Here is a 72089-nt window from a genome sequence, read left to right on the forward strand (position 1 = left end):
AAAGCCTGCACTGATTGGCTATTTACTACTGTGCCTCTCATTCTAAAGGGATTTATATGGTGAGACAACCCACTCTAAACATACAGAAAGGATTTAAGAAAACAATAAAGCTAATACCAACTATAATCATAATTATTATTATTTTTTATAAATATCTTACTAATGCAAAGAAATCTCAGCTACCTATAAATTGAAAGAAAGAAGAGAGGGGATTATATTAATTTGAGGACTGTTGATAACATTGTCTGTGATGCCGGCTCTTCAGATGCTGTGCATTGCTGAAGCTCAGTAGAACAGTACATGCTTGTGGTGAACAGTGGGCTGTCAACTCAGAGGATTTGCTTAAAAATGACAATGGTCCCAGCAGTTGTGTGATGATTAATTATTCTAGAGCTTGGTGTTTATTCATTGTCCTGACAGCTAAATAATACCGGCAATGAGTGAACTGTAGCATTTCAAATACCATAAAATCTTGAAGGAAAATACTTTTATTAAATAGGATGAAGACAGAAGTATAAGGAAGTAAACACAAATTCTGCATTTACATAGAAGCCTCATAACATAGCTGTCTAACATCACATTTGAAGGGAAACTGTCCAGTTCTGATAGATCCAGCCTTATTTATGGCGTGGCTTTTAGATTGAGAGCATCTAATACATCTTTAACAGTTTAAAATGTATTACATTGTAATTTTCTCTTCTAATAATAATGATTCTTTATTTGTATAGTGCCGACTAATTCCACAGCACTTTACATAGTTTGTTTCGGTCTCTGTCCCTATTAGGGCTCACAATCTGAAAACATGGAGAAAACGTAAAAACTGGGTGGGATTTGAACCCAGGACTCCAGTGCTGCAAGCCTTCAGTGCTATCCACAGAGCCATCCTTCTACGTTCATCTCTCCATCCCTCATCTCTTTTCTCCTCTTTGATATTTTTCCTAATTTTTTTCTTCTTCCTTCTTTTGTTTTCATTTCTCCCTCTTCATCCTTCTCAACCCTTCCTTGCTCTTTTTATTTCCTATACTTGTTTCCTTCTTACTTTATATCTATTTTTTTACTCCCATTATCCTTACATTATTCCTTAAATATCTGATCTTCCTAACTGTTAGTAAAACAAATATGGTCTGGTCATGTCTGGTATCTCTTCAGTGGCTCAGATGCTGAGATGTTTATAGCTTGTCTTTCTGATTCTACAACACCCAAACTGAAGGCTTTGGATCTAGTACTTTCTGGGATGTAAAAGCCATGATTCACTAAACCTGGCCTGAAACCCTAGAGCACCTTAGTATACTTTTATGGGGCACTTGCATAATTGACATGTAAATTCTTTCGGTGGATGGAAATATTGGCCCAGCCATAGAATGGTGTCTATGGCACGGGCGAAGATGCCTGCTGCTGTGAGCGGGTACTAGCAACGGTATCCACAGTGGGTCATACATGTGGATTCCGTAGTGTGCATGCACCCTGATACACTTGACATTGGTGTATACACAGACTTGGTCTGGTAATTGACTCATAAAGCTTTATTTGTTCTACCCTTTGGTATCAATGATTTATGATCCATTTTCTAAAGCAGACACCTGTAGGCTCACCCGCTTTTCCTCACAGATTGTAAGAATTTGTGAGTAGGTTCCTCTTTTTTTTTCTTTAAAGAAGTTGTGAAGGAAAATGCTGGAGGTTGCAGGGGATCTGACCTGTGTACACCCCACTGATCTTCATATCGGGCCCTGCCAGCTCAGTTATGAATAGAGCAGTGGGTACTGCATGTGACCCGCAGATTTATTCATTCCTAAGGAGCCAATGGAGTAAAGCTGTTAGGTGGGGGATGAAAATCACAACACAGTTAAGGCCCTCGCACTGGCATCTGCCCCACTGTCCCCCTGTCCCTAAGTGGCAGTGGATAAATGGGCTACAGTGGCTAGCCTGAGTGGGTGAGAACACAAAACGCAGAAAACACATTATCTCAAGGTCAGCTAGCAGGGTAGGAATCAAATGGTTGGCATGGTACAAAATTGGAAGTCAAGGGGAAGTCGGGAAGCTGAAACCACAATCTTCAGCATTCACAGTTGCGGTATGTTGGCCGTACGCTCCGGCGGTGCTGGGAGCCAAGCGTGACGGGCAGCTCCTGACAATAACGCTCTTCTGGCGTACCTGACTCTTTGCGTCACTCTATAGGAATGAATACAGCTACGGGTCGTGTGCAGTACCAGCGGCTCTATTCATAGAGGAAAAGGAAATAAGAGAAAAGTGATTTTTTTCCCCCTGGAATACCTGTTTAAATATTTAATACAGGAGAGAAAAGAGCGCTGCACCTCACACCTATGGCTGACACTAGTGCCTCTCGGCTGCATAAAAAACAACAGAATTTTGTGTATGAATTGATCAAGCCACACTGCCCCATGTACCACGTGCAGGTATCTGATACACATGGGTCCCTACACTAAGTCCACACTGTGCCGGTCAGTGACCACCACCCCTGCAGGCGTGCACAGTCAGGGAAGGGAGGCCATGGAACGGCCCTGCAACCCCCATGGGGCAGTGTGGCTTGATCAATTCATACACAAAATTCTGATGTTTTTTATGCAGCCGAGAGGCACTAGTGTCAGCCATAGGTGTGAGGTACAGCGCTCTTTTCTCTCCTGTATTGCATCTTTAAATATTTAGTTTCCCTGTAATATCTTATTCTGTATATGTTCTTTAGTTTCTTTTTTGTAAAGTGAGGCTAAGATGTTGGTGCTATATAACTAAATATTATACATATTATTAGCAATTGAAACACTCAACTTGAAAAACACATTTTATAATATAATGAATTCATGACTTATCCTTACTTCCTACAATCCAAGCTTTATAGAAATACCCAACCTTCTACAGAGAGCGATTCCAGTAAAAATAATATAACGGTAAATTGCTATTTAATCTATAAGATTTTTGAAGGTTATCCAAACACCTACCCAAGAATGCCATGGATATGTAAGTGCATATGTGTTTAAAAACAGCAGATTATTTTTCTATCCTGTTTCTTAAAAAATAAAATAAACATCCCTCAATGATGATCATGCAGTTCTTGGAAGTTCCTGCTCTTTGTAACAGGTCATCATTTTTTTTTACATTTGAGAATAATAGCTGGATGTGTCCAATTAGTAGATACAGTTATTTCCAACACATCTCATAAAATATCTGCAGAGGCAAAATATTTTTCAGTAGAAGGATTCTTATTATGAAGTCAAACAAAAAAAAAATTGGTGTCGTAAATGAGAGTCTCTACAGACTGCCCTGATATTTGAGGAATATTAAGATAAAGTAGGAAGATATCAAAAATATGCAACTGTACATTAAAAGATGCAGATTCCTTAACCTTAGACTTGCTTTACATTAGACACACCATTGATTGATTTTTTTCCCCATATACAGTGTCTGGTCATATTATTCTATTAGCTGATCTGTAGTCCAGTCATGGCCTGTGCACAATTAGCACCTACCATTCAGCCCAAGCATTAGCTCCTTAGGGACCCTTATTGGTCAAGCCCATTTTTTTCATGCCAAGACCCTTTTTGTGCATTGTTTAAAGGAAATCGGTCAGCTGCAATTCATATTTTGAATTGCTGACAGCGTCAACAGTGTGGAACGAGAATATTAGATGGCATAAGGTAGTACAGCGCAAAGTAAAACAGGAATAGTAATGTAAAAGCTTATAAAACATGTTGGGAAATAATTTACTAGAGAATAATTCAGAATAATGACACCAAGCTTTGTAGTACAGTACAGTCTATAGAACATGTGCAGATGTTACAGGATGACTTAGACACACTAAGTGTTTGGGCATCCACTTGGCAAATGAGGTTAAATGTGGATAAATGTAAAGTTATCCACCTGGGTAATAATAACCCACATGCATCATATGTCCTAGGGGGAGTTACACTGGGAGAGTCGCTAATGGAGAAGGATCTGGCTCTTGACAGCACACAATGTCAGTCAGCGGCTTCTAAAGCCCCTATTCCACGGGGCGATGCAGAGGAGCAAACAAGCGCTGTCAGCACCCGTTTGCTCCTTGTTCCTCGCAGCGAGCGGGTGAGTGCGGGAGGGGCCACGGGGAGCTGCGGTGTGGGGGGGGGGGCAAAGGGCTGCCCAGAGGATCGCTAGATTGTCCGGGCAGCCCATATCGCTGCTTTCCCAGTTGCTTGTTTTTCAACATGTTTGAAAAACAAACGACGCAACGATCAGCCGACATGAGCGATGTCGGCTGTTCGTTGCCCTTTATTCCACGGGACGATTATCGTCCGTAGCTGCCGATATTGTCCGAATACGGCCGATAATCGTTCCATGGAATAGAGCCTTTAGGCCAGCAAGATATTGTCATGCATTAAAACAGGCATGGACTCTCGGGACAGGGATGTAATATTACCGCTTTATAAAGCTTTGGTACGGCCCTTATCTGGAGTATGCTATTCAGTTCTGGAATCCAATTCATAAGAAGGACGTCCTAGAGCTGGAAAGGGTACAAATACAGGCAACTAAACTAAGAGGAATAGAGCATCTTAGTTTTGAGGATAGATTAAAATAATTAAATTTGTTTAGTCTGGAGAAGAGACGTTTAAGGGGAGATATGATTAATTTATTTAAATATATAAATGGCTCCTATCAGAAATATGGGTTAAAGATGTTATGCCTCCGCCTGGTGAAAAAAAAAATCACTCTCCGGAGGCGACAAGCCTTCTTTACAATGAGAACAATGAGAACTGTGAATCTGTGAAACAGTCTACCTCAGGATCTGGTCACAGCAAAAACAGTAGAGGGCTTCAAAACCGGCCTAGACAAGTTCTTAGACCAAAATAACATAAATGCATATGTATAGGACCTACCCATCATCCCTCCCTCTTCCCTGTATCCATCCCCTCCTTGTTTATCCCCCTTCACTGCATCCATACCCTCCTTGGTTGAACTTGATGGACATGTGTCTTTTTTCAACCGTATTAACTATATACTGTCCACCATCTTGATTGTAGCTAGTAGTACTGGTAACTCCCATGATCCTTTGCCCTGGCAGCTTATAAAGAGGTGTAAACTGATCACTTTAGCTCCTTGGCTACATGTGCATTAATTATATGGTAGATCAGCACAAGAACAATATGGCACAGAATCAGGAGCTTCCATATGCCTCCATAGTCTCCACCATATGCTGGGGGAACCAGTTGTGTTATATAACGGACACCACCACCAGCAGCAGCTAGTTATAAGAAGGAGAAAGCTCCTGTCCCAGTCATTTATACCCTCAGATGCTGCTGAGTGTTTAGACAGTGGGAGTTGGCTCCACCATCTTGTCACCCCACCCACACAATGTTATCAGGGGTTGCCGTTGGGTTGCCATGGTAGTCAGGGCGCTAATGAAGGTCCTCAGGCCTGCCATATTGGGATTCTTATTAGACTCTGCCAAGGTTAAATAGGAGAATGCAAACACAATACACCGCAATACAAAACTATTGCAGTGTATTGTAGAAATATTGTTTCTATAAGTAACAATGACAATCTCACTGAAAGGATGCTTGATAAATCTCCCATGTTTACCCAATTTAGTACAATTCCCCCTCCCCACTAAAAAAGGCACAAAAAAATTAGGTAGGTATCATCATATTTTAATAATTTAACATAACTTTTTGTCACTGCACAGTGAAAGCCATAAAAACAATTAAACATTTTTTTTCCATCCAACAAATTATTCTTTTTAACTTTCTCAACACATTAAAAAGATGCTGGATAACCACATACGCTCTGTGTAGTAGCATTTATGCCACTGTAGAACTTCCAGTCCCCTGAATAGATAAAAGATTTTTTTATTTTTTAAATATTAGCAATCTTTTCAAAACAGGAGCTGCGGGCTGATATGGAGATCACCAGGGGGTACAAAGGACGGACCCCCCACACTCGTTTACTTGTCCTATGTTTAGGGGAGAAGTTCATTTTTCTTGGAATAGCCCTTTAAAGCTCCTTTAAAGAATTGACAATCTTTGAATAAGAATTACACTTCGTATAGTACGGCTTTAATACATACCCTGCTGTGAAGTGCCACCCAGCTAAAGTACATATTTCATTTAAGAAACAGCTGTGATTAATTAGGTAACAGGCTAAAACAAAGAGTAATCTTCATTTATATGCAGCGCAATAGAACTCAAGGCAAAATAGGAAGGCATTTCTGCTGTGGGTTGGAATCTCACAAGGTCTAAAGAGGTAAATACTATTATCTCTTTTATGTAGTTTGAACAGCAAGAATGCTATATATATTTGTACAGTATGTATTTGGAGGTCACACAGCTGCTGTTCATCTTAAGGATATATTCACAACCAGCTCTTTGTTGCAGACATTTCTGTACCATTCTTCTTAATGAGCCTGGCAACAATCCATTTGCTTTCAGCTAATACAAACCTATGCAGATGAACAGGACTAATTTCCAGCCACATAGTATTGCAACAAATATTCTGTGCGTGAATTCAATCTAACACATCACCAAAATTCTTAAAAAATATGTTTAACATTAAATATGATTAAAACAATAGCTAATTTTTTGATTACACATTCCATTTAAATGCAAATAATGACTATTGTCTGTTAGGTCTGCAAAAAGAATACAAAAACAAACAAACAGAATATAACATTTAGTTGTTAGAGGGTCGTGGATCCACTGGACCGTCACCAGAGAGTCTAAGGGGCTGCTGGTCTTCACCAGGGCCCATCGCAAGACTTGCTGCGGCAGGCGACCCCCAGGTCGCTACACCTGGCTTGGCTTGCTAGTGACGGTGGACGAGGTGTAGCAGGAACCGTAGGCAAGCAGACGGGCAGGAAGACAGGTGCTCACACGGATAGCAGTCACAAGCGGAACCGCAGGTGGCAGAGACTACAGGCAGGAGCAACGGGCTGGAACAACGGGCAGGAATTACAGGCAGGAACAATGTAGAGCTGGGCTACACGCTAATGGGAAGCATGCAGAGGCTCCAACAAGGCCAGGGCAGGACAGGTGGGGATATTTATAATGTCAGTGTGTTTGGTGCAACTAGCAATTGAGGGCGACCTGTCCCTTTAAATCTGTGACAGCAGGCGCGCACCCTAGGGGACAGGGACGTACGCGTCGGCCGGGACAGCGGGGAGCAGGCACGAGGGACGGTGAGACGCCCCCAGGGGCCGAGGATAGAGCAGCGCCGAGCCCCTGCACATGGGCTCTGGCGGCTGCAGCAGTGAGAGGAGAGGGAGAGCGGGTGCGGCGGCTCGGAGCACAGGACGCTGCCGCAGCCCTGACAATTACGAGCATAATTCGTTCTGGGACTGAGCTTGTTATCCAAATCACTCTTAAACCAAAGCAAATTTTCCCATACGAAATAATTAAAATGCAGACAATTGGTTCCACACCCCCCCCAAAAATGATTTTTTTAAATTCTGAATAACATGTAAAACAAATGAAACAAACATTTAGAAACGGCTGAATGTGTCTTATTATCAGTTACTGTACAGAAAAGGGGAGGATGGGAAAAACAAGGGCTGACAGAGACTGCAGGGAGTATGAGAGAATGAGCAGGGCAGATATGGGCACAGTATAGCAGCACACAGTCCTGTCCCCTGATGCAAGCCCTAGCCTGAAGTGGATCGCTATGATTTGAAAGGTGAGGAAGACTTCCTGGGTCAGAAAACAGTGCTGTAGACTGCACTATGCTGGCCATACCCCTCACCCACTCGCCTCCCACCCAGTACAGGGAGCTCTTAAACCAAAGCAATGCTCTTAAACCAAGTCACAATTTTGAAAGACTGTGAGCTCTTCTCAGGGGCGGATTCACCAAGCCTGGGCCCCCCCACCCCACTGTAACTATGGCAGCACTAGACTGGCGTTCATAGTACAGGACAGATAATGTCATGATGTCCTGATTTGTGCAAAATTGCTATAAAAAAAACCAGTGATTTTTAGCAAATCATGGCGTAAGTGTAGCCAGGAGACAGTACACCACTGAAAGTATAAGTTTTTTTGGGTGGTCATGGGCCCTTTAGGAGCTCAGGGCCCCGGGCTGCCGCCCGAAACGCCCCTATTATAATCCACTACTGGCTCTTCTTGCAAAATGCTCTCAATTCAAGTTACTCTTAAACCAAGGTACCACTGTACTTCCCTATTTTCTTTTTTCTAGGATGAATAGAATGTTTAGTAACTGTTCTTCAAACCTGAGATCTTCAATACCTTAAATTAATTTTAGTTACCTTCACTTAAAAATATATATATGGACTGATGCCAGGAAACTGGACTGCATACCCTAGATAGGGCCATACCAATATACCAATGTTCCAATGTTTTATAATGTAGTATGATGTTTCTATGGAACAAGCAGCATAATTACTTGTAATTACTTAGCTAGATTGGTTCTGGTGATTGTAATAATTAGCAGATTTAGAATAGACTCATGAAGTGTGAAGGCCCTGGAGTCTTGATGGGATCATCACGTAAAGAACATGTTACCCAGGCATGTTAAAGATATTGTTGAACCCAATGTTCATATCCTGGATTTGGTTTTCTACTTTGACTAGTATTACATTATATAGTTGTTAATTCACTGTTAAGTCAAAGATTTGATTGATAATCTATATTAGTTTGAATATCATGTTACTTGTAGTCTTGTGAAAATTACAATTTCATGCTAATATTTAGAGATGAGCGAACGTTTGGCAGGTTCACCAAACTTAGTTTGACAGGTTTACCAAACTTCGAAGCAAAGTTCAGGTTTGTCTGAACTGTACTTTAACCGAACTAAAACAGCTAAAAATTTGCAGGCGCTTAGGTGTTTTGCACTCCCACTCCCATGATGTCCCTCACTGGTCGTACTCCCACAGTGTCCCTTCACTTCCTGACAAGAGTGACAGCTCACTCAGCCAATCACTGACTGAGGCTGGACAGCACCACAGCCACTGGTTGGCCGAGCAGGCTGTCACTCACGAGACAAAAGTGACAGCCCACTCAGCCAATCACTGGCTGCAGACTTTTCTCGTCTCAGTCAATCAGTGATTAGCTGTATAGGCTGTCACTCTCATCTCAGAAGTGACATCTCCCTCAGCCAATCATTGAATAAGACAGCGCCATGTTCAGCAGAGGACACCTAAGACCCGCAGGGGGACAAAGGGGAGCGAGGACAGGTAACCATACTGTAGGCTCTTGTTTTGTTTTCACTGTGTGTTAAAATGTGCAATCGCCATCTTTATGAACTTGTTAAAAACTTTGCTAAATAGTTCGATTCTGTAACAAAATTAACTTTTTGCAAAGTTTGTAACAAATCTCGGTTTGTGAAGTACAGTTTGTTCATTTCTATTAATATTGTATTATAAATGTTAATTATATACAGTATTTAGGTGGGTATTCATCAAGGCCAGTGTATCTACAATATGTGCCAGTATTAACCTAATCCCCATACCCATGTCCCATGTCCCATGTTGAATTTACTAAGAGACGCATGCCTCTCAATAAATCCAGCGAATCTGAAGCTACCTTGTAGCAGTCTCAGAAATTTACACCAATTCTGGGCTAATATAGATTTTCACAATGATTTATGCCTCCATGCCTTTTTGCAGTCCCCCCTGCCCTCCCATCAGGCCGACAAAAAGTCACAAATTGTCCAAACCAGCCTAGTTGTGCACAAATTTGCACCAGACTGTGCCATGCACAGGTATGATAAACCCCCTCCTAAATGTTTATACATCGTTTGTGTCTACATTGAGTGTTATTATCAATAATAAAGAAAATTAATACAAACAATTCATTCATGTAATTAATGCTGGGTTTACAAGGAGCGATAATTCGCCTAATCGTACAATTAACGATTTCTAAGTAACGATTTTTCTTTTATAACGATCAGCATTTAGATGGAACGATATATCGTACAGAAAATTTGTTTTCCGATCGTTTTGCGATCGCTTGAGCCTATCTCGCACATAGGTAAAATCAGTGAACGACTGTTTACACGGAACGATCGGCAATTTTTTTGCGAATGACGAATTAAGAACAAGTTAAAAGATCAAAACGAACGATTTCTCGCTCGTCGTGCGATCGTTCGCTGCGTTTACACGTACGATTATCGTTCGAATTCGATCGTTCCGTGTAAACCCAGCATAAGCTAACAAAATTAGAAAAGGCAACATGAAATAGTAGTATTCACAATATACACTAATTGTGCATATATAAGACTCCAAGTAACATGATATTTTGAATCATTCAAATCATCCCAACATATCGCTGAATTAAATATAGAATGTAATGCTTAATAAAGGAGAACACAAAAATCTGGATAAGAACAGTTCAACAATATGTTTAACACGCCTGGGTAACATGTTCTTTTACTGGATGACCCCATCAAGACTCCAGGGCCTTCACACTACATGAGTCTCTACTCATTCTGCTAATTATTACAATTACCAGAAACAATCAAACCAACTAATTACAAGTAATTATGCTGCTTGCGCCATTCGCCTACTCAACTGTATAATTGTGGCCAGTCTGATGAGGGAGATGGAGAGCATAAGACAGAAACAGTAAACAAATTGGGTAGCAATGTCACCATAGACTTATTAGATAACACAAGGAACACAATATTAGTCAGTTTCTGGGTGGAGGAAAACTTCAACTGTGAACTATCGTCAACTATCTACATGGGGATTGCCTGCGGGGGGATATTGCCTGGGGTGGGGAGGATTCTTATTACAAGGAGAGCATAGAGGTAAGATACTGTAGATAGATCTAGTATAAAAATATATCCAACAACTCATCATGAATCTTGGATTGCACATATGTGTATGATCACAATATGTGGACACAGCTTATTACTTATACCTATACCGCCTTCAGATGGTAGGCAGAGATAGGTTAAAGGGCTATCTAGGATTCGAAAAAACATACTTGTTTACTTTCACAGACGGCACCATATCGGCCCTTGGGATGTGTTACAACTTATCTCCATTATTTTTAAAGGAATGCCGCACACAAAGTAAAGGGAATCAGTGGCATATTTTTTGAATTCTGCATCACCCCTTTAAAGGGAATCTAGTCAGTGTTAGGGTGATATAAATGACTGTACCCTTAGTTGCCATTTGTATACTTTTAAAATCATCATTTTATAACTCTCTGAAGTATCACAGTGACAGCAGCAGCAGCAGCACTGCCCTGCATGTCCATCAGTCAGGGAAGGAAGGAGTATGGGCAGGGGAGGTGCTGCTCTGAATCAGTCCCTCCTCTATGACACTTCAGCTGGTAACAAGAAAAGTTTACAAGCAGTGATCGGAAGCCCTAAAGGTCCTGTAACTTACATCTCCCCAGTATTTGTGTACTTGGATCTGCAGCTCCCTACCTGGTATAAACCTTACAGGACACATTCATACGTAATCCATTGCAGATGTGATGCTGACGATAAGGGATTGTCCGAACCGAGTTCGGTTCGAATTCGTACGAACCCGAACCCTCGGTAATGATTCCCGCTGTCTGCTCGCTCCGTGGAGCGGGCGGATCCAGTGGGAGGACCGCCTGGAAAACTGGGATACAGCCATAGCCATAGGCTGTATCCCAGTTTTCCAGGCGTTCCTCCCGCTGTATCCGCCCGCTCCACAGAGCGGGTAGACAGCGGGAATCTGCTGCCGAGCGTTCGGGTTCCTACGAACCCGAACCTCGGCAGGTTCGGACCATCCCTACTGACGATTCCATCCAATTAAATATCTAAAATCTGCTACATCCAATCCAGAGCGGATTAAAGAGGTAGTTCACCAAAATCTTTTTTCTTTCAAATCAACAGGAGCCAGAAAGTGCCAGAGATTTGTAATCTTAAGTTTTCTAGTGGTATTTTTTTTAGTCTGGAGAGCAGGAAAGATTTTCTACGGGGATTTGCTACTGGTCTGGACAATTTCTGACATTGACAGAGGTGGCAGCAAAGAACACTGTGTCAGACTGGAAAGAATACACTTCCTACAGGACATACACGATAATTCTAGCTAAAAAAAAAAGTAGCTAACTTAAACCATGTCTCCCCTTCGAGCGAAAATTTCACAATGGCATAAAAATAGTGCAAACTACTTCATAAATTATGTGCAAAAATACAAAATACAAATGCCCCTAAAAGTGCAAATTTTGAGCTCTACCTTTTCTACCTATATTTTAAAATCTTAAACATTTTTATTTTAATGACAGGAACACTTTAGACATGTAGTAGGGACATGTCAAAATATCTGTAGCCTGGAGAAGCATGCAGCTGAGTGCTTCTCTTGCCGGCTCCCTGCAACCTTTTTCTCCTTGCAGAAAATGAGTTCCATTCGTGTAATCAGAGAGATTGGTCAGGTTCTAAACATTCTGACCCTGACCAATCACAACTTTTGACACATCGATGCCACAGGTCAAAAGTCTTTTTTAAAGGGAACCTGTCACCTTGGGCAGCCTCAGCGAACCCACCCCACCCCTGGACAGGACCCCGCATACATACCTGCTCCTGCGTTTCCTGCCCCCAGTGCCGATCCCGTTGTGGAGCTCAATATGCAAATGAGTGGAGATTCTGATGACCTTAGGAAATCACTGCTGTATGTATGTGGGCCCTGTCCAGGGGTTGGGTGGGTGTGGCAGGTTCCCTTTATATGACACTTTAAGCACACAACTTCCTTGTGAATCACCAATAGCTTGTTCCCAATGCTCCAGTAGAGTGTACATAATATCCCTGTAGAATCACTTTACTATTATTGCAGAGAAACAGGAGAGGGTGGCAAACTGAACCTTTGCCTGGTAGAAGGAAAGTCTATCTTCAGTTTAGAGACCTGGTATCAGTTACCAAGTTATGAGACCAGAGATATGCAGAATGCTGCCTATACCCCTAGTTAGAGTTTGTGTATTCAGAGCAATCATTGAAGAACTAGGTATGCAGTACCATAATGGGTAGTACTAAAGGGTTGTCAGGCGAGCCAAAGAAAGTCTAGCTATAGATCTGCTTATGAAGCATTTCGTATCAGTGTAATGTGGATCTGTTGGACTATGCCTCATATTTTTAGGGTTGCTGAAACCCAGATCATTTACAAATTCAAAACAGTCGTATGGATAAACCTTTACTTATTTCTTGTGGAAGCTGTAATAGAATGCTGTGAATTTTGACATTCAACCATGGGGTTAATTTTACTATCATATGAGCTGAAAAGTGCTGGGGATCGTACTGTTGAGTAGAGAAGTGTTAGGTTCCATTCTGACATGATGAAGAATGGTAATGGTGCTATCGATAGAGCTCAGTAATCTGTAAAGAATATGGAGTCATACATTATACGCAGTTTAAATTACCATCTTTGTTAATTAGTCCAAGGGTGGAATTCACAGAAAGAACAATTTATCATTTTTGAATTAGTGTTGCTGCTCGCTTCCTGTTCTCTTTTTCTAATGTGGACAGACACAGCGCAGAGCATGGGGAAAATAATTAAATTCAGTAGAGTAATTGGGAAACACAGACAACAGGAGGGGAGTAGATAGTTATAGTCTACAATCAACCGTGGTTCAGTAACTCACACGGTGGCCATACCTATTCTAGCTGTGAAGTTATGGAGGGTAGACTAGTGTTATTTCTAGTCTTTAAGTATAATATTGGGGCCACTGTTTGGGGTCACTTATTCTAAAATTTAGCAACATAATTTGTTAGGCTGAAAAAAGACATATGTTCTCTCAGGTTAGCCTATTATCCTGCAGTGATCCCGAGAAAGAGGGGGAAACAAAACAAAACAAAACAAAACAAAAAAACACGAGTTGTAAGCCAATTAACTCCTAAAGTTCCCCATACACTTCATATTTCTGTCAACCATATAAAGTCTATAGGGCTCTCCCGAGACTCCACCGACAGTTGATGTCAGTGGAGATATGGGTGAGGAATGAAAATCACTGTCTGATTCCTTTATAAGAGATATAAGCTACTTCAAGAGTAATTTGGCTGTGGCTTACCCCTTTCTATAGAGAACACAGGAATGTGTATGGAGAAGACAGGAGAGATTTTGAAGATTTTTGCCTAATCAGAATTAAACTCTGGATTAACAATCTTTCCCAAGAATCTAACAACTTTAACATATATATTGTTGAACTTTATTTATTAAGGTCCCCTTGTATGTGACTCTCCCAAACAACCACCAACAGATGATGTAGGTGTAATGAGGTCGGAGGTCCTTGATGGACTATCACTGCTTGACCCCACTGCTCTGTCGCCACAGCTCACCCATCTCCATAGAGAATACAGGAATGTTCAGGCATGCTGAAGGTTCCTGTGTATGGGCAGGACTGTCAGCCGGTGCAAGAGATATCAGTTATTTAAGGTGTAAGCTTTACTCTTGTTGCTGACTTTTGACCCACACAAGTTCTACTATAAAAGGAATATTTTCCAACACTTTCACTAAACAAACGTTGCACTATATGTTCCTTGCTCTGTAGTGTTAAAAATTAAATTCACATTGGATAAGCTTGGATAAGCTTGGATATGCTTGAAATGCATTGATGTTGATATCCAATGTGCATTGGGTTTCTATGACTATAAAGCAGGTTTTAATGGGACCCCAATAAAGTGGACCATTAGTTTACAAAAACTATGTTTTATCCTGGACTGCTTGGCCATTAATGAATTGCATTCTGTGCACTTTTGCAATCTGTGCACTTTGTAGAATGTGAAGCCAGTGGCATAGCTACCATGGAGGAAGACCACGCAACTGCTACGGGGCCCCGTGCAGCAGGGCCCTCTTCCCCTGGCGAAACATTTTCTGCCTCTCTGATAGCTATGGTTTAAAGCACTAACTGTTTCTCTTGTGACTGGAGGCAACATTGCACCTCTAGACACAAGAGCCCTTTCCCCGATGCATATACTCACTGCGTTTTGTTCAGCCAGCTCCCCAGCACACCAGCGATGTCACTCATATGCGGGAGTTCAGGGAGAACGGAACGCTGGGGGACTGCACCAGGTCATGTTACTAGAGGGGCATACAGGATTCATGGGACCCCGTACAGTTTCTTGCTATGCAGCCCTATTAATCCTAGCTATACCCCTGTGTGAAGCATTGAAACATATGTTGTGAGCACATGGGGAGAATTAAAACATGTGTATACTGTTTTCCAGCTCTTTTTTGTATTTTTTATACATTGAACTCTATACAACATTCCTTGCATGGTCTGATTTGTAAATCACTATGGCAACACACAATAAATGGTAATACAATCATAATGTGGAACATTAGAGGGATTATCTTATAATTTCAAGTTATACCCTATCTATAGCATAAAGAATAATTAGGTGTTTACAAGGGGGGGTTCAACCATTGGGGTATTTGTGGATTGCAAAAGGTTAAATGTCCCTTCCAATGAAAGGAGTGCAGTGTGCATGCATGGCCAGGGCGTCACAGAGCAATGCTAGGCAATGTTCAGGAGGATAAGGAATAACTTGCAAATGGTAGGAACTTCCCTTTAATAACCACTCCCAATATAGCACAATTACTTTTCCTCAAAATTTACCTTAGGCTAGTTTGAATACATTACCTTATACTGTAAAAATATCCCAAAGATAACCACAAATACAAAATATGAAGATGACCATAAACAGAATTTATTGTGTAAACTTGTGTTCACACTGGATCTTAGTTTTTCCTGAGCTACTGTCAGCAGTCACAAACATTTGATGACAAGAGCATGCAGTTATTCTTGTCATAAAAATGACAGAAACATTGACAGAACTCTGATGTATCCTATTGTAAGTCAAAAGGGCCACTAATTTAAGGATGGAAGTCAGACGGCTCTCCCTGCTTCATACAAGTTGTTATTATAATAACAGAGTTTAGCAGTCTAGGAAAAGGGTCACTAACGTTTTTCTTCTATATTCTATTACACAGGTCAACAGCATTTTTGGGGCCAAAGATATTTCAACGAATTTAGGGTAACTTTGGGGTGCTGATTCTGAATATGTCATCAGTTTTGCCAGATTGGCTCAATTTTTTGAGAATTTTCGTGAAATGTGTAAAAAAAAAGACATAATTTGCTACACGCGCATTAACTTTATTGCTATTGTCATGAATACAATAAATTTTACAAAGTAAATGTTGATTTTAGTTTATTTTAACTAGTTTTAGAAAGTAATCTTCAAAAATGAACAAGACATAAAAAAAACGTGAGCCAATCTGGCAAAACTGATAGCATATTCAGAATCAGCACCCCAAAAATACCCCAAAATCATTAAAATATTTTGGACACCAGTAATTTTTTTTTTTTTGTTGACCTGTGTTATAAGCCCATTTAATTGAGCCCAACTAATAAAAGGGTTACCACTTGTAACAAATATCATCTATCCAAAGGATAAATGAGAAATGCTAGATTGTTGGTGGCCCCAATGCTTGCCCCCCCCCCCCAATATCCTCCTAGTATGAGCATCAATGATAGAGTATTATATGGAACAATGGCCAAACACATATGCTGCAAAACAATATTTGTAACAAAGTTTCCTGACTTCTATGTGTCATTTATGGTACTGGTTTCCTCATATGGGGCAGGAAAACTTTTTGGGGTCCCTTAGATTACATAGCACAGGAACAACCTTTGCACCCAGTATACCTAATTTATATATGTAATGGAAATAGTAACACATAGAGACTTTATAGATAAAGCACAAAAAGCATTGAAACAGTTTAAAACCTTAAAATTATCTTAAAAATAAAAGTTTCGGATAACTTTATGACAAATGCACTTATCAGTTTGCTGGTGGAATGTGGGAAAGTATAAATTATGTTTCTGTGTATGTAAAAAAAAATCTATTCAAATAAAATAGAAAAAAAATGGAACTATCTCAAGGGAGTCTAGTGAAAAAAAATGTATTGTAGAGATAACTTTTTTTATTATTTTTCAGGAGTTGCTATGGCAACCGATAAGGAGAATTTAAACTAAAGTGGTTGAAATATGAACTGATGAGTGTGTCACCCATAGTGCATTTGGAGCCAAATTGGCTGCTATTACATGGGAAATGTATTTTGTTAGAATTAAAATGTATGTCGTTATCTGCTTTTTCACTCTCATCTCTATATACTGTAGGTGGGGTAGCCATTATGTGTAGTATTATAAAAGAAATGACTCTTAGAAAGTACTTCTACAAGTTTCCTTGTAGAGATACATAGGACTGTAAACCAGGGGAAACATATGCTAATTAGCTCTACTTATTTCATGTGCCACCTATCAGTGTCTACACCATAAGTCATATAGGGCCTTGAGGTTATCAGCCAAACCAGCGACCACCATCTGAAAAAATATTAGTTCATTGATTCCCATTAGAGTTGAGCAGAGTGTAATGTTGAGCAGAAAGGATGAACTGTTCGGGTTCAGCATAGTTCTCTGAATCCGAACGCTTTGCATATTTAGTGTCGGACTGGGTTACCTTGGGACCACCGGGGAATTTAATTCTAGGGGCCCACCCTGCATACACCAGATAAAACCAGTGCCAAACCTTTCGTATTACTATAGCGACTTTGCACAGTGCTGTATATGTGACCAGCAATGCTGGCTCACTGCTAGTAACTTGTCAGTCACTCTATGCAAACAGCACAGCGTGCCACTGAAGTCTCTTAAAAGGAGAAGTACCATGAAACAAAAAAATATCGGGAAGGCAGAGGGGTGCAGGAGCATAATAACGAAAGTATACTTCCCTACCCCAGTGCCCTCATAGCGCTTCCTTAACAATATCCGACAGACGCCGGCCTCTTGCAGCTCCTCAAGCTGTAACGTCATATACTCAGCTGATGGATTGCCTGCTCAGCCAATCACTGAGGATGAACACCGCTGCAGTCACTGACTGGATGAGTGGGCAATCCATCAGCCGCTCCGTGACGTTGCAGCTGAAGGAACCAGGGCTGAGACGTACACCAAACCCGGGGGAAAATAACTTCTAGTGGCTGTGAGAGAGACAGAAGAGCAGCACTATGGGGGGCAGAGGGACTGGTGAGTATACTTTCTTTATTATCTTCTCACACCCCATGCCTGCCTGTCATTTTGTTAGTTTCACAAGACTTTTCCTTTAGGAAATCGGTCAGATATAATTCATGTTCTAAACTGATGACATGGTTAGATGCTGTTAGGTCAAGAAGACACATGGTACCTCATATATATATTTGTCTGTGCTTCCACAGCATAGAAAATGTTTTTATTCTCTGGTACAAAGAGCCAAAGAGGCTTCTCCCTGCTTAATTGACACTTGGAAGCTAAGTCCCAGCAGGTTTAGGTATGGGATGGGAAGTTACAAATAAGTGCACATAACGAGTATATATATTACGTACAAATATGCACAATATATACACACATCATACACAGATATAAAGAAAAGCACATTGCCTATATGCATATATAGTACACAAGCATGCATGACGTATATACTTGGACACATCATGTGCAGATATAAACAATTGCACATTACATATATGCATAGATAATACACATGCACCATACATATACTCACATATATACTTCATGTTCACAGATTTACCTCTGATACAGGAAATCCCCAGGTACAGCTCACATTCTGTCAGATCTGCTGCTCCAAGGCCACATTGTGCAGGCTTAAACCCTTCTCCCTCCCCTCATTCTGTGTCCCGACTGCCAGCAGCAGCACATAGAGCAGATGGAGGCAGCCTGAATGGTGGAGGATGGGGAAGGATCTCAGGCCAGAGGGGCTGCACTGATTCTGCACACTACATGCTGCTGACTATCACCCCTAGTCCCTCCTTGCCTCTATGTAATGGGATGAAACCCCACGTATAGAGGCAGTGAGTAACTGGGTGAGAGGTGTGTGCAGCAGTGCTAGAGTATTTTAGAATTTGTATTTTGCTCCTGTCCATAGATTGGTCCATGTTGGGAGTTGTGCTGTTCTATGCAGAGGGTATAATAAAAGTAGATTATAGACATGTTGGGGGTTGTGGTCTTCTATGTATACAGCATAATAATATATTATGGTCACATTGAGAGTAGTAGTGTTTTATGTTTTTACAGACTGTGCAATATGTCCTGATAGGATTTTTTTGCAAAACAAAAACTCTACATTCTACATTCTAGACAAATCACAATCATTTATGAGTCATAACATTATGATTCAGAACAAAAATCAAGAATGGGAGCTTTTGAAGTATTAATTTTGGGAGCCTATGTAGAACAGATGGTATAAAGTGGTGTCCATCATAACAATATACTAAACCAAAGAACACAAAATAAAGACACAACACATTGTAATCAGGTGTCAAAGGGTCCCAATTTTATTTAAAATTACATGACACACCAAAAATGGCAGACCCCCTACTTACAAAGAGTCACCCTCCAGCACCCAGGTGAGGAAAAAACCCCTGTGGGGGAAACCTCGAGGGAGCCATGGCTGGAGAGTTGCCCCTCCCCTGGGCTTAGAGGGTAATACCATACTATAAATATATAAAACTGGATGTGAGAGAAATCTGGCTGCAATATTTGTCATCTTATTGATGGCTAGGCAGATGTATCTCTTCTCCCTCACAGATCCAGGTCCACCTCTCAAGAAGGTGGAGACTCGATAAAGGGGTCATCTAAAGCAGACCACCTCTTTTCTTCTGCTAGAACCTCCAAATTTCATCAAGGGTAGGGGGCAGTAAAGTAGTCAAGCTCCAGGTCCTCTGGCACATTCCAAGATGGCACTGATCAGGGTGCAGTGCATTGCTTTATGGAACCTTCTTTATGACATAAGCGCTTGTCATCACAGTGCACGGTTGCCATGGTTACAGCAGGCAAATAGATCTGAAGCATTAACCCATTAATGACTTGTGCTGCGCTTTACTGCAGAGGTCACTAAACACACTTGTGACCAAGCAAACAGCTTATGGTTAGGCCACACCAAGAACACTAAATAATATGGTTTGGTGTGGCCCATAGCAACCAATCATAGGTCAGCTTTTCTTACTCAAATGACTCTGGTAAAATGAAATCTGAACTGTGATTGGTTGCCATGCGCCACTAATGGTACGTTTACACAGAGAGATTTATCTGACAGATTTTTTTTTAACCAAAACCAGGAATGGATTTGAGAAGAGGAGAAATCTCAGTCTTTCCTTTATTGCCTGTTCTCAGTTTTATAGTCTGTTCCTGTCTTTGATTTCAAAAATCTGTCAAATAAACCTTTCTGTCTAAACACACCATTAGACAGTCTAACTTGCCCATAGCAACCAATCAAAGCTCATCTTTAATTTTATAGGAGCTTGTTAAGATATGAAAGGTGAACTGTGATTGGTTGCTATAGGCAAATCAGACTGTGTTTTGTCTCTGGCAGGTTGATAAAGCTGTTCCATTGCTGTAAAGTTTATAATGATGACTGAAAACACATGACACAAAGTTTCCCCATAATGCTTTAGGGTACAAACCCACTTGATGTATTTACTGCGTGAATCAGTCTTAAAAATAAGCAGGCAAAACGCAGGTTGGCTTTATACGATTGTTCTGCGTTAAAATACGCAATTGCGTATTTTTGAAGCGTGAAGCTTGTTGTTAGCAAAGCATCAGTTGTTAACAACCTGTGCGAAAAACGCATGTAGCTTCACGCTTCAAAAATACGCAATTGCGTATTTTAACGCAGAACAATTGTATAAAGCCAACCTGCGTTTTGCCTGCTTATTTTTAAGACTGATTCACGCAGCAAATACGTCAAGTGGGTTTGTACCCTTACAGTCAGCCCTTCCTCCATATCTCCCTAACTTTTTGGAGGGACACTTGTGGTTTACAGACATTTCTATACACTACAATTCCCAGCAATTTAAGTCACTTAGTTTAGAATCCACTAGTATATGGTTATTAGAGCGATGAGTGAATATGATTCGATCGAGTAGGTATTCGATCGAATATTGCAGTATGCGAAAGATTCGAATTCAATCTAGTAGTGAGGCGAATACGCCGGAAACAAAAGCCCTCCCAACGCAGTTGGCGCTGTTTTTAATCCAATGACCATGCAGGGAGGCCGTGAGGGACCCTGGGAGTACGCACGCAAATGGCGTATACCCTCATTGGATGGCTGAAACACATGACATCAAATTTTAAATACTTGTCTCCAGCCTCTCGACCGCAGATGAGCTTTCAACCTAGCCAGGGATGTGTAGAGAAAAAAGCAAGAAAAAGCCAGAAAAATGGGGAGCGATCTCTTTTGCTTAATACCGACTCTAAAGCATGGAATATTGCATATAATTCTACTCACTTCTCGGAGGGGAGATGGACCTACTCCCCCCGGTCGACCGGAACACTGATATCACTCCTTGGTTTGGCTTCTTTGGAGAACAGTTTCCATACTCTGATACTCAGACCAGGGCTCTCTGCTGTAAACGCTGATATCACTCCATATCATACGCGTCATGCGCGCGAATAACATGAAGCTCTGCGGACGCACATTGGAATCATGTATGTAACACTGCGCAAGAAATACGAATAAAATGTGTGAACATTGCCATAAATGTTCGTAAAGCCTTCACAAATATTTTTCCTTCGCAGCTGCAGAGAGTGGCATTATACTTTTGGGGTGTTGGGTGCACCCAGGCATGCTCCCCTTAATGTCCTAGTGTTATTCCGGAGGTGTTTGCATCGTTTAGGGAGGTTTCATGGGGGACTTGGTGACCTCCAAGTGGTTGAATTTTGATTTCCAAGTGCCACAAATTTTTTCCCTATAGACTATAATGGGATCGAATACTCCTTCGAATAGTCGAATATCGTTGCCTATTCGATTCAAATTCTCGAAAGTCGAATATTTCACTACTCGCTACTCTAATGGTTATGCACAGTGGATTTGTTAACATGAAGGAGACTGCTGACAATCTTATTTGAAAATTACTTCTATTTAAAGGTCTTCCAGAACTTATCAACTGCTGTATGTCCTGCAGTAAGTGCTGTATTCTTTCCAGTCTGACACAGTGCTCTCCGCTGCCAACTCTGTCCATGTCAGGAACTGTCCAGAGCAGTAGCAAAATCCCATAGAAACCTCTACTAATCTAGACAGTTCCTGTTATGTACAGAGGTGGCAGCAGAGAGCACTGTTTTAGACTGGAAAGAATACACCACTACCTGCAGGACATATAGCAACTGATAAGTACTGAAAGACTTTTAAATTGGAGTAATTTACAAATCAGATTGTCAGCAGTCTCTTTCATGTTAACAAATCGGCCATATCTAAACGTATACCGCTGGATTCTAAACTAAATGACTGGAAATTCTCGGAATTAAAGTGTATAGAAATGTCTGTGCACAAACTCCCCATTGACCCATCTCAGCGTTTTTGACCCCCCCAAAAAGGTCATATGCCAGATTGCAGTAATCCATGAGAACATACACTTCTCTTGTTATTAAGTTATTAACAGGATAACAAGCTCTATAGAGAATGAGAACTAATGGAGCATCGCCCCTCTGTTTATTTGAGGGGGACACTTTCCCTATATTCTTGTGACAACTGGGACCCTACCAATCAGCTTTATATCCCTGATCCTATGGATTTTAGGGAGAGCATTGGCCTGGGTCATTTTCAAAAGATATATAACTTTTTACATGAGGGGAAATTGTCTTACGCTGGAGTTCTCCTTTAAACAAATTGTCCAATGAGCAGAAGATGGCAAACAGAAGAGTGTGTAGAAACTAAGCCTGAGCAGCTATTTGTCATTGCCTGTGGGCGTAGTTTTGCCAACACACAGATCACGACTTAACCCCACGATTTAGAAAGCTTGCTCAGAAGGCTACCTGGACAACCCCTTTAATGTACTTTGGTGGGGCCAGTCTAATCTTGGTAGGTAGATGTCATATATTGTATAGTGGTGTACATGAATTTCCTTTTATCAACTAAACCTATAATCAATGAATTCATTATGACTATTGTGTAATTGTGAACAGTCATACATCAATTTAAGATTACCTATAAACCACTTGGGTCATATCTGAGCAGAGCCTATACTGTATAATGAGACAATGTCAGCATACGGTAAATTAAAATAACAGGACAATATCCTCCATATCCTGACAATATTTAGCATGCCCTATTCATTCTGGTGTTATTCAAATGCAAAATACCGGCGTCTTTGGTGACTCATTTTGCTCCTTTGAGATGTAGTGAAGTGTACTTGTAGATAGCAAATGAGCATATTACTTGGCATGCCAGCAGTGAATGTAAAGTGAGTTGTCAGTGGTCATTAAATGTATTATATCTGAAGTTATATATAGTGAGGATGTCTGCAAGCGAGGAATAGCTCCTTATCCTCACAAACTAAAAAAATACTTTCAACATAATCTGAGGCTCTCGGTGTTACAGACTTCTACAAAAGACCTTGATTACCAGCAGAGATTTCAGGTACATTTAAAATACACAATAGGAAGTGATTTTTCAAGGTAAAGTGACTTATGTGACTAATTTTATATAGAATAGCTTAGCGCAATATAGTTACAAATGATACAAATTTACATAATAATTACTGTATAGAAAAATTCCTCTATTGTACTACCATTGGGTTGTTGTAATAATTCTTTTTTTTTATTATTATTATTATTATTCTTATTATTATTATTATTTAGCACCAACTTAATCCATAGCACTTTCCATAGCATGTTTTTTGAGTGTTGGAGGAAACTCGCACAAACATGGGGAGAGCATGCAATCTTCTTGTAGCTGCTGACCTTGGTGCAATCGAACCCAGGAACTCAGTGCTAACCACTGTGCTGTCCATGTTATTGACTTTAACCACACAGGATAAAAAGATGAACCTGCGCGATGAGCAGAAGGTGTCAGCAGGGGCGCATCTCTAATGAGGTCAAATAAAGTGGTTGCCTCAGGGGGCACCACCTGCTATTAGAACAGGGTTGGGGAACCTTTAGCCCTTCAGCTATTGCAAAACTACAACTGGAGGGCTGAAGTTTCCCGATCCCTGTGTTAGAGGGAGGCAGCAGGGCCGGGTCAATACCCGGTGAACCTAGGCAAGTGTCTGGGCCCCCTGATCCTAATTACTGGTCCTTTAGCTGTTAAAGCATAGTTCAATGATGTAGCCCTGTGACTCAGAAAGTATAGTTACATAGTTGCATAGTACGGTTAATAAAAACTGCCCGGGTGATCGCTAGATTGTCCGGGCAGCCCATAGAGGATAGTGGCGGTCTGCTGCCGCCACTCCTGTTCCACGGAGTGTCGGCAGCAGATCGCTGCTATCACAGTCGTTTGTCTTTCAACATTTCAACATCGTTCATGTAGGCTGATCGTTGCCTTCTATTACACCAGACGATTATCATCCATGACGGCCAATATGGCCGGTAATTGTTCCATATAATAGGACCTTTAGTATGTGGTGTTGGGAAGGATCTCTAGTGGGCTGCAGTTCTATGGTGCTGTTGTTATCTTACTCCCCTGTCATTTTATGGTGAGTATCCATTTTACTACTGTTTCTGACACTGAAACTTGAAAGTAAAACTTAAAGTGAAGCTTGGTTCTATAATGTGGCGACCTGTCAGTCATAGCATTCGCAGTATCAGCTCACATGATCGTGCTCAACCAATTACAGACTGTTTTGTCTCTTTGGGCTCTATTCCACTGGACAATTATCGTTCAGATTATTGTTGAATCTAAACGATAATAGTTCGGTTGAATAGCAGTTAACAACTAATGACCGAACAAGAAATCGTTGATCGTTTAATAAGACATGGACCAATTTTTATCGTTGCTCGTTCGCAAATCGTTCGTAAATCGTTCGCATTGAATAAGAATTCGGTCGTTCGCAGTAGTGACGAACGCAATAGCGACGACAAGACGACCGCAAGAACGATTATAAGTAACGATTATCTTTCCATGTAAATGGGTGAACGATTTCAGGTCTTTTGTAATAGCAGTCGTTTGAATCGTTTATCGTTAACGATTATGCGAACGATGATCGTCCCGTGGAATAGGGCCCTTTGTCCCTATTGTTGCATAGCTCCATCGCACCCTATACAGTGCTCATTTATAGCACAGCATTCAGAGATGTGACACTCTTGCCAATTATCTACTTGTATGTTCTTGCTTTTATTCCAGCTGCCTACGCTTTTCCACATCCTGCTGATTTTATTGATATACCATATTACCTTTACATGATGTATAATAAAACTGCCATTTTACTGTATGTATATTGTCTCTATCAGTTCTAGTATATACTATGTAACTTTAAGCCAGGATTTTTTTTTTCTGTATGCTATATATATATATTTTTCAGAGATGATGTGATTCTTTGATTCTCCTTTTAACTCCTTTTATTTTTATGATTGATACTGTTTATTTGCATTACCTGACACCCTTACTATTACTGTCTTGAATGTCCTGTAAAAGGTGAGCAGGCATATGCAGCTCTAATTATAGCATTTGTTATCACTATAATAATTATGCAGATGGTCTTAAGAAGGTTTGCTGACCAAAACACGTTCGCCTCCTGTCAGTTCTGCCATGAAGAGCCCAAGAAAATGAACAAAAGCTGCTTAACTGAGTTCTGGAGTGTGCAGAGGTTGTAATTACAAGTAAAGAAGTTTTATTGTGGTAGACATGGATCATATATTTCTAGGACATGTCACCAATGTTCAGTAGGAGCGGCCTGACCAATACAACACCAGACATTTGCTAGTATAATTTTAAGTAGTGCTAAGAAAGTGTTGTGCCACTTTTTTGCTCGGCTTAACTTTCTCCTTATGTTCAGTCATAAAAAAAAAAAAAATCTTTCAAATCATACAGTTTCAGAAAATTATATAGATTTGTAAATTACTTCTATTTAAAAAAATATCCAGTTTTCCATTACTTATCAGCTGCTGTATGTCCTGTAGAAAGTGGTGTATTTTTACCAGTCTGACAGTGCTTTCTGCTGCCACCTCTGTCCGTGTCTGGAACTGTCCAGAGCAAGAGAGCTTCTAACATGGACAGAGGTGGCAGCAGAGAGCACTGTGTTAGACTGGAAAAATTACAGCACTTCCTGCAGGACATACAGCAGCTGATAAGTACTGGTAGACTGGAGATTTTTTAAATAGAAGTATTTTACAAATCTGTAAACTTTCTTAAACCAGTTGATCTGAAAGAAAAAACAGCCCTTTAACTATAAGCTCAATGTGCAGACTCCAGACAGAATAGACAGAAGATGAAGTGGCAGTTCTTTCTTTATAGTATGAACAATAGGAAACTTGCTATTTTGTCCTCCTAATTTTTGTCTTTGGATCATAGAGTCTAATTATTGTCCATGTTAGGGTCAGTAGAATTTTCATAGGTTCATAGGTAAGGTATCACCTGGATTTTTTACTGATTAGAACCAGGTACTGAACAGTGTTCTTATTTCTTATCTGCATCTATGTTGTCTTGTGTTTTTTTTTCCCCAGTATTATGGGGGCTTCCATCTTGCCTGAGCTATTTAACAGCATTTAGAGAAATTAGATATTACAGCAAGCCCCATACACCATAGGGCACAGTAGACAGGACCTGTCCCATTCATATGAATAAAAAGACTTTTAGGCATGCTTAGTTACCTTTATAGAGGCCCTTTTACAGGGAGAGGGATGCTAAGTTGTGATAAACAGTTGTTGTGTGTACCCTTGTTATCTATATATTTGTACTGATTTGGCTCTCAGCTGCATCCTACAGATCTAGCATACAAGCAGCATCTGCCAGGGTAACTTCATGCAGGGGGAAAAGTGTTTTTCCTGCATGGCACAAGACTTAAAGGGAACCAACAGCAAGGCTGGGAGAAGGGTGCCAACTAGTCATCTGGGCAGGGAGCCGCCCGTGACTAGTCACGGCTCTCTGCCTGTCAGCGATCTCTCTGGGGATGATTGACAGGTGGAGAGACTTGATAGTAGTCTCTCGGTCAATCATCCCTGCATAGCGGGTGCCTATGAGCATTACACTCATTGCTCATAGGGATCAATACAATATATATATAATGCCGTGTATCTAGTGCTCAATTACTAAGGGCTTCTGAAGCCCATAGTAATTGAGGGCCGAGCCAGGACTCATGATGGATTGTGGCATTTAAATGGTTAATTAGCTGATATGGTGATGGTGCAGCACTAATATCTGCGATCCTCGGCTGCTGATAGCAGCCAGGAGCGGCGTCATACAGAGAAGGGTCATGGAGGTGACATCTCTCCTAATCCTGGTCCTCCTTCCTTTACTGCTAATCCTTCTCTTTCACTTCCATCCAAAAACTGTTTTAAGCTCACTAAGAACCACTGTCTGCCGTCCTCCCTTTCCTCGGTCTCTCCAGCATCCTTCACCTGCGCCCTCTTGAACTCTCGCTCAGTGTGTAACAAACTCACTGAGATTCATATTCTCTTCATTAACAAATCCTTCACCTTTCTTGCCCTCACTGAAACCTGGCTGCAACCATCGGACACTGCTTCCCCTGCTGCTCTATCCTATGGTGGTTTTCATCTCTCCCACACCCCCAGACCTGAGGGTAGGCATGGTGGAGGAGTTGGGGTCCTTCTCTCCCCACAGTGCACCTTCCAGGTAATCTCACCTGAGCCCTCACTCTCATTCCCCTCCTTTGAGGTTCACACCCTCAGACTCTTCCGCCCACTCCCCCTTAGAGTAGCTGTCATCTACCGTCCCCCTGGCTCTCCTCGACAATTCCTTGACCACTTTGCCACCTGGCTCCCTCATTTCTTATGTACAGAAGTCCCCACACTTATTCTGGGTGACTTCAACATCCCTATTGATATTCCCATCTCCCCTGCTGCCTCTCAGCTTCTCTCTCTAACCTCCTCCTTTGGCCTCTCACAACTAACCAACTCTCCCACACACAATGGTGGGAATTCCCTGGATCTGATCTTCTTCTGCCACTGTTCTGTTTCTAACTTTTCTAACGATCCATCTGAGCTATCAGACCACAACCTTCTCTCTTTCTCCATTACCAACATCTGCCCCACTCCTGACACTCCTACCCCATACATATACAGAAATCTATGTGGTATTAACACTCCTCAACTCATAGACTCCCTTCAATCCTCACTGTCCCCAATCTCATCCCTCACCTGCCCAAACACAGCCACACAATACTACCACAACACCCTTAAAACTACCCTAGACTCTGTAGCTCCCCCTACTCTCCGCACACCCCGCCACAGATGCCGGCAGCCCTGGCACACCCCGGAAACTCGCTTTCTTCGGCGGTGCTCCAGGACGGCCGAACGTCTGTGGAGGAAATCGAGAACCTCCGCTGATTTCATTCATTACAAATTCACCCTCAAATCTTATTACTCTGCCCTCCACCTTGCCAAACAGGCTTACTTTACCTCTCTCATCTCTTCCCTCTCCAACAATCCAAAACACCTCTTCAACACCTTTAACTCTCTTCTTAAGCCCAAAGTTCAGACACCCATTACTGACCTCTGCGCTGAAGACCTGGCCTCCTTCTTTAAAACCAAAATTGACACTCTCCGCTCCGACATCACCTCCCAGCCCCAAAGTCCCATAGCTCCTATTACTTCTCCCATAGGTCCCCTTCCCTCTCCCCCTTCGCTCTCAGCCTTTGACCCAGTGACAGAGGAAGAAGTCTCCAAGCTCCTCTCCTCCTCTCGTCCTACTACCTGCCCTAGTGACCCTATTCCCTCGCACCTCCTCCAGTCCCTCTCTCCTGCTGTCACTGCTCACCTCACCAAAATATTCAACCTCTCCCTCTCCTCTGGTATCTTTCCCTCCTCATTCAAACACTCTATTATAACCCCACTGCTGAAAAAACCTTCTTTAGATCCATCCTGTGCAGCCAACTATCGGCCTGTCTCCAATCTCCCCTTCATCTCTAAACTCCTGGAACGTCTGGTCTATTCTCACCTAACCCGCTATCTCTCTGACAACTCTCTTCTCAACCCTCTACAGTCTGGTTTCCGACCCCTTCACTCCACTGAAACTGCTCTCACCAAAGTGTCAAACGACCTCCTGAAGGCCAAGTCACAAGGAAACTACTCCTTGCTGATTCTCCTGGATCTCTCAGCAGCGTTTGACACTGTGGACCACCAGCTTCTCCTCTCCATGCTCAGCTCTCTTGGCCTCAAGGACTCTGCTCTCTCTTGGTTCTCTTCCTACCTCTCTGACCGCTCCTTCAGTGTATCCTTCTCAGGCTCTACTTCCAGTCCCCTACCTCTTACTGTTGGGGTTCCCCAGGGGTCAGTCCTGGGTCCCCTCCTCTTCTCCCTCTATACAGCCCCCATCGGACAGACCATCAGCAGGTTTGGTTTCCAATACCATCTTTATGCTGATCACACCCAGTTATACACTTCTTCCCGTGACGTCTCCCCTGCCTTCCTGCAAAATACTAGTGACTGCCTATCCGCTCTCTCTAACACTATGACCTCTCTGTTTCTCAAACTTAATCTCTCTAAAACTGAACTTCTTGTATTTCCTCCCTCTAACAAACCTAAACCCGACATCTCCCTCTCAGTCTGTGGTACTAGCATCACTCCTGTGCATCAGGCTCGATGTCTGGGGGTTTTGTTGGACTCCAATCTATCCTTTACTCCCTATATCCAAGCTCTTACACGCTCCTGTCATCTCCATCTCAAAAACATCTCCAGAATCCGCCCATTCCTCACCACTGACACTGCTCAGACTCTGACTGTCGCCCTGATCCACTCCCGTCTTGACTACTGTAACTCCCTACTAATCGGTCTTCCTCTGTCTAAGCTCTCCCCTCTCCAGTCTATCCTGAATGCAGCAGCCAGACTCATCTTCCTCTCCAGCCACTATACCGATGTCTCTCCTCTGTGCCAGTCACTGCACTGGTTACCCATCAAATCCAGAATCCACTTCAAGCTCCTCACCCTCACCCATAAAGCTCTCCACAACTCTGCCCCTCCATACATCTCCTCCCTCATCTCCACCTACCATCCTTCCCGTGCTCTGCGCTCTGCAAATGATCTAACCTTAACATCTTCCATAATCAGAACCTCTCATTCCCGCCTCCAAGACTTCTCTCGTGCTGCACCAATTTTCTGGAATGCCCTACCCAAACACATCAGACTCATACCCAATACCCACAGTTTCAAGCGTGCCCTGAAGACTCATCTCTTCAGGCTCGCTTATAACGTTCCCTAAACTGTTTCCCCCTTCTGTTTCCCTTGCTCTATTTCTCTGACTGTTCCTGCACTTTATATGTTTACCTGCATCAGACATTGGCGTTGTTACTGGCTCATCCTGTAATTCTAATTATGTACAATGGCTGGACCATGGACAAATAAAGCACTTATGCCTGGTGTCTATGAAAATTAGTCTGTAAGCTCCAACGAGCAGGTCTCGTCTATACTCTGTATTTTGTATTTTTTTTTATTTTTATTAACTATGTACTTATTTATTCCAATTTAACTGCGTATTATGTACCTCTGTACTGTATGCATAGAAAAAAAAAAGCGCTGCGGAATCTGTTGGCGCTATACAAATAAATTTATTATTATTATTATTATAGCTTAATCTCCCTCTGTACCCCCTTAGAGACTCCATGACGTACCCGTACGTCACGGATACTTAAGGAGACAATATTTTCTAATGACATATTCCCTTTAAGGATATTTCAGGGCCAGCAGTGTTTAGTTTTGGTGTCAGTATTCAGGGACAGATGGAGGGAAAGATTCAGGGAAAGCTGATTAGAGTCAGTTATTGTATCCTGTTTCTATTCATGATCCATCAGCTTCAATTTCTGACTGCCATCTTGCTCATTATTTTGTGCCACCATCTGTTTCCATCACCTTCTACTACTTCTGTCATGCATTGGTAAGTTCCTAGTCTATTTATTCATCACCTTGCATTGTTACATGTTTTAATATACAGTATTTGATATTGCGCCTGGCTGGTACCCATTAGCCCAACCTGGGGTAGCTGAGTACTGGTAGCCACTATAAGGAACCAAGAAAAATAATTGCTTTAGGTAAAATTCAGTTCTACCAACTTGTGACCAGTTGTTAAACAAAGCCCTTTTGTCACTTTGTATTATCAATTGGCTGAGGTCATTGTTACATTGAATAGTTGCAACATGTCTGGTTAATATGCCACCAACATCCACTTGCCCTTTACATATTGCACTGCAATCATATCCACATAAACAAGCACTGTGTTGTTTTCATATGTAATGCGGGAAATGTACTCTGAATCAAAATAATTTCTCTAATGAAAACTGAATATATTGACCCAAAAGAAAATCAACACAATTAGTTCTGTAATTATTATTCTATCACAGCTGAAGGGAGACTTTTCTGAGTGGCTGGTTTTGCCTCCCTTCCAGATGACAAAATTGGAATAGTTTCCACACAAATAAGATACTGTTGTACATAAATCCATGAATTAATCAAAGTGAAATAATGTAAGCCCACATTCAGAGTATACATATTTAGCAAAAATGAAATGACGATTTAATCAACATTGAGGATGGTAATTATTACAGGGGTACTCTGGAGAAAAACATTGCTTTTAAATCAACTAGGGACTATTTTGGCTTTTATAAATGTGTAGTAGAAGGCAGCCGACACTGCTGTGGGATGAATGGTTTCTATATGGACGGAGTATAAGGTGGGTAATGTCCGATAACCAGCCAATAGTGCTCCAACCAGAGGTACAAAAAGTAGAACATGAAATGGTAGTTAAGCTTTTTTCCGGCCTCTCCCTGGCCAGAAGAAGCGCTTACTATTACAAAACAACCCTCCTGGGGTAGATTTGCCTGCACTTCCACCTTTCCTCTGTTCCTGCTGCATCTGAGGCATTAATAAAGACAAGCCTTGCATTACTGGTGAGTGCCTAACTACCATTTCTTGTTCTACTAAACTTTTATAAATGCTTCTCCCGTTCTAGGATAATGCCATCAGGGAAGCTACATTTCCCAGCACACTTTGCATAGCTGCTGATTTCGCTATCCACTCCCTTTTAAGACGAAGGACAGGAGACACGCAAGTCCACAAACTTCACTATAAATGACGGATCATAAGATAAGGTGGGATATCCTACTTCAGGGGATAAGTGCTGTCCATAGGGTTCCATAGGTTGCCTCTTCTGCCCTGCGGCCAGCACCATCCTCCCCACTGTTGCCCCCTTCATCCTCACTGCGCCCTATTAGTGATCGCTTTGTATACATAAACTAGACCACAAAGATGGAGGTCGTGTGTCCTTTCATCTCAGAGAGGAGGGGGGAAAAAGATTAGTAGTGAGACGGAGAGAGGCTCAGACAGGCGCGCTGACTCTCTGCCTAATAATAATTCCCTTTTAAAGCTGCACAAATCAGCAGGTTTTTCCCAGAGAACCTACTGATATGCCGCAGTAGCTGTGTCCCTCAGTAGTATATGGCCATTACTTTCACCCCTCTCCTCCCCTGCATTGTTTCTAAAATCGCTAAATGCTCTTATGCAAATTACTTGCCGTAGAGCATCGCCGCGCCCCCTCCCGTCCAGCCCACCATGCATATTTATATATGCATAGTGGGCTCTATATACTGTGGCTACACAGGGAAGCAGTCCTGTCGCCGATCCTCCTGGAGGTCCCTCAGGATGTAAAATAGACTTATACTAGCATCTTGTGGAACCTCCGGGAGGATCGGTGGTGGCTCTGGGGATTCACGCAGGCGTGGGAAGCAGCCCGTCTCCGACTGGACTGCTTTCCTGCGTAGCCGCCGTGTATAGATCCCACTATGCATATATGAATATGCATAGTGGGCGGGAAGGGAGGGGGCGGGCTGCGGCCCTAAGTGCTCTTATGCAAGTAATTTTCATAAGAGCATTTAGTGATTTTAGAAAAAATGCGGGGAGGAGAGGGGTGAAAGTAATGGCCATATACTACTGAGGGACACAGCTACTGCGGCATATGAGCAGGTGCCGCTTTAAAGTGAATCTGTCAGTTGTATTCAAGTTCCACCCTTTTTGCCAAGATTTTGCAGTTAAATGAATCAATGAAGCAAAACAAACTAGGCTGTTTGCTTGAACACAGCCTTAGAGAGTTGACACATAGCACTTTTAATATATCCATATGTACTATCATACCCTAAAAAATGCTTTATTCTCCTGTAGAGGCTTTCCCAAGCTCCCTAACACTGCAAGCTGAAAAGCCTCCTTGTTCCTCCTCCCACACCTCAGCTTCTAGTTGACAGTCAATCGTGGTGTTCCACCACGGGTGTTTCGTGTTTCTCCAATACACCTGTTGCAAAAGCCTCTCACTCGAGGTTAAGTGGTGATGTAGTACACTTTAAAGTTTCATCACCAGATGTCAGTGTTTTCTATATGTATGCTCTTATGAATTGCACAGCTGAAGTAAAGGATGGGTTATTGTTTTATGTGTACCATGTGCCTTTGCTACCCTATAGGAGATGCTCTCTACTCTCAGCCTACACCTTTCTTCTTTTTTTTGCACACATTCCTTTCCAAGACTCAGGAAAACTTAGCTTCACCCAGGTAACCAAGGCTGGGGCTAGTATCACCCTATCCTTTTATTTTTATTTTTTTAAATAATGTAAGTCAATTGAAAAAAAAAAAAAAGATCCAGATAGATGCATACAATTACCTCAATTTTTGCATCCACCCCCCCCCAAATAAACTAATATATACTGACTGCAAAAACGCAGTGTGAACCTAATGTGAATTGTAGCTGACATAATAACTTTAAAGGTGTGTGCCATATCTACTTACACTGGAGAAGATTAAAGACTGGTGTGTAAATAGCTGGAATCTGGTAAGTCTCCCTCGTAGTTTTTTACTCATTAATTTTTCTCTTCATTAATTTCTTCACTTACTGTTTCGTTACAGAAATTAGTGTTCTATCATTCAGTAGTGATGAGCGAATACTGTTCGATCGAATAGATATTCGATCGAATAGTGAGATATTCAAATATTCGATATTCGTACGAATATCCCGCGAATATTCGATAAATATTCGATAAGCGTTCAAATCCCCCAGCTTCCGTTTTCACCCTCCAAATGGTCAAATAGATGTTTTTCACTAATCGAATACTTGTTCCCATAGACTTTAATGGGATCGAATATTCGATCGAATATTCACGGGATATTCGTGCGAATATTCGAATTTCTCACTATTCGCTCATCACTATCATTCAGATACAGACCTGAAAATCTCCTGCTTAGTCAAGGGTACCTAATAAAACACTGGCTTCCTGCAGCTACCATTAGAGGGAGCTTGGTGTATTATGTATTGAATGTAAAAGTCTTCAAAATATCATGGTTGGTCTTTTGCATAGACAGCACAAGGTAGCTCAAAGATCTTGTCTCAGACTTTTATGGTGTCATACACCTGTTACGCACATGACCACTTCTAACACTTTTGCAATCTACATTGAGGTCGGTGTGCACTATACACACTGTATTAAACTGCAGCAATGCCTCATAGCATGACAGAGCTGCTGAAAACCCCTCCCCCTTCATGACTAGACATGCTTTGACTTTTTTAGTACATATGTGTTACGCTACAGGAGTAGACTCACCAGTGGCGGCGATTTCCTGTTCTCTCCTTTGCTGTGCTCTCTCTACTCTACTGGGGATGCTCGTGTTTTCTGGCATATTCTTCCACCTTCTGCTGCAGTGACACCTCTGGCAACTAGGGTGTGCAGGTGGTCAACTGCTCTGTATTTATAGAGGCAGCTTGTCTCCACCTGCTACTGCAGTCTGTCAATCCAGAGTCACCTGCACCTTTTTAAACTAGCTCCACTTCCTGCTTTCAGCCTGAGCATTATTGCAATTGTTCATACTTAGCAAATGTGCATTTCTGTGATCCTGCTGATTCTTTGTGTATCTGGACGCATGCCTGTTCTTCAGATTACACTTCCTGCCTGATGCCTGTCTATACCATTTGCCTTTCCTGTTGCCGATTCGGATTGCCTAACCTGCCTCTGAAGTCGCCTGCTCTGATCCTTTCACCATAAAACTTGACTTTTATTGTAATTCCAATAAAATCAATTCATTCTATCCGGGCAAGTAAGACGCCAGCACCATGTGGCAAACATACGTGACAGCTGTTTCGCGTGCGTCAGCACGCTTCTCCAGACGTAAGACACTCCCCCACAGCCCGGGTTAAATACCCTGATTGGGCATGCGTGGTGTGTCTTATAGCCATACATATAAAATAAAATAACATTAAAAACAAATTAAGGCAGTTCACCTTATACAGAGCAATTCATACAATTATTTTATTAAATAAACATACTCAGTTCAATGTGATCATTTAGACCTAATGGTGCTTGTGCGTTTGTCGCTAGTATGATGCGGGCTTCGCTTTGTAGCAAACGTTTATTTGTATGAGTCTCTGAATTCGCTATTATCTTTTTCAAACCTTGAAACCGTAGCACATTAACGTCCCCTCCATGTACATTCTTCACATGATCAATTAATCTTGGGGCACCTTTTTCTGTTCTGAATGATCTCATGTGTTCATAAAATCTCCTATGGAGGGGGAGTGTTGTTTTGCCTACATAAAAGGCTCCACAATTGCAAGTGATGGCTTAAACAACATTAGAAGACTGGTAACAAATACGTTTTTTATATTATAGGTTATTCCACCGATATGTACTGACTTTCCAGGAGCAAAAAATCTACACCACGAACAGTTTCCACAACGGAAATTCCCTTTTGGGGATGAATTTTCCAACCAGGTAAGTTTTTTTTTTGTTAGTATACTTGCTTCTGACTAGTTTGTCCTTTATATTATGACACCTTTTAAATGTTATCAGAGGTCTTCCCTTGTAGTACTTCGCCAATATGGGGCGTTTTCTATAATATCCCATGGTTTGAGGATGGAACACTTGATTGTATTACCCATTGGGCTAAATTTAAATTAAAATGCAAATCGTTTTGTTTCAAAAACCTCATTGGATGTTATTTCATTACTTTTCTTTTTATTCTTTTTGTACAGCAAAGTATTCCGTACCTGTTTTGCGCCTCTCTCATTCGCTCGCTCCAGCACATAAAGAACAGTGTTTGGGCAATAAGGCCCAACTTGGCAAGGTCACTAAAGGGCTATGTGAATGAAGCTGTAATACCACAGATAGCCTGTGCAGAAAAAGCCTCTATTTAGGAAAAAAAAAACAGCTATGTTTTTCTAATTCTGCACAACTCCTTTAAACCTTGCCGATAGCTTCCCTTTAAAATAAATGAATGAATAGACACTGTGATACGAATGAGCATCTGTAATTTTATGCCGCCAGGAAGCTTTAAAATGATTATACCCCATAAATTCCTGAGCCTAAACTTTGTTTGCTTTGCATTATGAATGATTACAACAAGAGAACTCTTTCACTATTAATATACACTTAAAACAAAAGGAAGGAAATGTTACTTAATAGTCACTGACATCCTTATAAAATATGCATGTTAATAAATTTCATCCAGTCACAAAAGATTTTATAACGGAAACATTTATTATTGAAGAGAAGCCTCCGCTTACTTATATGAGAACCATACAATAGCGGCAACTGTCAGGCTAAGGGCCCTATTCCACCGGACGATTATCGTTAGCATAATCGTTAACGATTAACGATCTCAAACGACCGCTATTGCGAAAGACCTGAAAACGTTCACTCATTTCCATGGAACGATAATCGTTACTTATGATCGTAATTGCGATCGTTTCTTCTTCCGTATTTATTCGCTATTGCGTTCGTATCTATTGCGAATGACCGAACGATGTCTTATTCAATGCGAACGATTTGCGAACGTTTTGCGAACGAGCAACGATAAAAATAGGTCCAGGTCTTATAAAGCGATCAACGATTTCTCGTTCGGTCGTTAATCGTTACTGCATTTCAACCGAACGATTATCGTTTAGATTCGAACGATTTAACGATAATCTGAACGATAATCGTCCGGTGGAATAGGGCCCTAAGTGTAATAAACAGAAACCAGGTGAGGGTATAGCTGGTAGACTCTGCTTTGCTAATAGACATAGTAGTATTTTATACTGTAACTCCTGTTTCTGGAATGGTTTAGATCAATTACTGAATATGGTGTGCTCTACAGAGGCGTTGCTAGGGTCCTAAACCACCCAGGGCATCTTGCTCAATATGAGGTTCGATACGCAACTGGATATCCAAAGAACCCATTTTAATGCCAGATACAAGATATTAGAAGAGTGAAAGACTTAAAAATAACACCTGTATCAATCATTATGTGTATTAGTGATTTGTGTGTATTACTACCACAGAAAGACTAATACCACCATTCTATTACTAAAATCCAGTATACCAAGACCAATAATACCAGTATATAAGAAACAAATATTATCACCACCACCACATTATTACTAAATAACATCCAGAATATTTAGACCATTAATACCAGCAACAAGACCAACTATACCATATAATGAACAAATATTATTGCAACACCTTCAACACCACCATTACCACTATAATTAGTGACATATCATCATACCATTACTACACATCACTAACATCCACTGCGTAAAGACCAATATCCCCCCATGCATTGATCCATATAGAGGTAGATATATCCAGTGGCATCTTCTCTGATCGCTGTTGCTCACTTTTCATTTTCTTCTCCATTCATCATGAAGACTTCTCCCAGCCACAACTTGTCTCTGCTAAATCTGCAATGGAGACACTGGTGATTGCAATGAGTGGCTTAAGGGCCTTTTACACAGGCCGATTATCCTGCAAAAAAGTCAAATTGTTCAAATTTAAGCCATAATCTTCTGGTGTAAGCGCGGCAACAATCAAATGACGAGTGGAAATTTGTTCATATGTTGTTTATTGCAGGGGCAGCATTGCACTGAATTCAATGCAATGTCGCCCGCTGTGTTCAGACACCATTATTTTAATGCCCACAGGCGTTAAAATAATGAATACGCCGGCAGTCGTGCTTTACATTGTAGTGAATGGTTAGTTAATTTGCGGGCACACCCAACGGTGCCCTCAATTCAATTGTAAAAAAATAATGTTCCTGCAGCTGATACAGCAGTATTGGCTGCAGGAACATCCCAAACGCCGCCTGGCGGCCAGCAGTTCTGTGCAACGGATGGTGTTATACGTTGTCTGAAGCCTTTCAGTTTAAAGGTCGGTTCAGACGTTGTAACTGTGCGGCTGTATTTTTTATGCGGCTGTAAATGTGCGGGTGAAACTCCGGCCGTGGGAAAAAATAGACATGCGGCTCAAAACATACGGTCATTTACTTGGAAATCTGGTTCAACTAAAAACAAGAAATAAAATGTTAAGAAAGTGATGCAAACACCTCTGGATGCATCTGGGAAAGCAGGGAACACAGTTTACATGAATTGCTATTACCGGGGTTTGCGATCCTCTGCACTGTAGCCGATGTCTCTCATGGTTAATATATTGAATTAATAAAACACATTTTCTTTCTAATAAAGTCCCTTTTATTGTTCAATAATTAAATGTAAACGATTCCATAATTTTGCAATTAAATATACTGTTAAAATAAAAATATATATAAATAAATGTATATTTATATATATATTAATTTTTTGACAGTATATTTAATTGCACAATGATGGATTCGTTAGAATTAAATTATTGAACAAAGAAACTGTATTTATTTCAACGAAAATGTGTTTTGTTAATTAAATATTAATTAGTACAGGAAGCTCCATAAGCCGTTAATTCATATTCCCGGCAATAGAGCATTCTGTACTAATCATCACTTTACTTTAATTAAAACATCAAATGTTTCTTCTAATTATGTTATGACAATAGCATTATTAGAAGAAACATTTAGAATTATATGTGCGCTCAGCTGATTGGCTGTTCGGCTGAGCGCACATATAATGAGCCGGTCCGCAGTACAGTGACTTCATTGTGCTGAGGACCAGCGAAGAGACAACATCGGGACATCGGATGGTGAGTATAGAGCTCTCCCCACCTCCTCCCCAGCACTGCACCCCTCCCAGCAAGGAAGAGGGGTCACTTAACCCCTTCCTTGCTGGGATGGGTGCAGTCTGACATCAGTCTGGCCCCCAGGGGGTTAAGGGGGATGCCATACATCCTCCCTTAACCCCTTGGGGGTCAGACTGTAAGCAGCGATCTGTAAAGATGCTGCATACTGTAAGGAGCACAACACCGCTCACAATGATGGGTGTTGTGCTCCTGTTTGTGTTTTTTTTGTGTGTTTCTCCCTTTTTGTTTTTCAGATATCGGTATCCTGGGGATTACGTCGGATTCCATGGACTACGTCGATGACCAGCGGTTGTTGTTTTAATTTTTTTAATAAAATGGTCAACGAGGGGTGTGGGGGTGTTTTTATTTGAATAAAAATTTTTTGAAACTTGTGTGTTGTCTTTATTTCTTTACTTTATAGACTTAGTAGTGGAAGCCGTCTAATAGACGGAATCCATTACTAAGTTGGGGCCTAGTGTTAGCCGGTATAAAATGGCTAACACTAACCCCCTATTATTACCCCAGTACCCAATGCCACCAGGGGTACTGGGAAGAGCCGGGTGCCAGTGGTCCCGGAGCATCAAAATTGGCGCTCCTGGACCGGGCGGCAGCAGGCTGGTAAGATTTAGGCTGGGGAGGGCCTAAACCAATGGCTCTTCCCACCCTGGTGTTACCAGGCTGCTGTCGTTTGGTTTTTAACCCGGCTGGTTATAAAAATAGGGGGGACCCTATGCGTTTTTTTTAAAATAAATAAATTATTAAAAAAATGCATAGGGTCCCCCCTATTTTTATAACCAGCCGAGTTAAAAACAAAACGACAGCAGCCTGGTAACACCAGGGTGGGAAGAGCCATTGGTTTAGGCCCTCCCCAGCCTAAATCTTACCAGCCTGCTGCCGCCCGGTCCAGGAGCGCCAATTTTGACGCTCCGGGACCACTGGCACCCGGCTCTTCCCAGTACCCATGGTGGCATTGGGTACTGGGGTAATAATAGGGGGTTAGTGTTAGCCATTTTATACCGGCTAACACTAGGCCCCAACTTAGTAATGGATTCCGTCTATTAGACGGCTTCCACTACTAAGTCTAGAAAGTAAAGAAATAAAGACAACACACAAGTTAAAATTTTTTTTTATTCAAATAAAAACACCCCCACACCCCTCGTTGACCATTTTATTAAAAAAATTAAAACAACAACCGCTGGTCATCGACGTAGTCCAAGGAATCCGACGTAATCCCCAGGATACCGATATCTGAAAAACAAAAAGGGAGAAACACACAAAAAAAACACAAACAGGAGCACAACACCCATCATTGTGAGCGGTGTTGTGCACCTTACAGTATGCAGCATCTTTACAGATCACTGCTTACAGTCTGACCCCCAAGGGGTTAAGGGAGGATGTATAGCATCCCCCTTAACCCCCTGGGGGCCAGACTGATGTCCGACTGCACCCATCCCAGCAAGGAAGGGGTTAAGTGACCCCCCTTCCTTGCTGGGAGGGGTGCAGTGCTGGGGAGGGGGTGGGGAGAGCTCTATACTCACCCCGATGTGTCCTCTTCGCTGGTCCGCAGCCCAGTAATGTCACTGTGCTGCTGACCCGCTAATTATATGTGCGCTCAGCCAAACAGCCAATCAGCTGAGCGCACATATAATTCTAAATGTTTCTTCTAATAATGCTATTGTGATAACATAATTAGAAGAAACATTTGATGTTTTAATTAAAGTAAAGTGATGATTAGTACAGAATGCTCTATTGCCGGGAATATGAATTAACGGCTTATGGAGCTTCCTGTACTAATTAATATTTAATTAACAAAACACATTTTCGTTTAAATAAATACAGTTTCTTTGTTCAATAATTTAATTCTAACGAATCCATCATTGTGCAATTAAATATACTGTCAAAAAATTTATATATATATATAAATATACATTTATTCATATATCTATTTATTTTAACAGTATATTTAATTGCAAAATGATGGATTCGTTAGAAATAAATTATTGAACAACGAAAGTGTCTTGATTACAAAGAAAATGTGTTTTAGTAATTTAATATATTAACTATTAGAGGCATCGGCATTCGGCATCATTGCCGGCTATTTTTGAAGTACTCCGTACGGACCGCCTGTCAATCCTCGGCCGCATCTCCAGCCGCAAACAATGGTCTTGTTCATTTTTTACGGGTCCGTTTACGATAGGGCCGTAGATTCAGACATAGTGTGCACTGTGCAGCCGCATATCCTATACACACACGAACCACCAAAAATACCGCCGCACAATTACAGCTGCAAATACAGCCGCACAGTTACAGCGTCTGAACCTAGCCTAAACGTTCATCATTCATAGTATATAGATACGAATGCAAAGATGATAAAATATGCAAAAAATGCAGTAAGAGATAGAGAAGTTCCTAAATCATGGTCAAGTTGGCCTGTTTCTTTAACACTGTCCCCACGATTGTTCCTCTAAGGACTGCTGAACGCACTAAAATACATTTTTCCTGGTTAATAAAACCCATATTAGTTGCTTGATCATTTTTATGCTATAATTCCAAATATTGCACATTGTTTATGCCTCACAAAGGCTCAATAGGAAAACTGCACTAAATACCATATCTATATTTTTGAAAAACAGCCTGTGGAACAGCCACGGTAGATTACAATTTACCACTGTTGGCAGTGGGGCTTCCATTCGATTTCAATAATAAGTTTGTATTAGTAAACTGCTGATAATGTTATGGCACAATATTACTTGAAGCAGCTTTAAACCAGTGCCTACAGGGAATCTGTCCGCTGTATGTGCTGCTTAGATCTGCAGACACCATTGGATAGCTGTAAGAGTATGTGTGCAAACTGTACCTTTCCTAGAACAGATGGTGGTTGCCAGACTTATAAAATTGCCTTTTTATTTCTCAAGTCGCTCAAGTCTTACAACTTGTCATCTCTTCTTGTTTGACTTTACCTCCTAGCACCTCCTTAGCTGGGTCCAATATGTCATTAAACTAGATCAAGGATGGAGAACCTTCAGCCCTCCAGCTGTTGCAAAACTACAATTCCCATCATGCCTGGGTAGCCAAAGCTTTAGCTTCGGCTGCCCAGGCATGTTGGGAATTGTAGCTTTGCAAAAGCTGGAGGGCTGAAGGTTTCATCCCTGAACCAGAAGAAGAACAGTACTAAGTAAGTAGGTCAGGCAGAGAAGTCAGGAATCCAAGCAATCAAATACAATCAAATCTTATAAAGACTATTGCAAGGTCCAAAAGCACAAGTGAATTTCTTATATGATGTCAGGCTCCTTGTCCAGAGAGCAATTTGACCAGCCCTCTGACATCCAGACCACACAGAACAAAAACTAGTAGGGAGGAGAGGTGAATGGTGAAGACAACTGTCTATCATAACTCAATATAAAGTATCTTCAGCCTGTGATAGGGCTAGCAAAAGAACACGGGGGTGGATCAACACACAGAAAGTACTAGCATGAGTCACAGTTCATACTGGTGCAAAGGAAACAGGAGGCTTAAAGAATTTGTGGACAGTTGCTGACTGCACATTTTTTAGATGAGAGTTACAAGCAGATGTGACCTCCTCTATCAGACTAGTTTGAAGTCGTATAATGGATAAAAGATAAAAAAACTAGTTTATTTGATAATAAAAGTAACTGACAGACAGTGAGCCAGCATACTGCTCAAAAGACACTTTAACCCCTTAAGGACAGAGCCTGAAATGGCCTTAAAGCGTAACTGTCATATCAGGGTCATTTTTCTGAAAACATTAAATATCAACAGTACAAGCGATTTTAAGAAACTCTGTAATAGGTTTTATGTACTAAAAGAGTTTCCTTCTGTACTGAAAAAGCAATCTCCCAGCCTCCCCCTCACATCAGAAGCAGCAGGATTTCTGTCTCCATTATGTGGCTATGGAGAGGGGAGGGGCTGTTAGGAGTGACTGAGCACAGAGCAGTCCTGCAAAGCACAACACCCTGCAATCTTCTCTCAGTAAGTTCATAGATAAGCACTGACCGTTCTGACACCTGAATTTAGCGTTTTAGGTGCCCAGAGAGTCTACAAACAGCTGACCTTCATGTCACCTCTTCCTGCTCCCTCATCTCCCCCAGCCCCTCCCCCCTTCATAGGCTTACAGCAGAACCCGTCTTCACTGGCTTCTCTGTAATGAAGACGTGTTTGCCTGATAATGCACAGATAAGAAGTCAGGGGGGGAGGCTGGGAGATTGCTTCTTGAGTACAGAAGGAGGCTTTTTGGGCTGATGAAACCTATTACAGAGTTTCTTAAAATCGCTTATACTACTGATTTCTGCAATAAAAAAAAACATGACCTTTACGCTTTAAGGACAGAGACAAATTTTATGAATTTGACCAGTGTCACTTTCTTCATTAATAACTTTGGGATGCTTTTACCTATCTGGCTGATTCTGAGAATGTTTTCTCGTGACAAATTGTACTTTACATTTCTGGTAAATTGGAGTCGATACTTATAACAAATCTTTATGAAAAAAACAAAATAACGTGAAAAAATGCATTTTTCCAAATTTGAAACTTTTTTGCTTATACGGAAAATGGTTATGCCACATAAATTATATATTAAATAGCATTAGCAACATGTCTACTTTATGTTGGCGGCATTTATTAAACTATCTTTCATTTTTTTTAGACAATAGAAAGCTTAAAACATAAGCAGCAAATTTCCAAATTTTCAGTAAAATTTCAAAATCAGATATTTTTAGGGACCTGTTCAGGTTTACGAGTCGAAGTGTATTTGAGGGGACTGTATGTTAGAAAGCCCCACAAAGCACCCCCCAAACTGCACCCCCCAAACTCTGCAAAAGCACATCCAGAAAGTATTTTAACCCTTTAGGGGAGTCACAGAAATAAAAGCTAAGTGTGTAAGAAATTTGAAATTTTAAATTTTCTGTGCAGAGATTTTATTGTAATCCAATATTTTTCATAATTATAAACCTATTACCAGAGAAATGCACCCCAATAATTATTGCCCCGTTTCTGCAGTTTATAGAAAAACCCCATATGTGGCCCTATTGCGCTATTTGACACAACCACAAGCCTCAGATACAAAGAAGCACCTAGTGAATTTTTTTTTATAAATTGTTTATTTTCAAGAGCTTTTTCATTTTTAACAGTATAAGAAAAAAAATAGGCAGAATATGTCAAACATTCAGTAGAAACAGTCATAACAATGGGCCACATGGCCGAGCAGAGAAGTATGTAAAAGAACATTTAGGGCCAGCCCTTCAACACGGACAGGGAACAGCCGACCCACTTACATCAATCAAACAATCTAATCAAGCAAGCTATTAAACTGAACTGCAATATAGGGCTAACTATAGCCAAATAACGGGGGAGACAAGACAAGGACAAGACAGAGACATCACAAGAGACAAAGCGGGGAGGCAGGGAAAAGGGAAAACAACCTAATCATAAAGGCAGAGTACTCTCACAGATTCACGTTCGGTGCAACAGATCATAATAAACATCCCATAGTGTCCATATTTGCTCGCATTTCTCTATACGGTGTTCTTGTGCTGCAGTCATAAATTCTAGTCGTCTCACTTTCTGAATGCGATTGACTAATTCAAGTGCTGATGGGATTAAAGTTTGCTTCCAGTATTTAGCAAGAAGACACTTGGCTGCGGTTAACACGTGGAGGAGTAGTCTGGCTGAAGGCTTCGACAGGATTTTAGATGGAAGATTAAGAATATATGTCATCGGGTCCAAAGGCACTACTGTTCCCAACACTACCGCCAACAGGCGCGCCTAGTGAATTTTAACGCCTCTGTTATACTTCGTCATTTTTGACTATACCACTTCAGGTTGGCAGAGGCTCTGGGGTGCCAAAACCTAAAAAACACCCCTAAAGGGACATTATTTAGAAAACTACACCCCTCAAGGAATGTAACAAGGGGTGCGGTGAGCATCTGGACCCCACAGGTGCTTCACAGATTTTCCAAACAATATGGCGTGAAAAAAGAAAAATTTATTTTTTACACTAAAACGTTGTTCTAGCCTTCAATTTTTCATTTTCACAAAGGGATGAAAGGAAAAAAAAAACACAAAACGTGTAGCGCAGTTTCTCCCGAGTACGGAAATACCCCACATGTGGACATAAAGTGCCAAGCGGGCGGAGCACGAGCCTCCAAAGGGAAGGAGCGCCAATTGGCTTTTGGAAGCTGGAATTCACTGGAATGGATTTCAAGGGCCATGTCGCATTTACAGAGCCCTCGTGCTGCCAAAACACTGGAAACCCCCCACAAGTGACCCCATTATGGAAACTACACCCCTCAAGGAATCTAACAAGGGGGGAAGTGAGCATATGGACCCCACTGGTGATGGGCACAAATGTGGAATAATGTGACGTGAAAGTGAAAATTTTAATTTTTTCACTCTTATGGCACAAATGTGCCCGTCATCAAGGGGTCCATATCCTCATTGCACCCCTTGTTAGATTCCTTAAGGGGTGTAGTTTCCAGAATGGGGTCACTTGTGGGGGGTTTACAGTGTTTTGGCAGCACGAGGGCTCTGTAAATGCGACATGGTGTTCATCATCCATTCTAGCCAAATCCAACCTCCAAAATCCAAATGGCGCTCCTTCCCTTCGGAGGCTTGCCCTGCACCCACCTGGCACTTTATGTCCACATGTGGGGTATTTACGGACTCAGGGGAAATTGATCTACACATTTTGGTTTCGTTTTTCTCTTTTAACCCCTTGTGAAAATGATAAATTTAAGGCTAGACCAACATTATAGTGTAAAAAATTTAATATTTCATTTTCACGCCACATTGTTCCACATTTGTGCCGGTCACCAGTGGGGTCCATATGCTCACTACACCCCTTGTTACATCCCTTGAGGGTTGTAGTTTCCATAATGGGGTCACTTGTGGGGGGTTTCAACTGTCTTGGCAACACAGGGGCTTTTAAATGCAACATGGCCCCTCGAAATCCAATCCAGCCTCAAAAAAACAAATGGCGCTCCTTCCCTTTGGAGGCTTACCCTGCACCCGCATGGCACTTTATGTCCACATGTGGGGTATTTCCGTACTCAGGGGAAATTGCTCTACACATTTTGTGGTTTTTTTTATCTTTTATCCCCTTGTGAAAATGAAAAAATCATGACAAGATCAATGATTTAGAGTAAAATATTTAAAAAAATTAAAATAAATGTTGGTCTAGCCTTGATTTTTTCCATTTCCACAAGGGGTTAAAAAAGAAAATAAATGCAAAACGTGTAGGGTAATTTCCCCTGAGTACGAAAATACCCCACTTGTAGACATAATGTGCCATATGGGCACAGGGCAAGCCACCAAAGGGACAGAGCGCCATTTAGAGGCTGGAATGGAGGATGGAGGCCATGTTGCAATTACAAAGCTCCTGTGCGGCCAGGACAGTAGAAACCCCCCAAAAGTGACCCCATTATGGAAACTACACCCCATAATGAATCTAACAAGGGGTGCAGTGAGGATATGGACCCCACTGGTGACGGGCACTTATGTAGAACATGTGGTGTGAAAATAAAAAATACCTTTTTTTTTCATTTTCACATCCCAAATGTGGCTGTCACCAGGGGGCCATATCCCCACTGCCCCCCTTGTTACATTCCTTATGGGGTGTAGTTTCCAGGATGGGGTCACTTGTGGGGGGTTTCTACTGTCCTGGCCGCACAGAGGCTTTGTAATTGCATCATGGCATCCTCTAATGGGAATGGCGGCCATACCTATTTAGCTGGGGAAAAGGGACAATTATTAATTTATTTGGGGGTATTAGGCCAATTATTAGTTTATAAGGTTGAAAATGACAGGTGTCCATCAAATTCAACCTGTGTTGATCCAAGGGAAGGCAAAAAAAAACCTCGTGAGGCAGACAACAGTAGCCTCTACACTGGGAAAAAATTCCTTCCCGACTCCATAATGGCAATCAGAATAATCCCTGGATCAATGTGACCCCTGAAATAGGAATAAGGGACAGAATTTAGATAATGTAGAACCCCAATGACGTGTGGTATGCCTTGAAGCGATCCAGTATGCAGAGGCCGGGGTGATCAGGACAGGTGTCACACTGGAAAATGGCATCCTTCCTGAATCCCCTGTTACCCCACACTCTGCACTTCTTCTGGGGTCTCCCGTTCTCCAGTGTGGGGGACGTCAACTGGAAAATGTTTCCCTGAGTCGATTAGGGGTCCTTCATATCCAGAAGCGCTGGGTCCGCTCCATGGCTGCAAAATATTAGGGCTCTATTACCGCTTCTGATATATTCGGATCGTGCCGCAAGCTACAGTAGCTCAGGCAGCGAGGGACCAGAAGAGGGGGTGCTGGTATAAAAGTTATCCCCGTACAGGTGGTGACCTTTATCCAGCAGTGGGAAGATCAGTTCCCAAACGATCTTCCCACTAACTCCGAGGATGGGGGGGGGGGCATCTTGGGGCTAGTTTCGGGTGTCCCTTCCTTCATACTCTCTAAGGGTACGTGCACACTGCGGAATCGCGACAGATAACCCTTCACGCATTCCGCAGCTGGCACCCACCGGCAGACTGATGCAGGCGTGCATCTCCGTCCGTGTCATAGACTCCATTCTATACACAGGCGAATTCCGCTCTCCGACCAACGTATTCATTCTTTGGATGGACGATGGAATCCGCCTATGCATAGGTTGGAGTCTATGACACGGGTGGAGACGCGCGCCCACATCAGTCGGCCGGCAGGTGCCAGCTGCGGAATGCACAAAGGGTTATCCTTCGCCATTCTGCAGTGTGCACGTACCCTAAATCTGTAAGTGTACCCTGAGGTACTCTCACAGAGTTTGGAGAATTTCACGCCATACTGTCATCTCTTATTGGGACGGTACTGGCGGAAAAGACGTGTCTGGGCCGCAGCGTACGCTACGCTACCCCCAGACACATCACTGGATGATGAGGATGATGAGGATGAATGGAGGAAAGAAGGATCCCCCCATTCATCCTCACTGGCTGTTTCAGTGTCGGAGGCAATAATAACGTATGCGTCTGACGCAGAAAACACCCTGGGGGCCATCTTTATACGGGGATTGGTATATGGGGTATGTAAATGTGTTCTGGTGTAGTGTAAAACTTTATTTTGTGTAGTGTGGTGTAATGTAGTGTTTTTTTACAGTTTTTTTGACAGTAAGAAAAAATATCCCTACGCCAAAAAAGAAGCTGATGATAAATGCCGTGCGGCACTTACGTGCGGCACTTATCAGCAGACAGTGGCAATAGGATATAGGGGGGAAAAATGCCCCTACGCCAAAAAGGAGGAGTTGCTGATCAGCGGCGCACTTACGTTAGGGCGAATTAAAAGAAAAAAAAAATTGAAAAAAACAAACAAAAAACTTTTTACCCCAAAGCAAATGATCAGTGTATAATATACACTGATCAACCGCTAGGGGGCAGTAGAATGGAGCTGGCGGAGATGGCCGAAGATGGGGGCGACGGAAAAGCCCGAAGAGCCGAAGATTCCCGACGAAGACTGAACGAAGACCGAATGAACCCGGAAGTGGCAACGTTGAGGAGAGGAGGACGCGCGGGACCGCAAATCTTCGTTCCGGAGGCCAGGATCAGGTGAGTATGGTACACCTGCACCACACACACCTGTTCTGCACCCCTCAGCTACCTAGCTGAGGGGTGCAGAACCTGGCCGGACACTTTTTAACTGTTAGATCGCCGTGATGGGCTGGCCGGTACTGGCCGGCCTATCACGGCGATCGTGGGGTTGGCACCGGCGCCACCTTTCTGTAGCACACTAATGGCGATTGGTGCTGTCGATCGCCATTGCACCAATCGCCATTGCTTTCCAGGTCACCGGGTCACCGATGACCCGGAAAGCTGTATTCAGCTGCTATCGGCTGATCTGTATTGATCAGCCGATAGCAGCGATCGTCGGCACAGGGGGGGGGGGGGGGTGTTAATCACCCCCCGTGCCGACGAACAGAGATGGCCTGCTATACATTATAGCAGGCCATCTTCCCCGATCGCTGTGTGTGAACACACAGCGAGCGGGGAAACATTGGGCGTAAATTTACGCCCTGGTGCATTAAGTACCAGGCTGCGAGGGCGTAAATTTACGCCCGATGACGTTAAGGGGTTAAGTAATATAGACATTTCCTGCCTATGGGCAGAGCTAGATTCAGAGAGGAGGGGGTGGAGCTATAGACTTGTAGAGCTGTGATGTCACTGCTGACCCCGTGACCTGGAAGTTTTTTATGTAAACAAACACAAATTCAAAAAGCAGCAACAGAGGACGCCCAGGGGCACAAAGGAGAAATACAGTTAGAGAAAACCATTAAGGCAAAGGGACAGATTGCGAATGATTCCCTTTTTCAATAAGAACATTTTTTTGGACAACCGCTTATGGGAATTTATGAGGCAAGTCGGTGAATCATTGTACTCTTTGGACCACTAATTAAATAAAATGCAAAACAGGCAAATTGATTTGCTTACCCTGAATCCTGGCCAGATCTGGGCAGATGGTTTCACTTTACCTTTCAGATGCCACATTCCAAGAGATAACAAGTCATAGAATAATCTTAGTCATAGATTTTAAAAGTAAACCTGTTTTTCGCAATACTGAAAAAATATAGATTTTCTAAAATTCATTTTCTCTACTGTCACTTCTTGCGTTCTCCTCTTTATTTCTGTTGAAGTGCTCGTTGCATTATTTTAACTTAATGGATTCTGCAGTGCAAGGACAGGTGGGATTCACCAGAGAAAGAGATGTGTTTTTGCAGCCGATCTCCACTAGCTAATAGAAAAAGATGCTACACAGGAGATTCCGCCTCTTTTAACTCACAATTCAGACCCTGTAACTTTTACATTTCTGAATATCTCTCTTGCTGGTTTCAGGCCAAAATAAACTCACATCTTTAGATTTCTTCCATTCCTACATTATGAGTTCCCTATTTGTGAAGCCTTATCACAAGCTCTCTATCAGCGCTGTGCAGAAATTTCCCTCAATCCCTTAACCTTCTTATGTTGGAGTTGTTCTGTAATTAAATATAAATATTTAAATAGGAACATTTTGGTTTCCAGCAAAGAACTCTCATGAATTATTCTGGATTTTAAACAATAAAACATCTGTTACAAGTTTCTTTAACGTGTGATTATGAGATAGCTCAATTAATAGGACGTAATCACAAGGGATGGAGTGCCTTCGTTCATTAGCCAACATGTCACAAATTTGCTTAGCTACCTGTATTCTTGTGTTCTTCTTCTGGAGTTAAGAGAGAACACAGGGGTGTGTTGCATATTGATGTTGGAAATCAGCAAGATCTAGCACTGAAATTTTGCTCATGCAAATAAATGATTTAATGGTATTAAAGGGGTTGTCTGGCAAAAGTGCATAATGACCTATGCTACCTGGGCTGCGGGGGACATGTCAGTAATGTATACTTACTTGTCCCACTTGGCTGCAGCTGTCAGTTCTCAGGCATCCTGCTCTGGGCTTCTGTCAGCGTTTTTAAACACCCATTCCCATAGGTAATGACCAGTTAGAATAGACTCTATGTTGAGTGGCCATTTCTGGTGGGAGCCGCAAATCATGGGATGTTTTTAAAAAGCTGATAGCGGAGCAAAGTTGGTGGCCTGGGACCAGGAGGCTTTTGCGGAGCAGGACAGGTAAGTATACATTACTGGCATGTCCCCCGCAGCCCCGACATTATGCTTTTTTTCATAAAATCCCTTTAACATGAAGAAGATACAGTCAATATTTATGATGTTTGACTCATTGCTCATTTACATAACAGGTTTATGTTTCCCTTATGGTTCAGTACTTAATAGATGCAGAGATCAGTGTTTTTTTTTTAATATCATTTTTATTTGAGCATAGACAAGCAAATCACATAAACCAGCTAAGCGTCACAGCGCTCATTTTTCATTTTGTAGTTGATACATTGCAAAAAATCATGTACCGAAAGTTCCAACCCACAGGGAAGCATGGTGCCATAGAAGGCTGCCATGGAACAAAATCCACTTGTACGTCTTAATGGAGACACCCAACAATAATCATAGTATAGAACAAGATTGTACAAGGTCACTGGTGGCCACAGAGCCAAGCGGTGGTGGTCAAGAGACACGCATCCACTGAGAACAGATGAAGAAAATAAAGAAAGTTAGAGGAGAAGTAGAAAAAAAGAAAAGGGGTAGGAGAAAGAGAAGTAAAAAGAAAAAAAAAAGGGGGGGGGAATGGGATGAGGAAAGGGAAGGTATGATGAGGAGGGGGGCCTACACATGTGCCCTCTCCATCCTACCCTCTAGAACTCCCCTGCGGTCAAACATTTGATCAGAGGTCATGCAAGCGTCTCTCAGGCAGCCGGAGCCTCCCCAGAGTCCCACTAATATCCGCCTTCAGGTACCAGGTAGAAAATCTATACGGGTATACAAAAGAATGTATTTGCTGTTGTGAGAGGTCAGTGTTCTGATGCTGTTCTCATGTGCACCATGCAACTTTGATCTGTGCTCATATTGTATGCTAATTTGCATAGTCCAGTCATGGAGTAGACATGGTGGCTTCCAGTCAAACTTCCTGCACCTGCCTACTTTCAAGAAGGACTTGGTTGACACCCTAATTGCAGGAAGAAGAACCTTGACTGGGTAAGGCTAACTAGCATTGGTTCTGATTAAAGGGAATCTACTAGTTATAGGTCCCTACCAGGTACAGAGCTGCACATACAGGCAGATAGGTGTTGCAGTTCAGCTTCTGAGGAAAATCCTAAGGGTTCAAATCTTAATTTTTTCTAGCTTGGAATTCAAGGCCTTGAAAAATGAGTTTATCAATGTGGATTCGGGGAGACTTATAATTTAATTAAAATTATACAGTAATATTATTTATAAGGGCAAATTAAGATCTGGCCCCTGTAACTTATATGAGAAGTAAGCTATTTGTCCTGTCTCATTTTAGATTGCATGTGTTAGGTGCGTTATATGACTTTGATTTGAGTGGACATCCTGTATTTTCTGGTACAAATAGGTTAGTGACCCAGTACTATTAATGACCCAACTTGTCCTTAGATATTTCAGCTTATGACGCTGCCTGTGAGGTATTAGCTTGTTCCAAGACCTTACTGATAAAGCTTGCAGGTGTCCCTAGATAGTTCCCTAAAGGCCATGGTCACAGGTCTATATGAAATTTATTACTGCTCTTATTTGCAAATAAGACTGTTATCTAGGTAATTTTGGACCATTATTGATCATTTTTATTGATCATATTGCCTGGATATATGGTTTTTCAGAAAATATAGGTTCAGGTCCAGTGTACATTTTTTTCCCCAATTTTGGAAAGCCTTGTATTAAGTTAGGTGTTTCTATTTTTATTTTCATCTGTTTTTCACCCTAAAAAATAATAGCTGAGCAATTTAACCAGTCATTAGAACAAAACCAGAGATATTACATTTCAGAAAAGCAGTCCAACTGGGTATTCCATCTAGCTTCACAATCAATAATTATGTAAACAACTCTACTGGTTCTCCTCTCTTTTGCAATTTTAACTTTCATCCATGTGATTTCTTGCTTTTCTCATTACACAAACAGCAATGAATCAACACAGGTAAGTACACATTTTTCATTTCGTTCTAGCCTGGCCACGTTTAAAAAAAAATCTCCAAGCAAGGAATAAATTAGTCTTGAGAATCCACCATCTAACTTTATGTCACTTTAAAAAAATGTAATGCAAGTAGTAAAGAAAGCTGTGGGCACTCACCGATTTGATGAGATGCTTCTTTATTTCATTGCAGATAAAATAGATACATACGTCTTACAGAACGGCAGACACCACGATGCACGCAAAATGGCCATCATGAGTACGTTGTCTGTGTAGGATCGTGGCGTCTGCCGTCCCGTAAGATGTATGTATCTATTTTACCTGCAATGAAATAAAGAAGCATTACATCAAATCGGTGAGTGCCCACAGCTTTCTTTACTACTTGCATTCATGAACTGTATCTATTACAAGAGGTGCACCCCGATGCGACGCATATGCTAGTCCAGAGTGAATCCAAGGTCCGTTATGGTGTTTGTGGAAGTAGTGCCGGTGGTCTTCTCCAGACTTTGTAAAAAAAATGTAAACAAACATTACTATAGAATTAAATAGAAGCACAACTGCTAAATGTGCTCATGTTTATTACCTATCTTCATTAGCTGTGTGCAGTGGCGTAGCTATAGGGGTTAGCAGCGGTTGCCATGGCCCGCACGGCCCCCCTTGCCACTTGTCTCTGAGCATCCTGAGAAGCTGCGGCCGCGCAGCTTCTCGGGATGCACTGATCGCTTTGATGTTCCGCCCGCACTATGAGCGGGCGGAACATTAAAGCGATCAGAATACAGGAGCAGGACCTGTCAGCGTCCTCCTCCTGTATTCCCTCCCATAGGCTGCCGGCACTTCATACCAGCAGCCTATGGGAGGCCGGGACGTGACCTCTCCGGCAGGCATGATCATGTGACGTCATCACCCCTGCCGGAAGTCCCGTCCCCGCGGCTCGCAAGATGGAGCCCGAAGAGGAGGAAGAGCTGCTGCCTGCAGCCACAGCGCGGATTAGGTGAGTATGATGTTTGTTTTTTTAGGGGCACCTCTGGGGGCATTATCAGTATATGGGGGAACCTCTGGGGGCATTATTAGTTCATGGAGGGCACCTCTGGGGGCATTATTAGTATATGGGGGCACCTCTGGGGGCATTATTAGTATATGGGGGCACCTCTGGGGGCATTATTAGAATATGGGGGCACCTCTGGGGGCATTATTAGTATATGGGGGCACCTCTGGGGGCATTATTAGTTCATGGGGCACCTCTGGGGGCATTATTAGTTCATGGGGGCACCTCTGGGGGAATTATTAGTTCATGGGGCACCTTTGGGGGCATTATTAGTTCATGGGGGCACCTCTGAGGGCATTATTAGTTCATGGGGGCACCTCTGGGGGCATTATTAGTATATGGGGGCACCTCTGGGGGCAATATTAGTTCATAGGGGGCACCTCTGGGGGCATTATTAGTTCATGGGGGCACCTCTGGGGGCATTATTAGTATAAGGGGGCACCTCTGGGGGCATTATTAGTTCATAGGGGGCACCTCTGGGGGCATTATTAGTATATGGGGGCACCTCTTGGGGCATTATTAGTTCATGGGGGCACCTCTGGGGGCATTATTAGTATATGGGGGCACCTCTGGGGGCATTATTAGTTCATAGGGGGCACCTCTGGGGGCATTATTAGTTCAAGGGGGTACCTCTGGGGGCATTATTAGTTCATGGGGCACCTCTGGGGGCATTATTAGTATATGGGAGCACCTCTGGGGGCATTATTAGCTCATGGGGGCACCTCTGGGGGCATTATTAGTATATGGGGGCACCTCTGGGGGCATTATTTGTTCATGGGAGCACCTCTGGGGGCATTATTAGCTCATGGGGGCATCTCTGGGGGCATTATTAGCTCATGGGGGCACCTCTGGGGGCATTATTAGCTCATGGGGGCCACCTCTGGGGGCATTATTAGCTCATGGGGGCACAGCAGGGAATCCTACATACAGGGGGCATCCCACACAGCGCTTATACTATCTGTCTCAATTTATGCGCTTATAGCTCAGTGATGCTTTAACGTATGCTAGCGATTCTGAGATTGTTTTTTTTGTCACACTATGTTAGTGGCAAAATTTGGTCACTACTTTGTGTGTTTTTTGTGAAAAACATCAAAATATCATGAAAAATGTAAAAAATTAGCATTTTATGAACTTTGAAATTCTCTGCTTCTAAAAAAAGAAAGTTGTAGCACATAAATTAGTTACTATTTCACATTACCAATATGTCTTCTTTATTGTGGCATAATTTGGTAAACATATTTTAGTATATAGTATATACCACTGATCGCTTGTACCGGGACCCCCAGGGGGTCCCTGATCACTGCTCCATGCTCTCCGCTACCTCCGGTGGCGGGGAACAATGGGCCCTTCATTCATTTTCACTTTTCCATCGCTGTGAACAGACATAAGTCTGTTCACAGCGATGGCGGCGGCCATCTTGGATCTGATGGCCGCCAGGGGGTTAGTTACCGGGGCACTAGGGGGGGGGGCTGATCTGAGGTCTGGGGGACACTTATTTCATCTCCCCCCCACCGTGGATTCACGGTGAATGAAAGGTAACGACGGCAGCGGCAATGCCCGTTATCGGCGGCCGCCGCTGTAACGTTAATAGCGGAGATCGCCGGTATGGGGGGCGGCCGGGACGGACCGCACACACTGCCCCGCTATCTTATTCTCTGCCATCGCCGTAAAAAGCTGATGGCAGCAGAATAAGGCCCCTTAGTGACTGCCGTAAAAAGCCTTATCGGCGGTCACTAAGGGGTTAAATATCCTTATATAACACAAATATGCAAAATGTAGAGTAAGCGATTGCATTATTTATCTCAGCATATGGCCTTATTTTAGTGAGTGACAGTAATATAACTATAGTATAAATAACTGGTAGAATGCAGAGCAGAGGGAATAAGCCTTGCATTCTTGCAGTGACTGATAGTAAACAAAAATTACATTGATTCATTTTCCCCAGTTTTTTCCTACACATTCCGATGTCTGCAATTTAAATACCAAACATGCACAGTACAAAAGACAGTCATTATCTGTGCATGAGAGAACACAATATAAACATTGTATCAGTTTTACTGGTGCACACAGTGAGAAATATCATCCAAAATCACTTAGCAGTGAAAAGCTAATTTCTCCTGGCGTCAAAACTTGAACAGTCTTCTTCACTATTTGTAACTACTGAAGCACAGAAGAATTTGATAGCTTTTTGCCTGGCTTTCTGATGCATTTACCACCAGTTGAAATAAACATATCTTCTTAGCTGTTTCATGTATAAGCTTCAAGGGTGCTCAGTCAGGTGACTATTAGGTACGTAAGGAAGACCAATTTAATGGGTTCCTGGATAAATTTACAGCTGGCATAAAGCTAAAATAACAAATTAAATGCTTGAGTGCTGGTCTACTTTCTGAACCACTTTAAAATGCAGTCGAGAAGCTAGAATAGATTTTTAAATTACACATCAGAATAAAGAAAGATTTTTATTTAAGTGTGTAACATCGGTTTCTATAGACTTGACTAATTTCTTTGACTTAAAAAAAAATGTCATTAGTATAATCCATATCTTAGAAGAGAAGGGGGGTATATGGATAAAATATATACATGTTGCCTGGAGCATCACTGGGCGGGTGAAAGCCAGAGGAGGAAGAGCGGAGGGCTGAAATTACAGCATCAGCCAAAGTCTGTGTGGGGTGGATGAAGACAGTGACACACCCCTGTGACACTGTAAGCCCGGGGATAAAGAACGTTTTTGGGGAACACGCCAGATCACAGAGCCGGGCGGAAGGTATGTATGCACTGCTCATGTAATCAGCAATGGGGAAACTGGCAGCATATGCATATCTGTGCTGTCAGTTTCCCTTTAAAACATACAGATGTGTGTTCGAAGCCATAGACGCTAATGGGTCACTTTTCTGTCCATAAGTGGATGTGTAGACAAGGCTTAGGAGATAAAGATTGATTTTGTATATAACAGCTAAAATCATATATCATATATATATATATATATATATATATATATATATATAATATATATATATATTTTTTTTTTTTTACTTGTGCTCATTATTTTATTCAGATACCACAGGATATTGAAAACAGATGGTTTATCTTCTCCCCCCCTCATACTTCTAATCAGTAAGTATACCATATGCCAACATATCTATTTTTCTTTCGGATTAGTATAGTTTTATTGTATTTACCCATTACTTAGAGTTCATAGATTTATGGAGCAAATAAATATTTACACCGATGTTACAGATTTCATTTGCAATATGAAGCTGATCCTTAGGTTTGGATCTATGCATAATGTTGAAATCTTACACCAGGATATAGGATGTTTAGTATAGGATATTTGTGTATTTATTTTTTAGTCATATGGAGCAATCAGTTGGCCTGATATATATATATATATATATATATATATATATATATATATATTTCTTTTGTGTATTTTGTGAATTTACTGAGAAATGTGATTAAAGTAGCTTGGTACTGAAATGCTTTCCTTCACATCACCGCTTAGTCGGGCGATAAAATTATGTTTACCCACAGCCACAGCTAGGGGGAGCTCACTGTATACAGATTTTATAGCTCTATAGAACTGTACAGTGAGTTCTGGAAGCCAGACTTACCTGATTTGACCATAAATGTGTCAGGCACATTTATATCTGATGCTCCTGCCTTTCGCTCATGCTAAACTTCCTTTGGGAGGTTTAGAGCAAAAACATTTTACCAAGCAATTCTCATAATTAATTTAGACTCATTTAGTAGACCATGTTGCAGTTTTTTCTCATTTAAATGACTTAAATATTCCTGACATTACTGAATGAATGTTCTCATCTTCAAACAAATATAATAAAAACTTGCTGAATAGCTTTGCTAAGACAAAAACCCACCGAGACTAAAATGACGCAAAGGCATGTCAAATCTGTCGGATACGTGAAGCTATTAACAGTTAAGATGAGACAAGGGCCCAGAGAACCCACGTACTGTATGCTTACCAAACTATGTTCAGCATTACATTGTTTTCAAGCTGTTTTAAAAGTTTTACTAGTGAAAATGTGTTAAAAAATGCAATCATGAAACTATCAGTAAAAAGATGTGTTCAGTAGTATCTCTTCTAATCTTCCTATTTAGATGAACTTTCAGCTTTGTGGTTGTGGTGATGGTAGTTCTGGTGGGGGAATTGGCTCCCATCTGGAAGCCAAAGACAATGAGTCAAAGACAGAGGTAGCTGGAAGGGTAAATAGAAATCTGCATCTTCTTGCATCAAGTTTTAATTCTACCAAGAGCTGACAACACAGGTCAATGACTTCCTTCTACTCTTAAAGTGGTTATCCAGGAGTAGAAAAAGTACAGCTACTTTCATGCAAAACATCATCACCCCCGTCAGTTGTGTGGGGTATTGCAATTACCCCCCTTACTTAAATGGAACTGAGCTGCACAACCACAACCAATCTGAAGACAAGAGTCGTACTGAGCATTCAGAAGGCCAACAGCTATTCTTTCAGTCCTCGGTTCGGGAATAAGCTGTTGCCAGACACCTTTAGTGGGAGAACAGAATAAGAACATAATGATTGGGTGTTAAAAGCCATATTTGCCTAAATTCCTGATTTTAGTAGGACAATGCCACAAAGTGTGGCTTAAATACATCAATTATGGCTGTTGTGTTGGTACATATGGTTTACCTGAAGCTGATCTGTTATATGAACTTTTAAGTTGAAAAAATTAAAGGGGTTGACCACTTTATAGTAAAATAGGTCAGTGTACAGTATTAGTAACTGTTGCTCACTGTATATAATGACAACAGCTCCCTGTGTACTTCATGGAGCTAAAATCAGACTCCCCTCCTCCAGGCTGGGCTGCCCTGCTCTGTTTTGTTTCTGTCCATAAAATGGCCAACATGGAGAAGCATGTGATCATGCCCCCCCCCCCCGTGTCCTCCATAGGCATATACAGGCACAGTGGTGGACATTGGGGGGGGTGGGGCATGGTCACATGCTCCTCCATGCAGCCATCTTATGGACAGGCTCCCCACAGAGCAGGACAGCACAGCCTGGAGAAGAGAAGTCTGATATTAGCTCTATGAGGTACACAGGAAGCTGCTGTCAGAGCAGTGAGTACACTTGCTAATACTGTACACTAAATTTTAATACTTTAAAGTGGCCAACCCTTTTAAATACTTACTGTCATGGTGTCAGGAACGTACCTCGTCTCGGTCCAGCGGCGTCTGACTCCAGCTCGGCTCCGACGGCCGGCTCGGGAGCGCGCCGTCGCTCCGGAGCCGAATTACATCATAGATATCCGACGGCGTCCCTAGCAACCAGGGACGCCGTGATCCCACGTGACTGTCAGTGCCACTCAGTGCATTTGTATTACTGATTTTTGTACTGCGTTGCCCGTGTGGTTTGAACTGGCTTTGTTCACTACTCTTTAGGGTACAAACCCACTTGACGTATTTGCTGCGTGAATCAGTCTTAAAAATAAGCAGGCAAAACGCAGGTTGGCTTTATACGATTGTTCTGCGTTAAAATACGCAATTGCGTATTTTTGAAGCGTGAAGCTTGTTGTTAGCAAAGCATCAGTTGTTAACAACCTGTGCGAAAAACGCATGTAGCTTCACGCTTCAAAAATACGCAATTGCGTATTTTAACGCAGAACAATTGTATAAAGCCAACCTGCGTTTTGCCTGCTTATTTTTAAGACTGATTCACGCAGCAAATACGTCAAGTGGGTTTGTACCCTTATTGTGTTTTGTCTGTCTGTAGTGTTTTGTGTTCCACATACCTAGTGCAGGGAACGTCTTTGTGGTTGTCCGCAACCGCCTAGGGTCGCCTGAGGCAATTAGGCAGGGACAGTGGGTGGGTTCAGATCAGGGCCCACTGTCTGGTTCTGTTTGTCCTGACACATGGCATAAGTACTGACAGGACAAGAGACAAGAATGAGGTTTGTCCAACCGTGTTGCGCTAAGAAAGGCATAAAACTACCATATGGTTTGTATATGGCTTAGCTGGCAACAATTTTGAGGCGCCAAAGAAGCAATTTTGTACACAGCCTCATGTGATTATTATTTTATTACTATATTATGGTCGGCACGGTGTCTCAGTGGTTGGCGCTGTTCTTTGTGCACTATGGTCCTGGGTTTGAACACAATCAAAGGCAATATATACATGGAGTTTGTTCACCCTATGTTTGGTGGTTTCTGGGTTCTCTTACACTCCAAAAACAAACTGATAGGAAAATTGGTCCCATTGACCCCCAATGGGCACAGTGACTGATGTGTATGATGACCATCTCTCTCCAGCACTGTGGAATATGTATATGCTATAGGAAATATAATATTACTTGTCCATGTTGCTACAGCTAGGACATAGATACACATATACAAATATACCACAATAGCTGGAGTTAAGCCAAATCAGGCTGTAAACCATTTTTCTAATAGTCATTATTCTCCAAAACAAGGTCTGAGAAATAACACTAATCGTCTCCCAAAAGTACCGTTCTGGATTGTAATAACCTCGAAAAGATGCATCGCTAAGCAGTGGGAAGATTTTCCTTCAATTCAGACATAAAAGCATGCGAATCCCCACATTTCAATATACTCTTAATGATTCCTTTGAATCTAAAAGACAGTCTAATAAGGCAAAGAGCTGCAAATGGGTTAATCGGAGGAAGTGAAAATGTAATGGCAGAATATTTACCCACTCAGAGATGCCATCTACCTGGAGAAATATTTATTTCTGGAGCAATTTGTACGATTCTCTGACTGCATGTTAAGGTTCACAGCTATGAACCTTTTAGCTTTGGCCTTTAGTTTTTTTTTTTTAAACAAAGATCTCTTAGTAAGAAACAACAAATTCTCTCCTTAATGTACTCTGACACCTATTGCAATATGATAAGCCATATCAGAAAAGCTGGCTGGCACAGTTCTGGGGACACTGCGGCTTTATCTGATCTATACATATTCGGCTGTGCTGCGGGGCATTGTCCTGGGTGTCTGTAAGAGGCAGCCATCATCATTATGCTGTGGATCTATTTGATTTACACAAAACACCTGAATGACAAAGCCATACAAATTCAACAAACGGAAGTGTATTTTAAGAGCTCAGAGGCGTGTTTCAATGTCGACTATTTCTTCAGAATGAGATGGAAAAATGCAGCTTTCAGAATGTATATCTGTAGCTTTGGTCATTTTTACCAAAAATCTGTGCAGTCTATGGAGAGCATTTTGTTTCTGAATATGCTAATTGAATGGGTTTACAGGATTGGGAAGACAAGGCTGCTTCCTTCAAAAAGGGTATGTACCACAATTTTGGAGGTCCAAAGTAAGCAAACAAAAATTGACCTAAACTTAGGCCAAAGTTAGACAGTTTTAAAATGTGCCAGATTTATCAGTCCACCTCAGCCTCATTGATAAATCTGGCATAATTTAAGACTGCCCATCTCCCCTGTTTCCCTGAAAATAAGACCTCCTCCGAAAGTAAGGCATAGTGGAGCATTTACAGTATAGCTTAAAGCGGCACCATCAGCAGGTTCTTCCCGATGAACTTGCTGATATGCCGCAGACGTTCTTTACCTGATGACTGCAGGGCTGTTAACAATTCCCCTCTTCTCCCTCTCATTCTTAGGATATGTGCTAATTGCCCTTATGCTAATTAGGGGCTTAGGAGCATTTGGGGCGTGACTCGACGTCCCGGAGCACCATCTCTGCCCGCCCAGTCTGCCCCCTTCCGTGCCACTCACTATGCATATATAAATATGAATAGTGTGCGGGCTGGGGGAACCCTCTCCATTGCTGCCCAGCTTGCCCCCTCCCATGCAGCATAGTGAGCGGCACGGGAGGGGACAGGCTAGGCAGCATGGGAGGAGGTTGCTCTGGGTGGGTCGAGGGGGTTGCTTTAGCCGACCCACTATGGATATTCATATATGCATGGTGAGCGGCACGGTAGGGGGCAGACTGGGGGCCGAGATGGTGCTCCAGGCTGTTGGTTGACACCCCAAATTCTCCGAATTAGCGAATGTCCTAAGAATGCGAGGGAGAGGAGGTGAATTGTTAACAGCTCTGCAGTCATAAGGTAAAGAACGTCTGCGGCATATCAGCAGGTTCAATTGGAAGAACCTGCTGAAATAAGCTATCCCTCGAAAGTAAGACCCTGCCGCCACCAGGGTTATGTCTGGTTATGCTGGTGTGTGATGACAACTACTGTACAGTACATTATATAATGTTTGTTTGTTTTTTCAACAATAAGTGTGACATTTTCATGGAAAAATAAGACATTCCCTGAAAATAAGACATAGCGCACTGCTGTAACCACTTGTATTCACCTACCTCACAGGATTGCTAGTCATGAAGAGATGAGCGAACCTCAAGCATGCTCAAGTTTGTCCAATCCCAAGCATTTAATTACCAGTGGCTGAAAAAGTTGGATGCCACCCTAAGGCTGTCTGGAAAACAGCCATAAGCTATACCCGTCATTACAATCACAGCTGTTGGTACATTATTCTATTTTAGGCGGACTCATTGGCCTCTGGCTGGGTCTTTAATTCAAAAGTCCATCAAATTTATAAGTAAAGATGATGAAAGGACGGTAAAAAAAGAACTGTGTGTGAGCAGCTAAAAAATAACTTCCATTGTTTGCAAAAGATGTCCCTATTATTTTGACTCCCCTTATTTAATACACTGTGTGCATTGGGTGGCTATCGTTCCACTGATTTCAATGCATTCTATTAAGGTCAATTAAAATGTGATAAAAATGGATTATTAAAATGGATTATTTTAAAAAGAAAAAACGATCGCCTTTTCTCTCTCTCTCTTTTTGTGTAAACATCGCCATAGGCTGTAACCATGTTTTCCAGGACTACCTACGGCTGCCTAGGGCTTCATCCAACTTCTTCAAGTTTTATGTTCTTTAGCTGCCCCTATGCAGGGGATTTGGAGTCTGTGTCCATAAATTGAAGCTTGGCCTGCTATAAAGATACCTTAGGAAGGAAATCATTGTGTAATGTTAGAGTAGAAAAGACATGACATTTTACTGAATATAAACCTAATATTACTTCAATTATGTCGCAGCACCCACTTTGATGCCATAACTTGTACTTTATACTAGTTTCATCTGAAGTTACATTCAGTCTTTTCCTATCACAAATATAAATAACGGCCATACTGTACATCTCAAGTGTCACTGATACCTAATAAATGACATTCTGAGCAAAGATAACAAAACCATTCTACAGAAGGAATCATTACTACTAAATCATGTAATACATTGGAATGTTTCTCTACTGAGTCTCAGAGTAAAGTGACTGGAAAGCAATAAAGCACCAGATTGATATACCTGTTACTTCACCTCCTCTGACCGCCCCCCCCCTTCAGATTTAGCTACACTACTTCTTTTTTTTTTACAGGGATATATCTTACTTGTATATACAATACATTTGGAGCATACATCTAACATTCACATTTAACTACAACACACAGAATTGGGTCTACAGTAAGCCAAGTTTGATTGTATATATTAGATATTAGAGAAATGTTGGCTCAACCTTTATTTCCGAGCATCTAATGTATATTGGGATCTCTGATACAGAGAATATCAGGCCAAAAAAGGACCATGCTGTTTGATATAAACATACCTAATCTATAAACTGCCTTTTACTCCCCATTCAGACCACATATATACATAGCTGATGGCTATCCAATGTGTAAAGACATTTTTAGATCACTCGGAGATCAGTGTCATCAGCATTCTGTCATTCTGTATAAGCGGAGCTGTATTCAGATGGCTCAGGGTTATCTAATCGCTATGCTCAATATATCAATGGATAGCAGAGATGTTGATAGAATGGTCTATAATAGGGGATTTTGGGGCTTGCATCAACAGATATGTTTTGATGTTATTTCAATGAAGAAGGACCTATAGACCATTTTCAAGAGACAAAATATTGTAAGTTATGTGAACTGCTAAGGATTTGTTCTGATTGCCACAAATGGATTTTGTTTTTCATGTTCTAGATTAACAGTGTAGGGTTGGTAAATGCAATTGTATGTCTCACAGTATATATTATCTCTCTGTACTGAAAACCATAGTCAAAAGTTTCAAAAAAAGGTATGTCCGCTATTAAAATCTGTGAATGTAGAGCTTAAAGGGAGCTTATCATCATAAAAATTCTATGTAATCTACTGCCATCAAGTTATAGACTGGGAATAGCTGACATGAATGATATATATCTTTATGGGAGTCAGTTTTTAATGTATTCATTAAAATCTCTGCTTATTCTATTCTAAGGAGTCCAGTGACAATGTCCCTCTATGGCTATGTTCACACTTAGTATAATACCATCTGTCGCATAGGAACAGACAGTGTTATACCGCCGGACACCAGGTAGCACATTTCTGCAGACGATACTGCTGTATCAGTTGCAGGAACATTATCTTTTTACAATTGAAGTGCGGGCACTGTTGGGTGTGTCCACAATTCAATTAACCATTGACTACAATGTAAAGTACAGCTGCCGGCTATTGTTTCATTATATGCATGTTTCATTATAGGCATGTTCATTACTTTAACACTCTAAAGAACGGACGTTAAAATAATGTTGTTCGTCTGCCAATGCAAAAAGGGAGTGACAGTGTCACTTTAAAGAATATTTGTGAGGGAATGTGTGATCAGAAAATGACTTATTGTTTGAATGATGTATCTATATTATAAAATAATCCTGATATTGGGCACTTTTTATTCTCACCACTGGGGCTAAAACTAAGCTAAGACTTCCTGTTCTGTCTGTGGCAATAAGAGGAAGCTGCTGTAAAGTGATCTGTACAACATTACAGCTACACGTGATAGCAGTAGATAGAGAGCATCAATACAAGAAAATAGCAGCTCCCTGTGGAATGACCTCTTCAAAGGTCACTGAGTACAATCCTCTCAAAGGGGCAGACTGTCTATTCTCATTTATGTGCATGAGCCTTGCTGTAAAGTGTGTCACTTAATGCTATTATAACAGCTCAAGCAAGATGGCAGCCCCTAAAACAAAGTACAAGTGAAGAAAAAAAATTACAGTCAGAAAATAAAACCTGTGTAGAATAAAAACTTTAATATACAGTACATCTCTAATCAGTAAAAGGAACTCTAGGCGACACATTCCCTCTAAGCATGGTAGCCATTCCATTGACTCCCCAGCTGCTTACTAATTCCGATAGATTAGCCTCGTAGACTATAATGGTGGTCTCAATAAGCGAGTGGCCGGGGAGGGGATCACACTTTTGCCGTGCTGTCTCCCTGGCTATATCTCCTGATCACAGTGGGTCTCAGATGACAGTGACTCTTTGAACAGAAAAGAAATGTTTTACTTTAAAGTCTTACTAAAGTCTGAAAAAGAGTTTAGTTACCTCTGTCCTAAAACAAAATGTTACAATTTAAGGCATACAAAAATCAATGCAGCTTGCCAGCTAATGTTCTTTTCTTGATATGGTTTGAGCTGGAATAATTTATAATTTAAAATGAAAACTGGCTTATGAGATGCAGCACTTAGAATTTAGAACAGAGAAGATTCGGTGCAAACTTTAGAATCTAATACTCTTTACAATAGGGCATTCTGATAGCAACTATTTCACATATGAAAAAGTCACATTGTCATTGTGCAATATTTTTAACTCCCTAAAATGTAATGTGTAGGATTTATTAATGAATAACAATTGAATATTGTATAAAAGCTTCTACAATGGCAAACTAAACTGAATGCAAAATGGAAGCATTTCAATTAAAAGTAAGAAAAGAGAAAATCAGTCAGCCTTTCTCTTCAGTTTTATTGACTGGGTTTGGAAATTGGAATTTTATTACTTAGGGGCCTATCTTTTTTTTTTTTGTTGCTCTTGCACACTATTTACAAAAATTCACAGACCTTGCTCAAAATTTATTGTTAGGTGCACAGGCCTTGATGAATTAATTTTTTGAGCAGTTTCTTTGGCTTAAAAATTGGCTAATAAACTACACCAGGGTCTGATTGGAGTACTGTTTTGCATTTGTTTGCGCAAAATAGAAAATTGCACATAATAAAAACAAACTAAAAAAAAGGAGTTAATTTAAACCCCATCCCCACCAAGTGAAAATTTTCAAAAATTGTACAGCTAGCACAAACTACTTTATAAATGATGCATACAAATTTACAATGATAAATATGCCCTTAGTGTTTAAAAGAAAAGGAAACTAATGCATTTTCTGGGAGAAGAGTTTTCTTATTTGTCGTCAGATCACCGACCGCTGGCCTCTTTACACAGCGGATAATCGACTTGTGTAAAAGGGCCTTTAGACTAAGATCAGCCAAACCCACTGACTTCTACATTGTATTGCAGCCTCTTGACTCTGCCCCAACAGAAAATGCTAAACCTTTATGTCTATGGGGATGTCAGAAAATTGTAATCTGTTGGTCAAATGAATATGGCCATCTTTACTCTTCCCAAGGGAACTGTAGACTTTCTGACATGACTGTAGGTAGGGTAGCCTGAGGAGGTGCAGGAAATGACACAGTGAGCCCTAATCTGATCCTACCAACTGCCTCTGCCTACTTGCCTCAACAGTCCTAGGTGACTGTGAACAACCATAGAGATGGTCCCTTCCTGCTATAAGGTGATTACATAAAACAAAGACAAGACAAACTTAAATGCTGTTCAAGGGGGGTAGCCAATAGGCCGGACTCAAAACCAAATGGGCAGTGAAGTACAAAAACAAGATCCAAAAGAATGGTTAGGTCACAGAACGAAAGTCAGGGAAAGCCAGAAAATGGAACTATGAGGATGAGTAGAAGAACCAGATTTCAGTACCCTAAGCAAAACAGAGGTTATTTGTTAAGTGGCCAGAGGGAACTCAGCAAAGGAAAGACGGGTGTGGCAAATCAATCAATCAGCAGAGCAGAAGGAGTAGTACAAATAAAACATCAAATACAAATATAAAATCATGACTAAAAGCACAGTCTCTGATCTATTCCAGGAGCCAAAGACCGCGCCGAGGTCCAAACAGGCATGGGCATAACACTTTCTAGTTTGAAAGTAAAAAACACAACAAACAAAAATAAAAGAACAGGAATTCCTCTCTCCAGACTTGATCTGAATAAAAAGAAACCCCAAACTTCTAGGGTTTTCTCAGTATATGCCTGTAGGTTAGTGTATATGTATAGTCCTCCTGGTCATGGCCATAAGGACCTCAACAATGCATACAGGTATATTAGGTACATTTCAGAATTGCAAACAGGATAATGTGCATAGCGCAAATGCCATTATATATGATAACATACAGTACATAGATATTGAATTTAGCTAATGGGCTCCATAGCAGCTACTATACTAGCTACCAATGTATAGCAGTTGTACCAGTGGTCTAGTGTACCACTAATATCTATCCAACATTTCCTTGGAAGGTTTCTTGAATGACTTGACTGTTGCCAGACCTTTTCCAAAAATAAATAAAAAATAAATATTTAGCTATATTTTATGGTAAATCCCCATTAAAATAGTGAAAATTATACTTTAGTTAGATGACATGAAGCTACAGTAGGTTCAAGGCATTTACATTAATTAAATGGGAAGTAAAACATAAATGAATAACATAAGCAATTTTCTTCCTCAGCTTTTGTTTCCTCCTGGAGGAGCAGTGAACAATTAACACATGACATTTGTGTGTAAGCTCTATTCAGCTGAGATTCCCTACCCATAATCCTTAATATTCATAGAAACTCTAAACCACCAGCAATTTATTTCTATCTCAGTAAATGGTTCACTTTGAGTTCCTGTTACTTATGAAAAAAATCTAGGTCATTTAGCATTGTTACTGGAACAATGGACAAACATTTTTCATATGTAAATATTATTCATTGTATAAGAGACTTTGTAAAGTGTTTATGGAGAATATCTGGAAATATAAACAGCATGTTCTGAAAACTCTTTACCTTCAACAAGAAAAGTTCAGTGTAACCTATTATGGTTTTACAGAGCCAAAATAGAAGGTTGAGGTGGCAAACAGACCCCTATTTTCAATGCTTTGTTATTGACATTTTGTTCATTGCCTCGTATCATCGTGTAAAGTGCAGCAGAAAACTATTCTTTACTATGTTGTGAATCTGTTGCTGCTCCAGCGCTACTGCCGCTCTGATGTTCCTTGCAGGTGCAACCAATACCTGGCCTCCGCAGTCTTGTACTGCACATGTAAGCCTGCTGAGAAGTGATGAGCGAGCATGTTCGTATGTTCATACGAACATGACGCAAATTGTTCGTGTTCGCAGATCGTGAACAATTTGTTTGATGATCGGAATGGTTATAACGAACATATTCGAACATGTAAACGCTTATCTCACTGTGATGAATATGGTCAGCCCTGTCCCTATTCATAAGTGTGTACAGTTACAGTATATTATATGTGGTTATAAAAGTGTTTTACTTATTCAAACACTATGGACTGTTATGTGTATTCCACTCACTATAGCTTAGCTTGTCCAAACATCAAAAACTCTGGGAAGTTTATTGAGGGAACACTTTTTTCTTTCTTCAAAGGGTCAAGAGTGCGTGGGCATCTTGTCAGGTGTATGTTGGCTGTGGCCGCGGGTAAGGCTTGCAGCGGCGTCGGGTCAGGCATGCGGCGGCATCAGCATCGGGCCAGGCATGCGGCGTTGGGACGCTCGGCATCCGGATGTGCGGAGGACATGGGGGTCATGGAACCAATTTTGGAGGTCCACGAGGGTATTAGGTGAGTCCTGGGTGGTGAGGTGGGGGGGATGGGGGTGTCTTTCTTTCGGGTGTGGCCTAGTGTAGAGTAGGGGGTTCCTTACTTTTGGGGGATGCCTAACTTTAGGTTAGAGGGTAGAGTAGGTGGGGCATCTTATTTTCAGGGAAACATGGTACCAATACATATGTATGTATGTATGTAGGTAAGTATGTATTGTGGCTGTTAGAGTAATAATTTGTTTGTTGGTGAAGAAATGTTCATAAACCCATTTCACTTAAAATCAAGTTCTTTAGGATACAATGTTTGGCTACTAGGGTGTTTAGGAGCATACACAGCAAACATAGAAAATGCAAAAAAAAAAAAAAAAAAAAAAAAAACAGCAATTCCTTCAATAATATTCTACTTGTTCTGCTTTTCTTTGCTTCTTTTTTTTGTCTAACATTAAAACTAATACTAAGAAATATGTTTTAAAAAAATCTTTTGTATGTTCCCCATGGGGTCAGCCATGTCCCACCTTCTTTCCCCCACAATCTGATGTCTAGCTAAAGACACTTAAGACTATTTAGTCAGCTAAAGCCAATGCTCATGGCGGTTCCAGCCATCAGTCTAACCTCTATAGGGTTGTCCTGAACAACTACCGACAGATCATATTGGTGGAGATAGGGGTCGACCGAGATGGAAAATCACGGCCGACCCCTTTGTTCAGAAAGAGACTACTCTTGCTGCGGCTTACCTCTCCCCATAGAGAACACAGAAGCGATTAGCCGTGCAGAACAATCCTGTGTATGGGGAGGAGGGGAAATAAATGGTGGCCAAATAATCGTTCAGCCGTCAGTTGTTAAAGGTGTATGGGAATCTATCAGCCAAAAATCTGAAAAAAAGAGAAGATCAAAGAAGATTAAACTTTATGTTTTCTGCCCTGTCAATGAGGGGTGTTTTGAAATCTATTGGAAAAACAGAGCTGCAACTGCTATAAAAGAATTGAATTTTAAACCTATTAAATAAAAAAACAGGGCACAAGGGTGGCCATCCATTTTACACATCCTTCCCCCGTATTTTTCTAAACAAAGCCATCTGCTACATAATGTATTTTCAATTTATAATGGAAGATTGCCATTCTAACTTTAAAGAACCATGTCCATTTATCTCATATTGAACGCAGCACATCATATCTACTGACCTAACAGGAAACGAATGAAGCCTGTCACGATGGCAGCCTTAAATGGGATTATGTATGGCTGTAGAAGAAGCAATACAAATCACATGGCCACTGATGACAATTCGTCTATCTCCAGCCTGACATCCACCAGAAAAAGCAGGGCAGTCAGATGTCAATCATTATTGATGGAAAATGCCAATTATTCCGAGAGACATATTTTGCTTCTACTGTAGAACTTGTTAGGATAATGACTCGGAGTATTGATTTTTGTTCGGTAATGCTTGATGGATTTATCCTGTAGGAAGCTTCCTTCTTTCATAATTTAGGTTTATTTATAGGAACATACTATATGACAAGAGAGACTTGTCTGTAATTCTCATCCATGCACTGATATGCGCTCCTGATGTTGAATTATTTATAGGGAGGATTAACCTTGAAATTCTCTTTCTGATGCTTGAAAACTGCTCCGATTACTTTTAAAGAGCATTAACCTAGCTTTGTGGTGGGACTGAGCTGGCCAGGTGAGCAAAACCAGACCTGGGAAATAGAAATAGAAATTTATTCTGCATTAGAGAAACAATTTTTTTTAGCATCCATTGTTTTATACTCTTTATGCTCAATGTGATAACTTAAAAAAACCTACATTCTATATCTATAGCTTTATTTCCTTTCCTTTCCTGTATATGCTAGAGCCTCTTAAATAAAAGATGGTCACACTGTGGCTTTTCATATGCCACAGTTATGCACTTTAATAGAACAGAGCTGCAAAACCACACACAAACTGAGTATAATAATAATAATAATAATACTTTCATTTGTATAGCGCACACTGATTCCGCAACACTTTACATAGTTTTGGCAATTATTACTCCCTGTCCCCAATAGGGCTCACAATCTAAATTTACCTATCTGTATGTTTTGGGAGGAATCTGGAGTACCTGGAGGAAACCCACACAAACACAGAGAGAACATAAAAACTCTTTGCAGATGTCGCCCTTGGTGGGATTTGAACCCAGGACCCCAGCGCTGCAAGGCTACAGTGCTAACCACTGAATGGTGCTATTTCTATTGAAGAAAGCAGCTATGTTTACCTAATCCTGGATAAATCCTTTAAGTGTCACCAACATGTTTGCACCTTGCATTACTGCACCTTGCCAATAAGGCCTGGTTGACATTAAGTTTTTTTTTATTACTTTTTTATCTGTTTTTGCAAAGAACAAAAACAAAAAAAAAAACGGATTGGAAAAACTGATTTTCATTATAAAAAAATGAACATAACGCATCCTTTTTTTTATTAACATACACAAAAATAAGTTCAGGTTTTTTTTAATGGAAGTCAATGGAAAAACGGATCAAAACAAACACAAATACATTAGTTTTTCCATTTAATTTCTATCTTTTTTTTGCAAAAATGCATGAAAAAAATGGATTAATAAAACGTAGTGTGAACCCAGCCTCAGAGAGATTTGCAGAGGAACGGGACATTGTCAGAAAAAGAAAGTAGCACTCTGTCTGAGGCTTGGTTCACACAATGTCTTTTTTTGGCCATTCTACTGCCGTCTTTGTGGACGTCCCATTTCAAAATAACAGATGTTATTTGACCTCAAAATGATGGACGTCCACAAAGATATACGTCGAACAGCAAAAAAAAAAAAAGATGTTGTCTGAGTCTGGTATTTCACTTCAAGTGAAATGGACTGAGGGCAGTCAAAGCACTATTTTGCAGACAACCCCTTTAGGGGCCTATTCCACGGATTGATAATCGGCCGATTCGGCCGATTATTGCTCCGTGGAATAGAGAGAACGATCAGCCGATAATCGTGTCATCGGCTGATCGTTCACTTAGGTTCAAACCTAAAATCATCGGTCGCCCAACGATTTCACAAACCTTATAGATTACCTTTCCAGGCACAAGTCTTCTCCTGATCCCGCACGGCAGCATCAGCTTCTGAGCGGCCTGTCTGAGCTGATCACCGGGCAGGACCGTCGCGGCCAGTGATTGGCTGAGCGGTCTGTCAGTTCAGACAGGCCGCTCCAAAGCTGATGTTGCAAAAAAAAAACGTTATTGTACGAGATAAAATTACATTGAGCTAGAAAGAAAATACCATTGCTTATAAATACAAAACAAATCCAAACTGGTCAGAATAAACATATGTAAATGGCTCCTGACAAACATTTTGATGTTTTGAAGATCAAAGCAATCTAGACCACAGAATATCTTTCATGCACGTAAAACGGATTAACAAATAAAAGGAATTTCCCACTTGAGACAGCAGAGAAAACAATTGTTCTAATCCTAAAATACAAAATTTACCTAGAAGGGGAGAAATATCATGTTCAATTTTCTTCTGCCTAAAATACAACATAGATATATGAAAAAAAATCTGTTCAGTGCAATTAACAAAACCTTTAGAAGTGAAATTGCAGCTATTCCCAATGTAGGTAATTAGCATAACACAGAGAGGTCTGCCGAATGAGTGATGTCTATCCAGAATCATTGCATTAACAAGCAGCCAAAACAAATGTCTGGGACCTGAAGGGAAGAGTTTATTTTGCTTTGTCAATTTAAGAAATTAACTTCCTCGTGAAGACTTTATTCTCAGGGCTGTAGTGTAATTATGTTGGCCTTTAACCAAAAGAGAAGTCACAATGATTTAAGTGGGACAGATATTAGTTAACTTCTAACTATTATTTTATCTAACTTTTAATACGTCCTTGTAACATGTCAGATGTTTTGATCAG

Source organism: Dendropsophus ebraccatus, chromosome 4 (assembly GCF_027789765.1).
Source record: "Dendropsophus ebraccatus isolate aDenEbr1 chromosome 4, aDenEbr1.pat, whole genome shotgun sequence".
NCBI classification, from domain to species: domain Eukaryota; kingdom Metazoa; phylum Chordata; class Amphibia; order Anura; family Hylidae; genus Dendropsophus; species Dendropsophus ebraccatus.